The sequence below is a fragment of the Sinohyriopsis cumingii genome, chromosome 17, assembly GCF_028554795.1.
Source record: "Sinohyriopsis cumingii isolate HCF-2022 chromosome 17, ASM2855479v2, whole genome shotgun sequence".
Taxonomy (NCBI): domain Eukaryota; kingdom Metazoa; phylum Mollusca; class Bivalvia; order Unionida; family Unionidae; genus Sinohyriopsis; species Sinohyriopsis cumingii.
The window spans coordinates 52,435,406-52,497,671 of NC_142977.1; the positions used below are offsets into that span (position 1 = coordinate 52,435,406).

Sequence of the window (62,266 nt, forward strand, 5' to 3'; positions counted from 1 at the left end):
CTGTCTAGGATGCGGGAGGTCGAGGGATTGAATCCCGGCCGAATCATATCAATTACTTATAAGAATGGTAATAGCAGCTGCCTCACTCGGTGCTCAGCATTAAGAGGTTGCTGCTAGGACTGGTCGGCCTGGTGTCAGGATAATGTGACTGGGTGGGATATGATGCTACATGTCTGTGGCATGATGCCCCACTGAAAAGCATCATTATATACTGCCACACTGCAGACATCGCAGCGATATGACTGAATTTTTATTAAAGCTATCTTAAAAATCCAAATCACACTCACAAATACACACACAAAAATACACAAACACAGACACACAAACACTCACTTCAATAGTGTGTGTGTGTGTGTGTGTGTGTGTGTGTGTGTGTGTGTGTGTTATATCGACTTGAAAAAAATGAAGTACTACATGAACATAGGTTATAAAATGCTGGAGTAATCATAACTTATTTTCTTTCGTTGTACCATCCGAACTCTAGATTTTATCTCAAAGACATTATTTCTAACATTCTTATAACACCTGGCTTTGAAAACGTTTTAGATTTTTAAAAGGACGTTTTTTTGTGTCTTGAATAACAGAAATGAGATCACTTTATTCTCTCAGGCATACCTTATGATGCTAGTAAATACAAATGTGAGTGAATTAGAATCAAGGTTCTGGATACAAGCTTACTCCATTCACTTGTATACTTGCTAAGAGTTTAAATACCATGATTTATTTTTATTTTTATGTACTACCATCCAAAATCACAATGAATTTGACGTGAAACATCAAAATTTTAAATCACTAGCGCAAGCACACAGAAATAGCGAAAAAAAACGATATCCCTTTGTGCAGCGACCACAGAGAGCGAACAATAAATGCAAACTGTAATATTTTACACATCACAAATACTGGCATAATACAGCGAGAAACCTCAATGTGCGTTTACGAATTACTTCCCTTGGATAAATTTATCTTCTAGAGATAACTATGAAGTACCTAAGTAGCAGTCCAAAGTAAGGATCGTACATGGGGGAATTGCTAGGCATGAAAACATTGAAACATGTTTGAAGCGAATCATTTTCCAAAAATCGAAAGTTTTATTCAGTGAAAGTACAATTGCACAATCAGACTTAAGAAACGATCGACTTAAGAAAATGAACAACGATAGTACTGCAATTTTATATCAAAATAGGATCTGTCAATATTTTGAACAGATATGAACTGTTTAATGTTACATAATTTGTCTTTGAAATTTTACATGGCAATTCACAATGTTTTCTGTGTTACGGAATCAACTGTAAGTACTCCCATGAAATATCAATAAAGACCGCAAAATCCAATTTAGACAGAGACCGTAATTTGTTTAATACATGACAGGTAACACATAGAGGATATTCAAATATGAAAATGAATTTCGTATATCTATGAATATTTATGAAAAGGATGAAATATCTTCAATTAAACTGGATATATTAACTTAAATTGAGAAAGATAACCATATTGTAAAAGGTGTTCCTAATAACTTTAAGTAGTAATGGCACAGTTACGTTAGATTAAAAGATTTGTCCAGATAAGAATCATCACATGCCAATACAGTATCGGTAGTTTCGTATTTACAAACAAAACTCTGATTTACTTCTATGAAGCAGAATAATTATTAAAACATGTCAGGAGGTAGTGAACACATGTGATCTCCGTGCTCCTCGTGATTCCGGTTATCATTCTCTAGGAGATGATTGACCACGGTGTTATTGCCCGGATCGAGTAAACAATAAAATATAGTATCAAATTCAGGGGATGAAATAACAGAGTTCTGAACAGAGATATAGATTAGAATAACACGAGCTCCCGTTGTAAAATATAACAATTTCATCAATTGCATAAACAAAAATGAAATAGAACGTGACATTATAATGACTTGCTTTCCCTCAGAAATAGAGTTACAAAATTTATGCAAAATTCAATTAACAGTTCTGTTATGCGAATAAAAACTGACCATATGATCGAGTGACTGATCGAACTCAAATTGCCGGCATGACGGCATCACCTGGTCATGTCCGTCTTTTCCCAACTACTGCTGGTGATAGGTAGGAATTTCCTTATTATTCTCTCTCTCTCTCTCTCTCTCTCTCTCTTGCCTCTTCGGCCATTCATTTCTTGGTTAAGGACTGTTTCCCACTGTACAATACAGATATGGAGCTATTTTTCTTTGCTCATTCCCGAGGCTTCTTTCTTTTCTCAGGATCCGGGTCTCTAAAATGTCACGACCGCCGGGTCACTTGGGCGGCTTATTTAAAATGAAGACTTCTTCTATTTATTTCAGAACCAGACTCTCCCCCTTTTTCAGAACAATTTGTACTGTCTAATATCTCGAGGAAGATTATTTAAAACCCTGAATTCCGTCTGGGAACGCTCCCTCATTTCGCTTAGCCAATCAGGATTACTTCTTTAACGGTTAAAACTTTTATCACTCCAATAGAAGTCAGAATAATCCTTATATTTCAAATGAAGCAAGTCTTCTTAAAAACTCTTCTGGTTTTTCCCAAATTCTTGACATTTACCGCTCTTGACCTTGCATTAACACTGCACTATTCTCTGGTTCTAACCGTTAAACGAGCGCGTCCTAATTAAAATGAAATTCATGTCCCAAACAGAACAGGTTCCATCCCTAGCAGTCAACAATTTATGGCGACTCTAACCCATACGTGAAACTTAATGTACACATGTCACGCTGCAAACGATTGAATACACTGTCAAATTATTCTACAGAAATAATTCTAGAAAATTTTGCTCCATTACAGAACACAAGTACTATTTTACAGTGAAGATAACTCGATATATTACTGCCTGAGCAGTGTTCAGTTGAAACTTAAACATCTATCAACACCAGTTTTTACGACTCTATGTTCTTTAAACAAGTCACAGAAAAGAGTGATAAGCAACAATCTTTGTAAAATTCAACAAATAATTTATTTCCCTAGAATGCAAAGTGAAAATATAAAAGAACTTACGTTATTGCGAATTAAATCTCAAATAATCATAAAATTACTAAGATAAGTCCTAATGAATAAAGTTTTCTTCACACTTTAGCGATATTCCAAATTCCAAATAATCTCCCACATTGAAGGTGTTGATGTGCTTTTTAATGGTCGGACGTCTTTAATGTGTTAATGTACCAATGACCTGAATTGTAATGATGTGTCAACAGTACTTCGTAATATAATCCAAGGCTTCCTTGTTTCTATTCACTATAATTCCCAGTAAAAGTCTATTTCCAAGAATATTATATACAGAACTTTGTATTTCCAGAGAAAAATAATTTGAATTAAATAACTTCAGACCAAACGAAACACTGAACACAACAATGATTCTGCTTCAAGATCTTAAAACAGGAATGAATAAGTTTTAGATAAATAAATTTATTTACAACTATGAAACAAACGAAGAACTAGGATGTAGGACAAAAGTTCATTTCCATAACAATCCAATCTTTAATTAGACAATGTCTGTTACTAAAATTGTAATATTGAATGTGGAAACTTCAGGTATATCCTGTATTCATGGGCAATTTCCAATGGTCTGGACCCAGATTAACATAACCACGTTGTTGACAAAACCAAAAATCAATGATTCAGTTCATGTAAAAAATCAACTTGGTTTTTGGACAAGGTCAGCAATAAAATACAATTTTACATTACCTATAGCATATAATGAATACAAAAACTTAGCAAACAATACAAATTAAATATACATAACACCGATCTGAAATTATGTGATTTTTAAAGACTCATTGTACCAAAGATATAACATTTTAATAGTGCATTGGTTGCATTTTAGACTTGTTCTATTTGAATCGCACGCAAGAGATATTATTTTGCAATACATTGGATATTACTACAAAACCAGCACAAGAAGAATTATTTATCCAACACATATAGTCTGCACAGAGGCAAATGCAAGACAACGTATTTCAACAAATATGTGCCATATCTAAAAGACAGAAATCAATAAACACAAAGTAATAACCCATAACCATTTAACAAACAAGTATAGCCGTCCAGCGCATAAGGAGTGCAACTTAAAATTTAAATGTTCAATATATATATATCATTTTTCATTTGTATTTTGCAATGTCATGACAGCCTTAAGTTGAAGGAAACATTGCTTGAACATGACCTAGGTGACGATCTAAGAATGCTACCGACCATTTCAAAAAACACATATCATTCAGTAAGAATTTCCAAGGTGACAGGTTCAGGAATTAAGGAAAGCATTAGTGGTTGAATTTTAGATAACATTAGATTTACAGAACAACCTACATAACAGTTGGGTAAAAGATATTATAAAATAATTTGCAGAGAATCTTAAACGTTTTATGGAAATTACACTTTAATATTAGTGGAAAGATATTATCCATAATAATACAGGATATGTTTGAAATATATATCAACACACCTATAATAACTTGTTTTCTCAATCTTTTGTTCACGAGGTCATTTATCCAAACACTGTTTTAATTCATATTTTATCTGTACTATGTCCTTGACTTTTCAATGTCCTTTTCTTGCTCTTTCAGGTCAATCGGGGTCAGTTAACTTGAATACGGTCTTGCTTCCTGTGCTGTCATTTCTCTCTTAATGAAGGATGCGACTTCGACTCACGCAATTTATTTTTCATATAACAATGTTTTAAACTATTCTGCTTAAAAGTAAAAACCTGGATATTGCAGCAAGTTATATTTTACATTTTAACTGAAGAGGTCATTCTTTATGTTTAATCAAGTTATTTAAACATTGTTCTCGTCTGGGTAGCTTCTAAATTATCCTATTCAACGGAAAATAACATTATGTTTCTAAACGAATAGTCAGGAAGCTGGTTGGTACTAAATTATATAATGTCAAAGTCATTGTACAATCGACATAATTTTCGAGTAGTTGTTGACACAAGTTTTTGCGTAGGGATGATTTTATATTATTTGAGGGCCATTCATTGTTTGTATTTTGTCCAACTTGTATTCAGTAAAACGTAATGGAGTATAGTTAAATCTGTAATTGTTAAATGATCTCTGGAATGAAGTTTGAGATTTACAAATGCTCATAATGTGTGACATTATTGTATGTTTAAAAGCAAATCCTCGAGATGATTAACTATTGTCTGGATGCTCCAAGTTTAAACAAGTTGTAAACGGTAAAACATTAACGCATCCAGGCAATTAGTTACTTATTTAAACTCCTTTTTTATCATTGATTTCTTTTTTAACTCATCTATTCTAGCGAATAATGTAAAATTTGGTATGCCCACTTCAGTGTCTAATTCAGTTTGAATATCTCTATATTTTCTTATATTTCCGTTTCAGCTGCATTCAGTGCACTAATCAATTCAGGATTCTTTTGAATGCCTATTTTTATGTTCTAAACAAGTGTTCCTGATCGTTGAAACACATTCTCATTCGTATTGACATTTATATTTAGTCCACACTCCACAAATAATATGCAGATACTATTAATTATTTTATTCCCGTGTTTTCTTTTTCAATATCAAGATATAATGTATCATCCGTTTTCATTTTGATCTTTTCATGTATATCGCTAATAGATTATTCGCAAGTTGCTTTCATACTTTCGACAAGCATTTATATTGCTGTTTGTTTGTTTATTTTGTTTGTTTGTTTGTTTGCATTGTTTGCAGTTTTCCTTTTTATTTGTTGCTGGTGTCATCAATTTTGCAACTTATTTGTGTTAAATCAACATATTGTTTTCCAAGTCCACCGTTTTGGGGATAATATGATTTATTAGCCTTTGCATATCTAGATCATATAGTTCTATTTCATCATTGAAGTTGGTCTTCGTCTGTTCCTACTGTGATTGTAAGAGACCATAGTCTACCGTAGACTTCTTTGTCTCTTCCATGTCATTATCCAACGCATCCTTCATTGTTTTTCTTCTGTTTAATTAGTTTAAAGTTAGATATACTATCTTCTCTTTCTCTTTCTGTGTAACGCGTATATCGCATTAGACAATGTGTTGAATTGGAATTGTTGCTTAAACGGGTGATGCACCAATTAAATTCATCAGCAACATGCAAATTATTGATACGGTTGTTGTTGAAGTCTAAACCATTGTTGTTGCTTTTTTCCCATCACCGTTTGACCTATCGTTTCCTGTCTTTGCAAAATGACTTATACGTCCTCGTCCTAGGAAAAGCTAACATGCCCAGCCTCTATGTGGCTTGTAATAATAGCTCAGATTAACGAAAACTTTTGAATTGTGTGGTGTGTTTTTTTGTTTGTTTGTTGTTTTGTTTTTTTGGGGTTTTTTTGGTTTTTTTTTTTGTTTTTATATATTGCAAGCTTCGAAACCATTATAAATTGAACACACTGCTTGTTTCTACTCTAGAATTTTATTTAGTAGAAAAGTTTTGTTGTTCATCAGACATTTTGTCTTATGTATAACAAAATATGCTATGTGAAATGGAATGATTAGTTTACCATTTATGTTATCAATTAGACTGGCAAAATATATTTCTTTCTTAGAGAGACAGTCATTTGTAATGCAACTCTTCATTTGTATGGGAAACCTTAAACAGTCAAGAGACAAAACGGTTGTGGTTAATTTGTAAAACCACTCTGAACATTTGCCGTAGTCACAAAGCAAACATAAATATATGCCAAATTAAGCAGATTTAGGATATTCCTAAAAATTCCGGCTGGGCTTTTGTGTTAATACTGCTAACCATGCATGAAGTCAAAAACGCCTTTCCAGTAACAAGACACATTCCAGACTCTTCAAATAACTTTGATAAAGTCGATACAGGGTAAACTAATGAGGCTTTAAGGACACAGAGAGTTTTCATAACTTCACACCTTCAAAGTCTGAGTATGTCATGTTAAATTCTCGAAATTGTAACTCCATAATCGAAACGCAGTTTGATAATCGCGTTTTGCTTGTCACGAAGACATGCTTCAAATTCTACTGTCTGTCCTTGACCTTGTTCTCTTTTAAAAGATATTTTGATCATATTTGCAGTATAAGCACCATTTTTCCACCCTCGGTGACGTTCGATAGCAAGGATGTCTCTTATCAATATCATTATTTTTTGCGACTGTTAGATGGAAGTACAATCAGATATTTATGAGGAAAGAAACTGAAATCGAATGGTTGTTTTTCATATAAAGAAGTATGTAAATAATTTGCATCCAAAAGTGAAATAATTTATAAATTCCCGTTTTTCGTTTGTTATGCAGTGCTTTTGGTCTGGATACAAGTTTTAAACGGTCCCTCAGATATTTTTCTTTTCTGCAAAAACGGGAAGTTGAAGGAGGTGGTTGCAACTATATGACAAGGTATAGCTGCTGATACGTGTGACATTCAAGACGTGTCTGTTTTTTATGTTATGTTCATGATATAGGTGATATATGCACAGCAAATATATATTACAATAATGACAGCTATTGGTATCGTATGAATTGAATTGCAATATGATCTGGATATGTGAAGTCAGTACATACCGCTACAAAATAATCGAGCGTGTATCTAAACTGTTTACTACTCATGCCCATGTCATGCCCCGGATGAAATAAATATTTTATTAATATTCTGTAATGGCAGCAATCTCTAGCTACAGAGTGTAAAGTGTATTATTTTTCTCTTCAATTTGGATCAATGGATGTGTATATATATATATATATATATATATATATATATATATATATATATATATATATATATATATATATATATATATTCAAAGTCAGTCTCTATCAATTTAAAGCAAAGGAGTATGTTCACAGCCTTTCTAGTTAATAGTCATCCTCAAAGTTCCACCACTATTATATTTATATTGCACCCCAATTTTTTCGCCTATAGTTTTCTCCAACAAAATCTGTTTTAAAATCTACAAAAGTATTATATAAAGTGATTGATCAACAAAATAGTTTATAAGAATGTACTCATAAACAGAAGCACGCACCAAAATCATGGATAAATCGGTTCATTCAGTTCTGACTGATTAGTCAAATTTATCAGTAACACCTTCACTACATTTAGGCCAGTTACGCTTTGAGTGTGCTATTTACGTCTTTACCTCCATCGTGGGAGGACGCGTGCATCTTTCAAGTACTTTCTTTGTTGTTATTTGCAGCCTGCAATCCCCAATGGTAATTGTCTTGATAAGATAAAAGGCTTTACAGGACACACGGTACTAATGGTATGGAAATATGGGAACCAGCCTGGAAAAGGGTGAACCTAAAATAGAGTATATATGGGTTTGGCTGACCAGGATTGGTTAATAATAATGTAAGTTATTTTGTAGGAAAAAGAACCTTTTGAGAGCTTATCCTAGTTGTAAGTGAAACAAAATAGAGACATTGTTTTATTGATGGAATTTCAGTTCTTTAACAGTCTTGAGTTTGGACCATTCATTACTAAAATTAGCACCTGACTCTTTGGTGCGGAATTGAAAGCACATGTTTCAAACACATGCAGGTCACGAAAATGGCGCGACTCATAACCTTTCATCTACACAGAAGCTGACATCCAGGTTTCATCTTTACTGGTAAATATAGGTTTGATCATGAGCACTCAAAAATTTTAAGTTATTGAATTTTTAATATCATGGAGTTTGCATAGGTTTGCTATGGGAACTGAATTAGTACCGTGAGTCATATAGACAGCCACAGCAATACAGTGTCTCCACATATGCAAGTGCAATTTACTTTATTATAAATGCAATCACGTGGTTCTATTTGCGGATAACAAGAAAAATTAATATATTTTGTAAACCACAGAGTGTCTTTAGGTAGGATATTAAATGCTTATTCAGATATATCAACTGTTGCCAAGAAGGGGGAAGGGGAACAGTGTGGAGATTTGACTGTGTTCGGTGGAGTGTTTTGCACTTTGGTTTAAATCTAAGCAATGCATATATAAAATTTATACATTTTACCATTTATAGAGTAATTACAATAAGCAATATGATATTTCCTATTTGTGTTTTGAAACATAATGATTCAGATATGATCACTGAGCTCTTTTCCACCATGCTTAATGGTGGAGACCACTCATGACTTTGCATTCCTCTAATTTCTTTCAGTGAATGTTTTGAAAGTACATATTTTGCATTTTAATGGACTTATGTCTACTTTACATTAGTTTTAAATTGTATGTCTTCCGGGGGTAATTTTAGGTAATTTTTGTCATTTAAATCTCTTTTTCTGTATTGATACATGTACATATAACATGTACATATAGATGGTCACCTTGACCTTTTACTCATTAATTACATAATATGACAAGGCTGGTAAAATATTTCAGCATTAAATTGAAGAGCGATAAATGGTGATATTAAAAAAGATGATTCTTATCAGCTTTATTTTAATATTTGTTCTTACTTTCTTAAATAAAGCTCAAATATTTAAATGTTGCCTGAAATGCACCTTTGGTCTTTAGGTGAAGATGAAATTGCAATATAATGTAATATTCAAAAATGTAATCTTTGACAAGCAGGACTATGCACATTGCTTACTTATGTATTGAACTACTATTCTTAGGGCTATCAAGAAAATCATGGGTGAATATAGGACACACGGTACTAATCATATAGAAAAATGGGAACTAGCCTGGAAATGGGTGAACCTAAAATAGAGTATATATGGGTTTGGCTGACCAGGATTGGTTAATAATGTAAGTATGGTTGTAGGAAAAAGAACCTTTTGAGAGCTTATCCTAGTTGTAAGTGAAAAACTAGAGACATTGTTTTATTGATGGAATTTCAGTCCTTTAACAGTCTTGAGTTTGGACCATTCATTACTAAAATTAGCACCTGATTCTTTGGTGCGGAATTGAAAGCACATGTTTCAAACACATGCAGGTCCAGAAAATGCCGCGGCTCATAACCTTTCCTCTACACAGAAGCTGACATCCAGGTTTCATCTGTACTGATAAATATAGGTTTGATCATGAGCACTCAAAACGTTTACGTTATTGAATTTTTAATATCATGGGGTTTGCATAGGTTTACTGTGGGAACTGAATTAGTACCGTGAGTCCTATATGTCTCAAGAAGCAGACTGGTAAGGAATGGTTAGAATGCAGACATACATACAATACGAGCAATCAGCCTGCAGGCTCTTGTGAATTTATTAATAAGAGAAGATGTACCAGAAAGGTGTAGGTGACTTATTGAATACTCGTACACTAGTTCTTTTCGTCATATTTTAGTAAGAATTAGGAACTGGTATTTTGTTACTAGAGTGACGGTAATTTCAGTAATATTATGTATAAGAAGATTGTGTGCAATAACGTTTGCTATACGACTTTTATTTTCGGATTTTGTACAGAAGGGAATGAATGTGTGCAGATAATCTGCCGTTAGAAGATAAAAGCCCTAACATCAATATACAGCAATCCATCTACCTATACAGCGATACTCGTGTCCTTGCAATACACACTGTATTCGGTACATGTTTACCCCACGGTCATTATTTTGCAGTTGTCGTAGCGTGCCATATCCATACTCTCTTTAAACCGAAGCATTGCAAAATTCTTCCAACTTGTATAACTACATCTGACCACTGCGTAATTATATGTTTCATTTACCGTGTCCTACCCAAGAGTAACCTAACTGTGTAGACTATATATATATATATATATATATATATATATATATATATATATATATATATATATATATCCATCCATCCATACATACATACATGATTAATAATCGTTTCACTTTCAAGGAAAGAAATTAGTCCCACAAGATTGAAATTATTTATAATGCTGATTCTTTCAACGGTGATAAAATGATAAGTGGACTTACGATTATGATCAAAATTATTCAACTATCCAACATGAACTAACAGAACATATTGTTTTCATGATATTGTAAGAATTACAACTTGTGTCGAACAGACAGATGTACGCAATGGACTTCGTGATCATAAAAAACAAAGAATTATTCGTTAAAATACTTTAATTGTCTTTGATAATTTCAGGTAAAGAAATAGAAAGTAATATCTGAGTATACAATCCTTTCATCAAGAGATCACATCTATTGATAGTGGTAACTATTTCGTTAAATTAGCAACATGTTGCAAACAGAATAAAAGAGCACCTATCGTGACATAATCATCATCCGCCTTTGTTGGTGATAATCTTTCATCAAAGTACGCTGTAAAACACATACCTGTTGTACTCAGGATAAAACAACACATGTTAGACTATAGTGGACTCAGCTGCGGTGCGAAATGAGAACAATGGTCCCCCAAAATCTAAAGAAAAAATACGGGTTTATTTTCAAATTTAAGTTTATTTTTAAATAATCATCTTTAATTATAATCCGTTTTAAACAAACTCCAAAATGTTTGGACCCCCTAGCTTGCGGGTCCGATGCTATCGCACCTTGCTAAGGCCGCAACTGATTGACTACGGTGGACTATCGTGGTACAGTCATCTTCCACTTTTCACGGTGTTTTGTCTTTTGTCATTGTACATTTTAAATTAGCAATATGCTTTACGCAGTATAAAACAACACATATTAGCGTATGGCTCAATCTTCTTTCACTTTTGCTAGTGATTAACAATTAATCACTGTACACTGTACTTAAACAGTTGCTAGTGTTTAGTCGTTCGTCACTCTACATGGTACGTAATTAGTTCTAGCAAATTAACAAAAATATATTAAGATATCAGTTGCTTTGAAATATTTTACTGAAAACAAGAACTTCACAACCGTTTCAAAGTTTTGTTTAAGAAAATAGTATCTTACCCGAAAGATACACAACCTCCAGGTAATAATGCGAAATATTACTGTCACGATCTTTTAACGGGACAATTACACTTAAAATTGTATATAACCTGACATTGTGTTATGAAAATATTCCGAATGGCCATCAGTGAAACAATAAACCTTGCGTATATATTAAACATCACTTCAGTTCCTTCAAATATAAATATATTATACTTTTCGTCAATTTAAACAATGCATAAATATCGTGATTTGGAAGCAATTACCACGGTATTTTTGTCAAGGTGACATATTTTGTTTACGTTATACAATTTATGCTTGCCAAACATAGCTTACGACAAGATACAAATGTTAAATAAGCTAAACGAACAGTAAGCTTTCTACCACAAAATGCATATAGAAGTTGCTAGTCAATTCGATCATATGTAGACGCATTAGAACAACTCAGCCTTAACAGGGTACTAGGTATAACAGCTCAGCCGTGTAAAAGTAGTAGGTAAAATAACTCAGCTGTGAAAGGTAGTAGGTTAAACAGATCAGCTGTAAAAGATAGTAGGTAATACACAGTGCCGGATTAAACCTGTGAAGGCCCTTAGGCCCTTAGGCAGTCGACATCTTTGGGACCCCTCTCGCAAATTATCTCCTTATAAGTTTTATCAGTATTATTTAGATCCGTTGTCGCGGGGACCCTAGGCCGGTGCCTACTCTGCCTATTTGGTAATCCGCCACTGGTAAAACAACTCAGCTGTGAAAGGTAGTAGGTAAAACAACTCAGCTATAAATATGGTAGGTATAACACACTCAAAGGATTAGATAATAGTTCAAAATTAAAGATAATGCTTGTTAGTTACAGTTAAAAAAATTGTATGTAATTAACTCGAACCAATTAACTCGAACAGCTATTTAAGAACATCAGATTATCATAAAAAGCGAATAGAGATCTCATGACTCCAACAGCTAACCAGGAGAATCACATAGGTTATATAACAAAAGCTTTCCGAATCATGCCGCCACGTGATGCCAATATATGAAGCTCGGAAAAGAAACGATCTTGGTCTTCTGACGTTAAACATCCACTTTGCCCAATTGCTATTGCTTGCTGTTTTGAAAGGACTCGAAAACATAATTAATGATGTGTTCCCAAACTTTCGTGCAGCAGCCATTCCGTCGACAGGTAATCCAAACATAAAGAAGAGGGCATACTTATAATGTGATTAAGATGTATAATCCAACAACAGAAACATTTGGAATGTTTCTGTGCTTATTAACATACATATGAACATGCTTCCAATATGATTGTTATACATTCTTTAGAACCAATCAGAAATAGCGGACTTATTGAATTTTTTTCCTTTTGACGCTACATTTCATTAGGTATGCAACTGAAATAAAATGAACGTCGTTTCTTGTTTCGTGTCAAAATAGAAATAAAAACTTTCGTCATGCAGATGTTGAAATCCATGTAGAAAATTACACACAAAAACATTTAATGTGACAACAACCTTTACTATGATACTTTCGATGGTTTTGAAGATCATGGCAAGAATAAAGCACCTGCTTAAAGACGTGATGTGTATTAAAATAGCTTAGAAAATATGAAACTTTGTCTGTAGTCTATGCCATCAGCATATACGCAATTGATGTTTATGGCATTTCTTCTCTTGTGTTTGTGCAAATCTGCCCTACACTCTTCTCTCCTATATACCATTTTCTTGCTTACGCCTGAGGTATACCTGCTTCAATAGAAAAGTTATTACTTACCGATCTGCCTATTATAGAAGTGATGACAGTCGTACTCCAATGATTTCCATTTGCTGAACCGGTTATCAAATCTAAGGAAGCTCATTAAATATTTACAAGCAGACTACGACTTTTGATCTTGAAAATCGTTGTGGCATATGAACATTACCCTTATACAACGAAAGCTACATTACGATATCACTCATATACGCATAAACGAAGACCATGTTAAATAAATGCCAAATTCAAATTCGGAAATTTTAAAGTTGTATCATTATAATTACCCTTTAATCGGAACATCCTCAGCCTTTTCCGTTCAATCGAGAAAGAAACATCGGATGTAATTCGTCTCCAGTGAGAACTATATTCGGGTCTACTTTGTTCACGTGAATCAATATGGCGCTTGAAGGAGACAAAGACACAATAGGAGCATTGTCCACATTTGCGGTCGTAAGAAAAGTGGCGCACTGCGGCTGAGGTGAATCATCAGCACATCTAATTGCTGTGTATTCCTCCAACTAATTCCGAGGTTCTCTCACGACCAAACGGAAATCGCCGAGCGATGTTTCCGTTTGAATTACCTTTAAGTTTCTTATTAAAGACAAACAAGGATAAGTAGGCATGTGAAAAATGAAACATGACAATATGTACCTTCACTGTAAGTAAATTTCCTTATCAAATGGATTTCAATTTTCTGATAAGCGTTTTAGGATTTTGGGCACTAATATTACATACAACTACACAATAGAGGCTTATGTCAAAATTCACCAGAAATAATAATTTATTTCTCATTTTCGTATAGAGTTAACGGCTCTTCAGTGTGTTTAATATGCAATCAAAGGACGAATATACTAGTTATCGTCTCAGCTAAAATACGTTTGGAAAGAATGTATACATCTTTATGTTCATTTGCATTTACTTGAGTACGTTACAAGATGACATCTTCCACTGCTCCCTCATTCTCCGCATATATACAGAACAAGTAAAATCTTTTGTATAAATTAAGTACAAACATCCCTTCTGACTGAGGGATCTTAACAACAAGAACACAACTTTCCACACAGAACTCGTCTGGATTGTTCCACACACAGCATCATCCGAGCTGAGTGGAAAGACAAAATGAAATACAATTTAGCGACTGAAGAGCTTTTCTGGCAGCTGTTCGACAATCAATAGTGCCCCCTTTCTTCCGGAAAATCCCGCTTGGGTCTAAGGGATCAGATAACCCCAGAGAATCCGCAAAGGGTATGAACAACGAAGATCAGCAACAAAGCAGACTTAGTGCATGAATGCAATTCTTTGGTAAAAAGAGCCAAAACAAGACTTTGCAAGCCAGGGATGCTTGCATCAAAACTGTCGTTGAAGAATCTTCAAGAGTGAACTCAACCTATACTTGTACGTCCAAGAATCTCCAGCTTTGGATCATAACCCATATTCTTTCTAAGGAGAAACATATGGATTTCTCGGAACGACGGCCGTTCAGATTCGTGTCTATTCCAACATTCCAGCATCAGATCGTAGATTTCCTTGGGAGAAATCGCCGGTTGTGGTAAATATGTTTGTTGATTGTCGTTTCTATAGTGATGTCCAGAGTTTTCAATGACCTGTTCGTCTGACATACCTTCGTAAGGCTGCACTTTGGAGAAAGTCAGAATTTCCCATAGCGTCACACCAAAAGACCAGACGTCGCTTTTTGTCGTGAACTTACCCTGTCAATAAAACAGATTTGTTTGTTTAATAACTTAGTACACGATATAAAACGCACATGAACAATGTTACATGGGCACATTAATGTACTTCTCATCACTGCGTCGCCCACATTTAATTTTGAATCGAAATGAAAATCAGTAACCTTCTTTCATATACATGTATGTGTATATATATATATATATATATATATATATATATATATATATATATATATATATATATATATATATATATATATATAAAAATGATCTGCGTGTAATCAACACAACCGTTTCCTGTACTTTACTGATGACGTGTATTGCACATTTCAATACTTATATATATATTTAAATTTTATACAAATACTGATGGATACGTTTGTTATCGGCTTATTAAGTCTGACTTGCTCGTTGATAAAATTAATTCCGCAGACTAGAGTCCGAATAAAGTCTGATTAGAAGTGATGCATTCCATCAGCATTCAGAATCTGTCATCGTTATATTGTATTCTTCCTAAGAAAGTATATTGATTACTGTTTCGAAATAAGTTGGTGCGTGAGAAAGCCTGTCAGTAGCTTCTCGTGGGTCGGTGGTTCTTCCCGGGGTTTTCCAGGGTTCTTCCTCCACCAATTATACTGGCCGCCATGTATAGCCTATCCTGTGCTGAAACATGGCGTTAAACCCTACAACAACAACAACAACAATAAAAAACGTTTCGAAATAAAATGAACGAAATCTGAACTTAAGATGGTGGAGTGCTCTGTCGTATGAATCGTATTATAACAGTACACTTCAAAGAGTTATGTTCAGTTTTATAAGTCAAGGGGTGGAACGTTTTCTATTGAAGTTGAGAGGATATCCCTTAAAGATGGTATGATAAGGTTGCACTTCAATGAGTTAAGTTCAATTTTATAAATCAAAGGGTGGAAAATCTTTGCAAAGTGTGTGGCAGGTTTCATTTTGAGGTTGAGAGGATATCCACTTTAGTTAAAGTTGCAATGATTAGCCATTTGTTAAAGAAGTTTATTACTTTGAAACTCACTTTTCTGAAATCAGGAATGCACTCCAAAATATGCTACTCTAAAAGCAATTGATGCAAGTTTATTGTTTTATATCGTTTCCCTTGAAGAACTTTTAACTGACACATTTCGGCCTATTTAACATATCATGAATGAGCAAATAAATAAACTTTCCACTCAGAACGTTAAAAATACAACAGAACAATATTTCAGATTAGTAAACGTCAGTTTTGAGCGAGTGGACAATGAAATGCATACTCTTTATCTTATTACTATGAAACAAAACAAAAACAAAATGCCTGAAATGTGGAACTCGATTTTGTATTGCCTTTTGTAGGAAGGTCTTCAAGGTCAAATGGTCAGGTCAAGGTCTTATCATACCATTCTTACCAGTAAAATACTCTCCCACGCCATCCATCGAATAGGAAGCACAGCTCTGCCTTCAATCCTGTAGTAGTCAGCACTGTACAAACTTCGGCTCATCCCAAAATCTGATATCTTGATGGCGAAATGTGTACCAACTAGGCAGTTTCTAGTGGCTAGATCTCGGTGGACCATGTTCAAAGATTCAAGATACTTCATTCCAGAGGCGACCTGAGAGGCCATGTATATTTGACAACCATAACTGAAAATACGGGGATAGTCTTAAAACATGAACTAAACTAACGACACGAAGAACATTTACAATAAAATGGAAGGAACCTTTTGTATCTATTAGGACCAACGTCGACCTAGGAATAATAAGTACCTTCATGACTTACCAAACAAAACAAAATATTTTTGGGCCAATTCCAGAAGCAGTTTGGGAGCTTGTGTCAAGTCAATTCCAATTTTAATGCACATTACTACAGTAATTTTTTATCAAAACCTGGGATGTAATCGATAAATATGAACGCTGCAATTCAAGCACATTAACAATGGATGCAGTGTGATTACACTGTCTAGACGATCTGTTTAAGACTAAATCTCACTTGTATAGAGTCTGGAAGCGAAAAGACGAGATTTCCTGTTCAGACTGAGATTTCATGTGCAACGATGACAAAATAGGTTACATGTGAATACATATATTGTATAATCCCGAAAAGAAACAATTCAGCGTTCAACTTATACTAATATATTTACATTGGATTGTATATAATTAAACCAATTTTCCTTGATATGATTATGGTATATCAGTCCTATCTACAACTGTGATATTTGCAAAGTGAAAAAAATCTACACAATTTCTACTGAAAGCACTATTATAATTTTTAGAAAGAGAATTGATTATTGAAAAATAAGTCACCCCAGTTTCCTTGCATTAGAAGCAGAAACATCCGTTTCCGGTACATGATCAACAAGAAACTGGTTCAGATCCCCGTATTGCATGTACTCCACGATCATACAGATTGGTTCTTCACGTGTGCACACTCCAATGACTCGAACGATATTAGGATCTTTCAGTACTGACATGTTTCTTATTTCTCGTAGAAACTCTGCCCTGGGAGTGAAATGTGTACATTTGAAGATTTGTGTAAATCATGAGCAAAGAGGTAATCCTAAACATTGATTTCAAACAAGTAAAAAAGTTTTAAATCATTTGTAAAATTTCTCAGATTTTATATTAATTATATTATTTATATTAATATTTATACCAATAGTGACAGAGAAAATTGATATTGAAATATACATGAATGTACTTTGATATCACTGTCGCATTTTTTGCATGATGACGATTCATGTGAAATAATTATTACACATTCTGACAAATCATGGAATAAGTGATTAATTTATTATACTTAAACAAACTTTTCGTAAGGAAATATTGCTTAAGAACATCGAATAGCTCTTGGTACCAATTAGAGAAAAGCAAACCAGTCTGGTTCTTGTTGATAACTTTAGAAAATAGGTGATGGTGTTGAGACGAGTGGTAATCATTGTGATAACAATTAGATTAGATAATTAGTCATTAGCTTATGCTTTTTCATAGGTCTATGCGTCAAATATATATGTAAGTTGTTTACTTCTCATCTCACATGGAATTAATGAATCAATAAAAATAAGAATCAATACACGAAAGCATTATTCAACAGTACCAATGTCAACAATATTTCTAAATTAATCTTAACGTTCTCTTTGGTAATTTAACCATATTTTCATCATGCTTTACGCAAGCAAAACTAAAAGAAATGTAGTGTGGCAAAATGATACGATACTGTATCTTAAAACGGTACATTTGTTGTAATACAATTCATATCCTACTAGATGTGAAAACTTAAAATTATAATTGTACTTTTGAACATTTTGGGCCGTTCCCTTCATGAAGATATTTATTTTTCTTTCTTTATGATTATGAATATGTTTCATTTTAAAGAAAACTACTCTACTAAGTCAAAATGTGTAGAGCTTTTTGCCTGGCACATTCGATATACCTAGCTCTGTCATCAGCATTGGTGCGCAGGATCTTGACAACAACCAAAGTTGGAGAAGACGCCCTTCTTTTCATGACGTCATGATCATCTAAATAGTCCTGGATACCATTTGCCTCGCATAAATGAACCTGAAAAGGCAATAAATGTTAACGTATAGAACAAAACATAGTATTAATTGAAATTTTGAGACATCAATTGGCTAAATGGTTTTAGTAGGCGCTGTAAAGGAAGAAATTAACTACATATATATATATATATATATATATATATATATATATATATATATATATATATATATATATATATATATATATATATATATATATATATATGTGTGTGTGTGTGTGTATATATATATCTTAACTGTTAACACCAGTTTCATATGTCTTTGGTATGACTATGCCGGGTTTCGATCCCGACACCTACCGCCGTCATCTATCTATCTATCTATCTATCTATATATATATATATATATATATATATATATATATATATATATATATATATATATATAAGCGCTTTCTAGCTTTCAAAGTTTTGCAGAATCTAAAATTGCAACTCTTTTTCTCGTATGACTTGTGCAAAAGAGTCATATTTATGTGGAACTGATTTCATATCTGGAAGTATCCATCTAAGACAGCTGTGGAAAAAAGTTACAAGACATTATCATTCCAGATTAAGGATACCCATTTTTTATACAGCTATTAAAAGTAAAAGCTTTCACAGAATAGACACTTATGAAGCATACGTTGTTATGGAGCACAAAGTGGTACGGCATCTGACAAATGACTTTTTATCCTAATTTGACGATATTTTCAATTTTATTTGTTTAATGTTTAAGTTTCATTAGTTTTGTCTTTGCTAATTCTTTTTTTGTGTTTTTCTTGCTTTTTTGTCTTTTGTGGTTGGGAGGGTGATTTTATAGAACACGCAGTCCATTTATAATAAAATATAACTCTCTTCAAATAATAGTATTACACTGGACAACAAATTTTTACAAAAGTCATGTTACTGAAATAAAATTAGTCAATTCTTATCAATTTTTATGTGCTGAACACGAATATGACAGTCAAATTGCAAAATTGGCTCTAGTTTTTTTGTAATCTGCAAGAAATTAATGTTTACATAACGAAATGCATTCCAATAGTAAAAGGTCAACTGTAATAGCCTACCTATAAAAAATCTAGTCATTGACTACATCTTAGATTTCTTCGCCTGTCTCTTGTACAGCTGTTCGGGAGCATCTCTGAGGAGTGTCCAGCAGTAGTCAGCCAGCATTGTAGTGGACCATTTTCCCTGGTATCTTTGTTCCATTGTTGCGATATCTTGATGAAAACGTTCGCCGTGTTCATCACTAACAATACCACAGTTGCTAGGAAAGAAATCCAAATGGGAATGAAGGAAGTGAATCTTTAGAGACATATTGCAGCCAAGTTTCTTATACTTCATCAACATGTCTTCTACTAGTTCCTTATAGTTTTCTGCCCTAACATTTCCGAGGAAGTTTGTAGAAACTAGGCGAAAAGCATTCCATGCTTGTTTCGCGTCACCTTCCAGCAAGTTGTTGAACAGGTCATCTTTGAAAAGCTCTCGAATCTGAGGACCCACAAAAACTCCCTCTTTAATCTTTGCTTCGCTGAGTCGAGGGAATTTTTCATGCAGGTATCGGAATGCTGGCAAAGTCCGGTCAATGGCTTTCACGAAGTTCTTCATCAAACCTAGTTTGATGTGAAGGGGTGGTAGCAAGATTTTCTGAGCCTCAACCAGAGCTGGGTGTTGGATATTCTTCTCTCCAATGGCTACATTCTGCCTGTGAGTCCATTCCTTCCTCATGTAGTGCATTTCCCTTGCTCGGCTATCCCACTCGCATAAGAAACACATGTATTTTGTATATCCTTGCTGCAGTCCCATTAAAAGGGCAACTACCTTCAAATCACCACAGAGGTGCCAGCTGTACTTGTTATACTCAATGGAATTCAGTAGCTGCCTTAAGTTATCGTATGTCTCTTTCATGTGGACAGCATACGCTACTGGAATAGATGGAAGAATGTTTCCATTGTGCAAAAGCACAGCCTTGAGACTCAGTTTCGAAGAGTCCACAAATAGTCTCCATTCTTGTGGGTCATGAGTGATTTTTAAAGCATTCATGAGGCCCTCAATATCGGAACAGAATATCAGATTACTTTCCTTTCTGAAGAAAGGCTCCAATTGCTGGTGGCGCTTTCGATATGCAGTAATTGTGACATCTTCTTCTAGAAGATTCCATTGTTGGAGTCTTGATCCTAGCAATTCTGCCTTGTTCTTTGATAAGTCCAAATCACGAATCAGGTCATTTAGTTCTTCCTGTGTTATTCTGTGTGGGGTTGATGATGCACCACAGTGAAAATCTGGATCACTGCATGCTGATGGACCAGGAGAAGAACAGGTCGACTCACCTTTGTCTTCGTCAGATGAATCAAGAGAATATTCTGCTGGAGGTTCTGGAATAGGAAGTCCCTCACCATGTGGAACTGGTCTAAATGCAGACGGAATGTTTGGGTAGACTATTCTAGACTTCTTTCGCTTCGTTATTCCGCCGGAAAGAGGAGGAACCAAGCAGAAGTAACAGTCATTTAGGTGGTTGCTTGGCTCTCTCCACACCATTGGGACTGCAAACGGCATTGATGACCTTTTGCAATTCAACCACTGTGAAAGCTGTGTTGTACATGTAGCACAGCATATATGCGGAGCCCAAGGCTTGTCTTGGTCACCAACCTTGCATCCGAAGTAAAGATGATATGCCTTCTTCACTTGAGAATTGATACTTTTCTTCTGGTTGGCAAATGTCACTTCCCCACAAATATAGCAAAAATTGTCCGCGGTATTAACACACTTTCGAGGCATTACTGTTCTTTATTGTACGTAAATGGATAAAATAATAAGTTTTATGTAACAGTAGCTTGAACTGTCTCGCACAACGTCTAAAATATTTTAAATGCTGAACCTATCTGATTGGGCTTTATATAGTACACTGCTTACGTCAGCTTCAGCAGCCGCCTGGCATTAGTATAATAGGCCTACACATGTATAGTACACTGCTGACGTCAACTTACTTCAGCAGCCGCATGGCATTAGTATTGCATTGCATCAGAAAATGATGCAATCAACTGTGGATGATGTGAGCATGATGGTATTATGCAATGTTACATCATTATTCCGGATGTTGCTGCAGTCCTACTGGAGAAATTTACACAGTGAAACATAGAAAATGAGGTATATGAATATCTTCAAAACGAGAGCCAATACAAATTTTTCACGGTTATATTCGTGTTCGGCACACCAAAATACTACAGATTAGGGCCTTTTCAAGTCAGTAATGATTTCACTGTTGACCAGTGTTATCAAACTATATCAGGTCAGGATGAATGTCTACATTTCAACTCAAACTTGGAATTCCAACTACCTCCAACCAGTGTACACACTGAGGACTGTGAAATTACATATCTGTGTGTAATTATATCATTTGGAACATAACTAGATTGAACGTTCCAACATGTTCGCTCAGAAAATATTTATTCAACATGAATACTGACCTCTCCAAACTGTCCTTCTCCAAGGATCTCAATACATCGTAGGTTTTTCTTTGGGATTTCTATCACAGAATTATCCATGCTTAGAAGCAGATCGGCGTTAGGGACACCATAGATACTGTTCCCGCTGACGCCCTGGATACTTGGAATGTTTGGAACTTGGGAGTTAATGATATCAGCGGCGGCGTACAAGGCGTCATATTGCGCAGGCTTGTCCTGAGCATTCGCCATCACTGGGGACCGTCTCTTGAAATCAGCTTTCTGGCTTTGGTTTTTCACCGGTATGAAAGTGGCCATCATATTCCTCTCTTTTCCAAAGTAAGGCTCTTCGTAGTCATTCTGGGCCCCTGTTGCTACGACATATTGAATAATTTAATTGAAATGTGGCCTCATTTTGCAAGTACGCGATCCAAGCTAGTTGTATCATTAGATATAAACAAGGAAATAAATGTATGGAGAGTATTCTTATGCCGTTGCACATGTATGCATATTTACACGTGTGTGTGTGTGTGTGTGTGTGTGTGTGTGTGTGTGTGTGTGTGATTTGAATTTTTAACGTAGCTTTAAAATATTGTCAGTCATATCGCTACGATGTCTGCAGTGTGACAGTTTATAGTGATGTCTAGCACTGGGGTATCATGCCGCAGATATGTGGCATCACGTACCACCCAGTCATGACATCAGGCTGACCAGTCCTAGCCATAACCTCTTAATGCTGAGCGCCAAGCGAGGCAGCAGCAAGTACCAATTTGTATAAGTATTTGATATGACACGGTCAGGGCTTGAACCCGGGACCTCCCGCATCCGAAGCGGACGCACTAACGCACTAACCACTTAGGCCACTGGAGCTGTCTTATTTACGTTTGCATATGTGTATCTGTCTGGGTGTATTTATATATAAGCGTTATGGGACCTGTCTCATCAGAAAGGTGAAGGTAGGAAAATAATTCAATATTTTGGTGTACATTTTTTTTCTTCTAGATTCTGATAATTGTTACTTGCAAGGTCAATATTTCCAACATTTCTCAGCTTTCCTAAAGACAATAATTATGCACAATTTCGAAATATTCTTATTTGCTTTTCTTTCACACTGTGCGTGTCGTAACTGAATTTTATATAAACCCATCGCTGAAATCTTGTCAAAGATGGGATGAGTACAGTCCTAACGCATATTCTGAAATATAAGCGTGACTTTAATATGAGCCCCCACATTTACTGACATATTCAGCTAACTATAAACACATTCTTTTTCCTATGAACGAAAAAAGAATATAACAGAGTTCAAATAACTGTATATTGCGAATACGAGTACACTGTAACAACAAACACGTAAAAACATCATAGTCTACGACTAATTCACCTAAGGACTTATAAAATATATACCGGTTTCATTGAACTGTTTGTCGTCCATTTTGCCATCGCCAGTCGCTATGCTATAGTACATGTTTCCGTTGGAAATCTTCTCATTCGGATTTCCGTTAGTATTATGAAGCTTTACCGACAAACCTGAGTCAATCACAGGCATTAATGTCTGTCTGTTGTTGTTTTGGCGACGTTTAAGTCTTACTATGACTATTATAACTATAATAACGAGTATAACGAAAAGAGCGGAGAGGGCTCCAATTATAATGCTGATATGGTCCCCGTCCAGTGTCTTTGTTGAAGCTGCATTCCGTTGTTTCCTAATGCCCTCAGAAGAGTCCGACACTCCATCGCCATTTCCGCCTACGAAAATATTAATATCGATAGAGATAGCTTCTTAAAGTAACACATATGTATGATTTGCAGTAAATGAGACATTTAATAAAACAAATGTAACATTCAAATCATCATCGAAATGATCGTCATGATATGTATTAATTGAATCACACCTTTCTTTCACAAAACAAACAAAAAATATTGTAATCAAATCAAAGGTTTAGGAATCAATATGCATCAGTAATATAACCATATATAGCAACGCCCTAAGTACTTATAACAAATACGAGCATCATTATCACATGAGAGTCTGTCTCATTTTCAGTTGATACAAATGTGTTGTTAGATTCATAGCATAGCGGCCGAAGCAGCCTTTACATTTCTGGAAAACTCATTTTAATATATTTCGTTTCGTATACACAAATATGTATACAAAAGAGAAACTAGAATCTTTGCTTCGTCCGACAAACAACGAAGCACTTTGTAACGCGATGCTCTCTAATCCATTACAGATACAGGACGGAACGTGTTAAAACTAATATCAGAACGCAATCAGTGTAAATAATCACAACACAAACCAATTAATTTGTACTGGTGTTTAGTTTTTCAAGGAAAGGCTCAAATGATAACACTGATACTGCATTGCTATTAGACGTAATTCCTGCGTGCATGACAATTTCAGAACGGAATGGTAATTAGATGTTTAGTCCGTTGTATGTCGACAATATTTCAAATGATAACAGCCCTATGATATGTATTTTAAACACTCACATACACACATATAAAGTACACGCATGCTTACTGCATGTTTTCTTATTCAAACAAAAGACATTAGTGAGGTCAAATAATTATCTTAATATTCTGGTTGTTGTTCTTTTCGTCCTCATTTTGCCTCAGTCTTACGCGTCTGTTGCAAATGACTGATAATTTGATTGTAATATTCACGTATTTGGGGAGTTTTACGGAAGGAACCTACGCAAGGCGCATCATCCCTGGATCGTAGAACAACTTCTTACCATATGGACGGAGAAAGTCTATTTCTTCCACATCTTCTGCTTTTTGAAGGACGCTTTCTTCTGATGCCAGGATTGGGGCATGCGTGGTAAAAGGCGGTTCCTCTGGATGGAACTTCCCGTCAATAACAGCTAGAAAATTATTCATATATATTATTTCAGTCGCACTTTGCTCTAATAAACGTGCCTGTCTTATGATAATCTAAATGATTTCGTCATCAATTAACTAAGTAGCATACTTACCTACAAATAAGGTAGCATACTGTCCTGTTAATGAGATAGCATACTGACCTATTAACGAGGTAGCATACTGTCTTATTAATGAGATAGCACAATGACCTATTACTGAGGTAGCTTACTGACCTATTCATGACGTAGCATACTGACGTATTAATCTGACCTATTCATGACGTATCATACTGACGTATTAATGAGATAGCATACTGACCTATTAATGAGGTAGCATACTAACCATTTTAATGAGGTAACACACTGTCCGATTAACGAAGTAGAATACTGTCATACTAATTTCCATTAATGAGGTAGCATGCTGACCTATTAATGAGTTAGAATACTGACCTATTGATGAGGCAGCATACTGACCTGTTAAAGAGGTAGCATACTGTCTCATTAATGAGGTAGCACAATTACCTATTACTGAGGTAGCGTACTGACCTATTAATGAGATAGCATACTGACCTATTAATTCAATAAGAAATCTCATACAAAAAAAGTTTGATAGAAATGTAAGTACACTTCTTTGGGTTTGTATGCACAGAAGCCATAATATATACACCTAAATCACGAACTTTCATCTTGAAATCAAAAGGAGAGATGTGACAGCTTTTATGTTGCAATTTGATTCAGTATAATGTCCTGTCAGAATCAGCTTATATAGGTATAAAACATTGTATTTATCAGCTGAGGTACAAAAAAACGTCTAGGAGTTGACTATTGACCTTGAACCCGAGGACGCACAAGGCGTACTATCACTCATTCACAATACTGCTAAAATATACAGATTCCGAGTTCGATCAAACTTTATTTATATTTATCCATGCGATGTTGTTAACATTCCATTATATATTAATTGTTCCGAAGTAAATGCCTCAAAAATATCTTTTCAGTGACAGCTACACATCAATAACATGATTTATTCATATGGACAAAGGAAAAGGGATTTTAAACATGGCCGCTTTAGCAGCCATTTTGTAGGTTAGAACAGCACAGTCTTTATTAAGGCTCGGATATCTAGTGTAAGAAATGTTAAAGTGAAATCACTTATATCAATACAACCATTCCTTCCGAGGGGAGCATCAATGACAAGAGTTTCAAGCTGGCCACCATGGCAGCCATTTTGTAGATCAGATCTTTATTGTTTTCATTTTTGACGAACTTTGTTTTAAGATTGTGCAGTACTAACAAGTCTTTCAAGAGCGCTGCATTGTGGCCATATTGGAGGTCAGGTCAGACCCATTTTCAACACGTGTCAACAAATTATTGTAAGAAGGGTTTTACTGGAAACCTCAATTCAGCATGACTTATGTGTCGGGAAATGCGATAACAAGATTTTCTTACATGGTTGCTATTATAAAAAATCAACACTCATAACCTTTGCTAAAATCCTTTTATACCGGTGAATATTAGTATATCGGGAACCGAAGTCGTTTGTCTGACGAGATCTACCATCAGCCCCTAGAATGACCATATCTAGGATGGTTGAAGTGAATACTTATTTGATATTACTATTGAACTAATTAATGATACACTGGTCAATGCAATATTTTGAATTAAATAAATGGACAAAATTGTCATTCGTGATGTCTTTAATTGGATGATGATTGGAATATACAATCACCAAGTTTTATTCTCTATGGATGAATGGCGTTTCGTGGTTATGGCCCTTGTGGTTGATCATACTTTAAATCTCATCTGAAATATAGGTATAACTTCACTCCTACCGGTTTATGTTTTATACTGTAGTGCCTATGTGCTGTCGCTGCTGTTGAAAATTATATAGTCACGGCCGTAGAGAGCGATCACGGGCCCTGGGGTAAGAATCACCCGGGCCTCTCCAAGTTATTGTTCATATAAAACAATTCTTTTGTAAAATTAAAAACTGTTGTTACTTAAATCTCTTGTTTCTCCCCCCCACCCCACCCCCACCCCCTACGTCGGCCCTGTATATAGTTTGAATGTTCCACGTAAAGTGAACCTTAAATATGAACTATTTCCCCTCGCTTGCTGAGGGTTTCGTGGCGACAATAAACGGTTGAATTCAACAAATACATGAAAAGATCTCTTATGCTTATGACTTGTGTCTTTCATGTTGTATACAAACGCATAAACATAAACACATGCATGTAGACTGAAAAGAGAGCTTTTACCTGAGTCGAATATTACTTCGCTGATCATCATCCATTTGTCATCAAAAAATAGTTTTAGTTTGATGACTTGACCTACGCTGTTCGCCAATGATATGGTCACGTTACGTGCATACTCCACCAAATTGTCTGGCATGAAGTCATACTGAATCGGCTCATTCAAGAAGTACATACCGCCGATACTAAAGTACAGTAGTGCCCTACGAAATATTTTCACATCTTTAGAAAAGTAATTGTTGCAATGAATAGTCACAGACTTAAACTTTCGGACTCTGTCGAATTTGAATTTGATCTCCACTGGACCACTGTTTTCCGTCGAATCATTTCGCCATCCCACCCATTCGTATCCTTTTATTCTATGTGCCATCTTGTCTAAACGGAAGTTCGTATCCCCGTATTCCCCATCCGTTAGCTGACCTAATCCTTGTGTGAGATAGTTGTCCTCAATCATCCCGTCGTAAGCGAAATCGAAAAGGTCCACTTCCGCACCTCTCCTATCGCCTTGGCGAACATAGTACGAGACAACACCATCTAGAGAATGAGAAGAAAACATTCATCCTGTGGAATAACCCATAACTTCTCTTGTTTGATTTTCTTGAATGTGTTTCTTGAAAGAGAAACTAAATTTACATCATGCCTTTTTCCTGATTTTCGTTGGAAGTACAAATATCTTTTGGTTATTGCTGTCAATGACAAACTCTTGCCTAGAAGGGTTGGCAGGTGAAAGAACGGGCACACTAAGAGTAAACTGAATTTACTGGTGAAACACCGGCTTTAGCTAAGGGGATTACTTTGTGTACTTTTTATGTACTAATCAAGATGTGTATTTCAAGTTGTAAAGCTTTCATCTATAGTTCATATAAAGCATACATAAATCAAACGAACATTGAAATATTACTTAAATATCTTTGTTTTTGTCCACTCTATCGAATCAAGGAAGATTTTGAAGGCAGGTTGTGGATTCGTAATACAATAATTCATTCATTTCAATGAAAACGTCATAGATCACGAAGACTCCATGAAAAATGCCTTATTCATAAAAGTGTAGATTGTCATATATTCAAGAGACTCTGGAATTGTCATATATTCAAGAGTCCATGGAATCATGTGTATTTATCTAGATCAAATTGAACGAATAAAGAATCATTACTCTACAAAAACTAATCGACTGAAAGACAGAAGGAAACGTTTTAGGGAGGGTTTTCTAAATCTCAGGCAAGCATCTAGAAACATTTGGGCAGTTTTGAAAACCTCTGGCAATTATTTGAGAATATACTTACGGTGGCAATTGATAATTTCGCATTGATGTCATCACTGGCATTCAACCAATCAAATACCGCTATCTGACTCATTCGAGTAGGTGACTGACTCTGTTTTTATCCTTTTAGACCGTTATATTTTGTTTAAAAACTGAATATTTATAACCAATAACCTGCTGTAATGAAGTCCAAAGATTTTTGCCAGATTCATTTTAAGAAATTCTATGATGACGAATTTAGACTCTTGTTAGGAGAGATGAAGGATAAGACCTGAGTAAACCAAATGATTTCACCTACTTAATACGGGAGTCAAGCCTGTTGTATCCCGTATGTAGAAATTATCAATACAGTTTTTTGACCCCAAAAAAAATAAAAATTTGATTTGCTTTATTTAATTGCTCTCTTTCAAGGTCAGTGCTTTCAAATCGATATTCAGCTTTGCGCAGATATGGTTCCTTAGCCAAAGAAAAATACCCGATATTATGTTCACTTTCTCCAGATTTCATTCTATGTTGAGCTATTACGGCTTCGGCTTTGTACCTCGAATATCTACCAATAACCTCTTGAAATCTAACCTTTACGAGAGAAATAGGGTATGAATAATGAAAAAAGGAAGAGAAAATTTAGAATATATCTGGTTTGACAGATTTGAAGGAGGAAAGCGCTCAACCCGAAACATGGATTGAATTTCAATGAGAATGACGAAATGCCGACAGAAATTTCGAGTGTTCTGTGTTTTCTTGCATAGACGCGTGCTTTTGTTTGGATATACCTTGGACACTTTAATCTGTTTCACAATGACGCCGAATCGAATGATACAAATAAAATATATTTTGCTACTATTTTAATGGAGGGGAGGGTGGATTGGGGGAAGGAGACACAGGCCAACCATATGAACGCTTGTTTTGGGTTTTATATCTCAGCTGTCCGTAGTACAAGGGTTTGTTTAAGTATTAGGATGAATTGAGTATAAACATGGTACAATAACAATTTCCAGTGAGTATAATATTACTTAAAATGCAAACACAAGACACTACAGGAATTATATTCATTACCATTTTTCATCTATAATGACACGAGATTCAAGAAGATCCAGATAAACGATGTCAAATTATATGAACAATAGTCCTGTAATTTTTATTTCCTTAGGGGTCTGCAAACTTTTGTCACCAAATGTATTGTGAATAGGTCATTTTTAACTTCTATGAAATCATGTAAAAATGTCAAAAACTACAGAAGATTCATGCAATCTGAAATGTAAACAACACAAATATATTTCTGATAACTTGTTCACTGTACTTTGCAGTAAAACATATTATGAATGGTCGGCACCCTCCCCTTACGTTCCAACGTTCATACACAGTAGTAGTAGTAGTAGTAGTAGTAGCGCCGTTCTTGTTGCTGTTATTGTCGTAGTTGCTGTTGTCGTCGTTGTTTCTCACTTCGCAGTAATTTGGTACTATGATTGGTAACTGTACAATATAATGTTTTATTTTCACATTTTATTTGACGATGAAAATGAAGTAGAGCGATGACTTGTATACTTCACCCTTGTCGAATGCTTATCATAACCGTGTCGAATGCTTATCATAACCTTGTCGTATGCTTATCATAACTAATATCACTTCCACTTTGGAAAGATTAAGTCAGTCTAGAATAATCTAGATTAGTTTTTCTTTGCTTTCCATCTTGATCTCACATACGCGCGCGCGCACACACACACCTACACCCCCCACATATCTATCTATCTATCTATCTATATATATATATATATATATATATATATATATATATATATATATATATATATATATATATATATATATATATATATATATATATATATATATATATATATATATATATATATATATATATATCTACATATATATATATATATATATATATATATATATATATATATATATATATATATATATATATATATATATATATATATATATATATATATATATAAAGCATACGAAACACAATTTAATAGATTTACAAGTTACAGTATTTGAACCCCATGATTTAACGATTTTTTCACAGCGAACCGTATAAGAAAAATAAAGTTATGCGTTATGAATTTTTTTTTCTCATAATTTACATATTGAAAGGCTAAATAAGGGTGTATGTGCCGTTTCTCTTTCTTATTTTCTATTATGACACTATTCTATTCGTTTATTGTTGCGGTTATTTTCTCTTCTTGCACAATTGTGAACTGCAATGTTATTTTTGCATGCAAAATTAAGCCTACAAAAACACAGCATCCGCAGCATGTTGAACTGAATGTTTTCATTGTTACAGAACGAGAAATTCATTTACATTGTCAAGAATCGAACTTCTATAATTTTCCTTGCGTCTCTGTAATAGATAGAGAAATTTGTTTGAAATGTAACTTTATTTTTATGCTGCGAGATACCACAAGTTTTATTGCCATATATTTACTTTCACATGTCTTTAATTTAGAAGATATGGTTTCCCCTTATGGCGCCTATCTGAGTATCAGTTTTGTATCAATAAGTTATCTCTAATGCTACAATAAAACAGCATATAAAATTGTCTAGAGCTTGTCATCTTTTCATCCGAGTAGTCTCCTTGATATCTGATAAGCAATAAACTGTTTTTTAAAGCAGGTGTGGCACATTAATTTGAGAAACTGCCTGAATCCACGATAGTCTTTATTGCTCTTTAATATGGCTTCATCTGTACAAGAGTATGACGCAGGTTTTAATGCCTTGTTGTTTTTTTTATATCACTATACCCCTTCAGCGAAGCGTAAGCCTCCAGAATAGAACTCAAGGCGAAGCCAGTTATTATTCTATAGTTTTCAACCGTCTGTACATGTTGATTGACGTTTTCGCGAAGCATTGCCGTCATGTACGTTTTAAAAGAAATCTGGATTTGTTTCAGCGGTTAAGTTTCATTCCGCTAAACGCGCAGAAATTGTCCCCATTTCGTTGCAGACCAAAGGAAAAATTTTGGTATTCAACATGAGGTAGAACTTGTCCCCATTTCAATGCAGATCAAATGAAAAATTATGGTAATCAACATGAGGTAGAAATTGTACCCATTTCATTGTAGATCAATTGAAACATTTTGGTAACCAAAATGAGGTAGTAATTGTCCCCATTTTATTGTAGATCAATTAAAAATTCTGGTGTTCAACATAAGGACATTGTCCCTAGTTCATTGCAGATCAATTGAAAAATTATGGTAATCAACATGAGGTAGAAATTGTCCTCATTTCACTGCAGATCAATTGAAAACTTATGGTAATCAACATGAGGAAATTGTCCCATTTCATTGCAGATCAATTGAAAACTTATGGTAATCAACATGAGGTAGAAATTGTCCCCATTTCATTGCAGATCAATTGAAAACTTATGGTAATCAACATGAGGAAATTGTCCCCATTTCAATGCAGATCAATTGAAAAATTATGGTAATCAACATGAGGAAATCGTCCCCATTTCATTGCAGATCAATTGAAAACTTATGGTAATCAACATGAGGAAATCGTCCCCATTTCATTGCAGATCAACTGGAAACTTATGGTAATCAACATGAGGAAATTGTCCCCATTTCATTGCAGATCAATTGAAAACTTATGGTAATCAACATGAGGAAATTGTCCCCATTACATTGCAGATCAATTGAAAACTTATGGTAATCAACATGAGGAAATTGTCCCCATTTCATTGCAGATCAACTGAAAACTTATAGTAATCAACATGAGGAAATTGTCCCTATTTCATTGCAGATCAATTGAAAACTTATGGTAATCAACATGAGGAAATTGTCCCCATTTCATTGCAGATCAATTGAAAACTTATGGTAATCAACATGAGGAAATTGTCCCCATTTCATTGCAGATCAACTGGAAACTTATGGTAATCAACATGAGGTAGAAACAGTCCCTATTTCATTGCAGATCAATGGAAAACTTATGGTATTCAACATGAGGTAGAAATTGTCCCCATTTCACTGTAGATCAATTGAAAAATTCTGGTAATTAACATGAGGCAGACATTGTCCCCATTTTACTGTAGATCAATTAAAAAATTATGGTAATCAACATGAGGTATGTTTTGAGAAAAATAACTTTATTCACAATAGCTTGAAAACGTCAATGAAATTGTGTCTTGGCAAATATTATTACAATCTATATCAGGCAGAATACGATGGCGCTATTTTGAAGCACACAGGTTTGGACAGGTACACAAATTGAAGACGGAATAATATGTGTCATAAAAAAGCAAATAAAGAAAGGATTTAATAAGAACACGTAGCATTTGTATTAATATGTATGACATTTACGAAGAAAGATTGCAATATGAATGCGTAATGAATAGAAACATAGACGAATGTTTTGAATGACCCAGCCATGAAACAGCTGTCATTATTTTAAATAAATTGCACTCAGTGCTGTAAAGTAATTCAAGGTTGGCTAATACTGAATAACTGAAAGAATATTCAGCGTGGAAACCTTTTGCACTCTCGTGTTACCTCAACGTCAGGACGTGATGAACACAACCAATACTAAACATTTTAAAGTAGATGAGAAGAAATTGAACCTGTTAGTCGGTATCTTACCCATCCATGGGCAGCCGAAGATCTCGGCTCTCATGCAGACTGTCCGAGGATATTTGCTGTACGGAATGAACCGGATGCGTTTTCCAATGATAGGTGGCGACACTGGTCGTAACTCCGCAATGTATGTGTTTGAGTTGCCGTCGAAAATCTGCAAGATAAGTTAATTGTTTCTCTTATTTTCTCGCAGCTCGTCTAAGCTAAGTTTCTTAATATGTATGAAGGTATGCACACATGCATGTCTGTATTAGATTGTTTCAAATTGAATTTAAAGGTCAGGAAAATGTATTTCCATACGTTTGCATAAAATAGACGAAGGACCAGGCTACCAACAGCAAAACATGTGTTGGCCTGTTTCACGAATGACGTGGTAATGGAAATAATTTGTCTCTCAAAAAAATTCGATCGTCTAAAACACTTGTGGGAAATAACTGAAAAATGTCAATTATAGCATCAGTTTCAGAACGGATAATGAACGTAGAGGATCTGGGTCACATTTAGACCGTCTGCTTCTCTAACAATTATCAAAATGTCTGAACTTTGAAGGTTGCGAAGAACGACCAGTCTAATCGTCGTAGTATGCCACATTTGTTGGCATTGCCCTTTCGTGAACTTGAGATAAAATTGTACAAGTGCCAGTCTCTCTTACACCATAATCTGCAGCTATCTGAAAGACAATATGAACTACGTAGTACCGTATATACTCAACACAAACTCAGATCTGACGTTATAAAATGTGCCGGCAGGTCATGGTTTATGTTGGATGTTGTACATATTCATCCTAACAAACTGTATAGACCTACATCTCCCATCGCATTATGCGACGAAATATATGGGTTTCTATGCAGCTTGCAGATGGACCAGTTTGTAAGTGAGTGTATACGGTATTATAATTAAATTGTATTCACAATATATCACTCCTTTAATACCATTTAATTTTCATTATATTAAACTTACCAACTGTTTTTATGGTCCTAATCGGACATTGGATTAAATGTTTCTGGCCTTTTGTTGTAATAGCTTGAATACCTAAAACAGAAGTTAAAACTAGCGAAGACCTAACCAGGCAGAATTGCACGTGTGTGTGTGTGTGTGTGTGTGTGTGTGTGTGTGTTCGTTTCTTAAGCATAAAAAAAAATCCATCACAAGCTGCTCACGTTTTCTCATATGGACATGAAACACGGTTTCATTAATCCAAAAATCAACATTTGTCAATTTTAATATTGTTTTCATTTCTCTACCCGTGTCTATGTCGATAGGTTTCGTTTGGATGTGTGTTTCACGGCACAGCAGCATATGTAAGGTATTTAGAGGCAAGAGCCCAGCACGCTAACCTATGAACCTCAGCGGCTCCTCATACGACCGTAGAATGAAAACGGCAAAAAATGGGTTTTCATCTCGTCCTTTCTTCCGATCGTTGAAACCGAAATAAAGATCTTAATCTAACCATAATAATCACGTGGTTTACCTCTCCATCTGTCTTATTCCGGAAATGGATCCATTCACCTCCATCTTCCCTCTGATACTGCAACAGGAAGTGCGTGGCATATTCCTTTCCCTAAAAAGTAGAAACATTTAATAATGTTGAACTGTAAAATGTAGAAACATTATTATCAAGTGAATCCAAAATAATCCTGAAAAAGTTACATTAAGTTCTAAAAGAATGAAAAGTTCAAAAGAATGAAAAGTTTCGAATACATTTCAGAAACGGAAATATACTACACCAAGAATCGTGACACTGTCAAAATGGCATTGTCCAGAACTCCTTGGAATAATTAACAACAGTTCCAGAATAATATTATAATCCAATGAGCTCTTTCTTTTTCCAATGAATAATCCAAACCAAAGATTTTCCTCTCAAATAGTATCTAAATGCAACACAGAACACGTGTTCAGGCTTGATGTTACACCGTGAATGAATCCTAAATAGGAATGTAGGAATGAATCTGATTGCTTAGTTATCTCCTTGTGTCTATCTATCTATCTATTATCTATCGATCTATCTATCTATATATATATATATATATATATATATATATATATATATATATATATATATATATACATTCAAGAGTCTGTTATGACTATATGTCGCAATATACCCCTCGTGACAGATCTTAATACGCAATCTAACATTTAAAAATGCTTATTCATGTGACCGAACACACCCAATGGAAATTAACTGAATACTTCTAGGATACCAACTGACCGACCTGTCCTATGGGAAAATGGCCAAATCTCGTAAACATACTTGCAAATAATAATATTGTTAGTAATTGTGAAGACGAACTTAATCATCTATTTATAGATCTTATGCAATTTTACGTTCTGTAATAACTTAATATAGACCCTATGCACTTAATCCAAATCCGGCTAGAGATGATCTCTACAATTCGATTGTACGTCATCATTTATATCGTCACTGTGTGGGACAGGAACGACTACGTTTATTGAATGATTACAGGGCTTTCTCGATCAACATACTCCTTTAACACATTTATATGACCGGTGACGGAGTTATTTCTGTTTCCGTCTTGCAGAAGTATTGATATAATTTAAACCACTTTCTTTCTAACTATGTAAGGCACATAATATTTAACCTGAAGAGGATTTTAACGTGTTGGCAAGAGAGACAGAACTTTATCACCTGGTTGAAAAGTTCCTTCCTTTGCAAGTTTGACCTGCCTTAATTGTAATGTTGAGTGAGCAGACAAGATATTCAGAATGAGAGACAGAATCTAAAAGATCGATATCTAAATCCTCTGTAAAATAAAAATAAAATTCTCTTTCAACAACTTCATTGGTCAATGGACAGTATTTTCAAAAGACAGTTCAAAAGAACTAACACTTCAATTGACAAATAAGACAAGATCTACAATATTCTGAAACATCACTTTTAATTTCCGGCCAATACAAATGACGTAAGATCCTATGGTAAACCTTACTGGCTCCTAAATGACCAGCCAAATGAGTTTCATGGGCTGCACTAAGAATGTTCTGTCTAAACGGTTTAGGAACATCAGCTTGATCGTTCGCTGACCACTCGTCACCACCGAGTACCTCAAGTGGTCTCCATTTTCTCATATGGACCCCGTTTTTCAAAAATAGTAAGTTGGTACCACAACAGAGTCAGTTTCGCTAACTGTAGAACTCTAAAACGTAGAAACTTTTAATACTGTAGAACTGTAAAACGTAGAAACATTTAATACTGTAGAACTGTAAAACTTAGAAACATTTAATGCTGTAGAACTGTAAAACGTAGAAACATTTAATGCTGTAGAACTGTAAAACGTAGAAAGATTTAATGATGTAGAACTGTACACGTAGAAACCTTTAATACTGTAGAACTGTAAAACGTAGAAACATTTAATGATGTAGATAGAACTGTACACGTAGAAACCTTTAATCCTGTAGAACTGTAAAACGTAGAAACATTTAATTCTGTAGAACTGTAAAACGTAGAAACATTTAATGCTGTAGAACTGTACACGTAAAAACCTTTAATGCTGTGGAGCTGTAAAACGTAGAAACATTTAATACCGTAGAAATGTAAAACGTAGAAATATTTAATACTGTAGAACTGTAAAACGTAGAAACATTTAATACTGTAAAACTGTACACGTAGAAACCTTTAATACTGTAGAACTGTAAAACGTAGAAACATTTAATGATGTAGAATTGTAAAACATAGAAACCTTTAATAATGTAGAACTGTAAAACGTAGAAACATTTAATGCTGTAGAACTGTAAAATTAGAAACATTTAATGCAATAGAACTGTAAAACGTAGAAACATTTAATATTGTAGAACTGTAAAACGTAGAAACATTTAATATTGTAAAACTGTACACGTAGAAACCTTTAATAATGTAGAACTGTAAAACGTAGAAACATTTAATGCTGTAGAACTGTAAAATTAGAAACATTTAATGCAGTAGAACTGTAAAACGTAGAAACATTTAATATTGTAGAACTGTAAAACGTAGAAACATTTAATGCTGTAGAACTGTAAAACATAGAAACCTTTAATAATGTAGAACTGTACACGTAGAAACATTTAATACTGTAGAACTGTAAAATTAGAAACATTTAATGTTGTAGAACTGTACAACGTAGAAACCTTTAATAATGTAGAACTGTAAAACGTAGAAACATTTAATGCTGTAGAACTGTAAAATTAGAAACATTTAATGCAGTAGAACTGTAAAACGTAGAAACATTTAATATTGTAGAACTGTAAAACGTAGAAACATTTAATGCTGTAGAACTGTAAAACATAGAAACCTTTAATAATGTAGAACTGTACACGTAGAAACATTTAATACTGTAGAACTGTAAAATTAGAAACATTTAATGTTGTAGAACTGTACAACGTAGAAACCTTTAATAATGTAGAACTGTAAAACGTAGAAACATTTAATACTGTATAGTTGTAAAATCTCGATATAATGCTGCCCTGTAAGGTAGATTTGTTTTTGATGTTTTAAGTATTTTTATAGCGTCTCGACCTTTCAATGCTATTATTAAATCAAACATTACGCTATGTCACAGCAAGACGTTCGAGTAATGCCGGGTATTCGAATGAATGAAGACCTTCGACTAATGCCGGTATTCGAGTGGATGATGATTTGCTTGATCGAAGTTATACGTGTAGGACGATAAAGCAATGAAAAATAAAGGATTGTGTGGGAATAGCTGTCTGGATATGAATGAATAAATCAATAAATATTTAACCATTCTATAATAATTCCCAATCATGCTGACATCATCAAAGCTTCTTATGTTCTGTGTCGAATTCGTTTTACGGTTTGAACGATGCGAATGTGTTATCAAAGCCTCTACATATGTGGAAACACGGCATCTGTAGCTAAGTCATCAATATAAACATTAACTACGTGTGACTCTTAAAACAATATGACAATTAGCAACTCCCTAACTGATAGAGGAAAACGCATAACAGAAAATGTGTTCTCTCTCTCTCTCTCTCTCTCTCTCTCTCTCTCTCTCTCAGTTCCAAATTATTTCATTTCCGTTTTTGTGCATGCTTCATTTTTTCACTAGCCACTGATCTTCCATTCGTGGCAAGCAGAGATGCCATGTTCCAATAAATGAATTCAATCTTTGATTCCGCGTACCGTCAGAGAAAGAAACATTACGGCACGGTAAACTACATTTAAAAAAAAACTTTGAGATCTTTGGTTGATCTTTTTCCCATTATCAAACAGTCGATATTCTCATATATAACGATTAATGCTTTCACATTAGTCTACATGTGTTAAACCGGTCGCTTTTTTGCGTGTGATACAGTGCGGGGAATCTTTACTATTTTAACTATTGTACGGCTATGTTTAATGATAAATGGAGATTCGTATCAAAGGTATATGCTTAAAAAAAATCAACAATTAATCATCTTTCTTACCTTTAGGACGAGGTCAAATTTAACGTTAACGCATGTGAATGTTTATATTTTTCAATTTTTTTTAAACAAAAAGACTATTCGTGTGTAGTTTACTATCGGTGAACAACATATAAACATTCAAGTTGTGCGATATGTCTATTTACTGCTACAGCTTGTTCTGGGACTACTTTATGCATACCGTGATGGATTATTACGCGTATTATCTTGAACTGTAGAAGTTTCAGGTTTTCTCAGAATACCGTTACTATAGAGATTCTAGATTAAGTTCTTATTCCACAAAAATTCATTTATAATTTTTGCTGTAAAGCAACGACACTTGGAAATAAGAATAACGCAAATGGTCATGCAAGTGAAACTATTTATGTCATTTGAGATTCGTTTAATTTAATTTGTTTTATTTTATATTTTATGGTTTAGTTTAAAAGCGAAAGATCTTTGCGTAAATTAACCAGATTCCAGGCGAAAATATATAAAAATAAAATATATAAAATTAAAATATATACAATTATGCAGTCAGATAGTACAGTTCAGCGGTTGGATGTGTATTGTCTATAAAACAGGTGTAGCTTTCAGGCCTGTGAAAATATTATTTTTTTATTTAAAAAAAAACAAAACATTCTCACGTGCTATATGATCCCTATTAGATAATCGTTTTTATTATAGCACATATCGTTTTAATATTATAACATATATCGTTTTTATATTGTAACACATGTCGTCTTTATAATATAACACATATCGTTTTTATAACACATATCGTTTTTCTATTATAACACATATTCCTTTTTATATTATAACACATATCGTTGTTATATTATTTCACATATCGTTTCCTTCTCCACAATACTAAACAGTTTTCAGGACGATGACTCAATTACTTAATTAACCTGCCATATTCGGCGTTGGTGGCATTATTTTTATGCTACCACCACACCACCAGCACCAACACACATAATATACCTCATCAGACCAAATATTTGGGGTTCTCTGATGTGGGTATAAATTTAAGTTGTATAAAACTCAATATTTACTTTAGGTTATCCAAGATGTGATGATAATACAATATCTCCAGTGTCCCATATCAAATTATTTTGAAAATGTGCTAAGCTGTGCTGGCCTCGCCTTTTTGATTATTGCTTCTACTATTTCATATATCCCAAAGTTAGAATCAAATAGTCCTGTAAACTAAATTTTACATCAAGGAATAGGTAAATCAGCTAATGCATTTTACTATTTCCCTTTCGCTGCAATGTCGTTGTAACCTTTCGTTGTAATATCGTTTCAGCCTTTCGTTGTAATGTTGTTGTAACTTTTTGTTGTAATATTGTTGTAGCCTTTCGTTGCAATGTCGTTTTAATGGGCTTATCTGTATCTTAGTAAGTACGAGTGTTCTAACACCATGACAGCAACAGTAACTCAAACACCTCCGATAATTCTAACCTTGCCGTTCCCGAATCTCCCCTGGACCTCGACCTGTGTGATGACCATCAATCTGTTGAGATCGACCTGAAGAAATTCATAGGAATCTTTAGTTATAGTCGACTTCGGACACCACGCTCCACCATACAGCTCCGTCCGGATCCTTAATAATAATAATAATAATAATAATAATAATAATAATAATAATAATAATAATAATAATAATAATAATATTAATAATAATGATAATGACAAAAACAGAAAGAACAGTTCATGATTAATTCCATGCAATGACATTAATGGAGTCTGATAGTTGTTCACAATCATAACAGAAATACAGTTTAGTTCAGGCATGTGCAACTTCCTCCAGGGTGCAGGTCGGATAAGAGAGTTTAAAAGTCACACCTTATGATGCAAACAGGCTGATAAAACCGGGACGCGGACCGTATGTCTCAATGCCTGGTACAGCAGAAGGTAGACAGGTTATATACATTTCAATTAACCTTTTTAACTCATTAAGGCCGGCAGTAGGAGGAGGGGAGCATTTTCATTTTCTCTAAAGGTGGGAGTAGAAGGGAACGTTTCGCTTTGTTTCCAATTGAATCGAGGCATGTCTGATTCAAGGAGACTTTACGACTGAAATTGTTTAGACTTGTAAAAAAAACTTGTTTCCAATTGGCCGTAAGCCAAAGCATTAGCCAATCAGCGAATGTTTGTCTTTTTTGTTATATTTATTTATTTATTTATTTATTGCTTATTAAAACCATCGATTTTGCATGCTTTTCCTCTTTTTGCCAGAAATTACACTGTTAACCTAAGAGTTCCGAGGTTTGGTTAGATCAGCTATAGATCTAACGAGAGGAAGTCTAATTTCCAGACAAATCCTCCTTCCCTGAAACATCCTATCGATTGCATAAAGAAACTCTGATTTCAAAATTGCATCAGGTGTATTTTTTTTATATATGTCTACATTATTTGGCAACAGGATATAGCTACGTCCTTGTTCATTTCACTGATACTATCTGCTTGGGTCTGTCATGAACCGTGATGACGTCATATGCCATGGCAGAAGGATACTACTTCATGACACGCAAAATTAATTATTTCGGCTTTGATGAATTAAAACATACATGGTCTAAAACAGCGCACCAGTTTTGTCCGTTTGTATGTTTAGAAGTGGAAAGTATTCTAATGGATTCGATATTCTTACGTGTGCGGAACTAAATTATATTGTCATTACAATGTTTTATGCCACATAAAATTGGTCTGTAGTGAGTTAAATTTTAAGTTACCTGGGCGATTTTTAGTATTATAAAGGTTGCCCCAAATAGTGTGAGCAAAATGGCTGATTATCTGCATGTTATTGCATTTTAAAAATAAAAACACTATTTAAAAAACAAAAGAATATTCATGTATAAAGGACCATTCGGTTATATTTGTAAAAAAAAATCTTATTTACAGAGTTAAATAAATAAATGGACTGAAGGAAGAGTTTGAATCCAACCCTGGTTCACAAATGAAAATAAAACATAGTTCGCACGTCCTAAACGTCTTTATCCCGTAAAAATACTTACACAACAGCATTAATATAACACGGAATGTTTCTGATTCTCAATTTTTTCTTCATCATAATCACTGCATCATATATTTTGTTTTTCGTTTTCGACAATTCCCACTTCTCAGAAAACTTTTTTTCTCTCTCTTTTTTGAAAAATAAAAATAACCCGTTCATTACATATCGTCTGCCACTGTCGATTCATAAGGAAACCGACAAAAATATCAAATTGAAGAAAATTTATATTTATTTTGAAGAAAGAAAAAAGAAGAAAGACCGATTAGCAAAATGATTAATACCAAGACACTCTCCACTTAACTTGATATTTACATCCCTTGAGACAAGACATAACGATTCGTCCAAACTGCATAAAATAAAATAAAATGAAATAAAAATCATCTATATTATCTGAACTGTAACAGATGCATCCTAGTCCTCGAGCGATGGTATTCAATCGATGTACTTACTGAACCTGTCAGAATTCTCATAAACTGTGGTTACCACTCTCGCTACCGAAGGCCTGATTCTTTGAGATAACCTACCGTGCAACCAAGGTTGAATGGACGTTTATTTAATAGCAGAAGAATCGATCAGATGTGGAGGCAAGAAAGATTCAATATGCATACATCAAAACAAGTTTCCGGCCTAAAATGCCTAATCTTTTCAGTGTTGACTATGTTTCTTGTTATCATGACTGAGGACCGGCAATGTCGGAGAGAAAGACTTGAGCCAGGAGAGAATAACTGGTCTTACTTTAAGCGATCAATACAGCGAAAACTAGAAATGAATTGAAGACTATGCAAATATACTATTATTTGGCATATCTGTGGTCAAATCTGCTGATATTATAGTTGATGGGTTTGACTGGTTAGTTTTTATTTCATGGTTTTGATTGGGTGGTTTTAATTTGCTAAGAAAGTTAACAAAGCTGTATTTTAGAGTGAAAAAAAGTTACATTCATGAAGGTAATTCCTTTTCCCAGATCACACGGCAGTTAATTACTTGACATGGTTTATATTTCCAATACGGCCAGGGAAAGGAAATACAGGATGCAACAAATACTCATGGATGTGCCGTCTGAGTTTATACTGATTGTTACCTAATCGCGAAAGGTTGTTTCAACACAACAGTAATTTAATCAACGTTTGAGTCTAAATATGGCTCTATTGCATGTTTCCTCCTCTAACATCACGATGTATTTTGCCAAAAGAGGACGTTACCATTACGACGAAAGCTATTATAAAAGGACCCAATTGTACCAATATCAGCGAGAAGTGCCTGATGCTGTGTGACTGTCAAGGTGCAAGACGCGAATCCTGGTGTATAATAACCAACCCCAAACTCGGATTGGGAAAAAAAAATGTATAAATTGTACAAGCTCATCAAAGAATACTTTCATTCCCTGACTTCATGAGATACACGTGACTGCTCTGGATTTCGTAGTACTATCACCACCGTAGTATGTCCAGCACTAATCTGAGTTATACAAGATTTCCAAACGTACTTATGCTGGACACGCATGATAATATGATGCCAGGCTTTTCTGGTGTGGATATTCCATGCTACCTACAAACGTACGCGCAGAATTATTCCCATTGGACAATGTTGTTTTTGTGTTGTTTTATTATACAAGATTTGTTTATACGTTGATAGATAGCCCCAATTAACGTTTTTATCAAATCACGTGGTAACAATAGACTTTTTATTGTCTGTTTAACTTGACTATTACATGTCTCGTTAATATTTTATAGAGTGTATGGATAATGCTTATTCTTTATCGTAATCCAGCTCTCCTTCTGTATGTGTCTTCCCTTCTGCCCGTTTGACTAATTTTTCCTGTCGCATTTTTAGCTCCATTTTGCTCGGTAAAGCAATAATTAAATACAATGTAGCGGATAAACATCGACACAAATTTAGGATAAACTAAAAGGGTATTGAGGGATTTATTAACTGTCTGAACGACAGAGAAAGTCAGATAAGAACCCAACAAATGTCCAGACGCTCTTTAATAAACGACAGTTATCTCCAAACGGACAAACAAGCCGATTCGTCCCCGTAGCACAAGATAATAAAACCCGTCAATACATGTAAATTAAACCTGTCGAGTGAGTGAATCAAATAAACAATTTCAGATAAACCAGACAAACGTATGATACTTTGAGTGCTAATCCTCCTTTATCCCGGAGGATGATTTTCGCGAAATTGCCTCTCACATTCTAAAGAGATCTAAATAGTCCTTCTTGGATTTACGGATAGCACATTATTGTTTACGTTGTTAAATTCGTTGATTGTAGCAACCACAAAATACACAACAATTGGGACATAACAAAATTCAATGCTACCTCCCTCGTTGTAAAATTAGGAAACATTTTACACAGGAATTAAGAGCTGTTGACTGTGCTGGCTGCCTTTGCAGCTGACACATCACTAAACAGGTGACTAATCGGATGACTAAAGAGCCGAATTGACTTATAGAAACGGTTGGGATCGTCTGTACATATATAAGAACAGTTTGTTTCCAAAACCTGTTATACGTTACCGTTAAAATTTTGTGTCTTATCTGTAATTTTTGAGAATATTTCAGGTACATTTTGAAAAACAATGTACTGTATGTAAGCGTATTAATGTCACGTTAGTTGCCATGGCAGCCTTTCCAGAGTTCCTGGTCTTGAATATGCATCGCTTAATTAACGATTAAATGTAAATAGGCTATGGCCCTTGATGAACTTACATCGTCCGTGTAGACCTCCGCTACTATGATGACACAGACATTAATAAAGCACAGCATTCTGGTATACATATATTTCATTGGATCTCAATCACGTTTGCAGCGTTGGCTTCTATTTGTAAGAGTTATGGCCCTTGATGAACATTTCTTTTAGGGAAATCAAATGTATGGAGAAACTATCTGAACAATAGCTCGGAAGCGTTGGACGATGGTTTGATTTTCGTTGAGTTATGGCGCTTTGTCGACTTAGACTCTTCATCTCATTATTAACATGCACATTTTGTCTGATTTTTTCAAACGAATGTGCTGTGAAGCTTCACCACTGCAAGGTTCCTGACAGCTGCTCCAAAGCTTCATCTCAGTAAGGTCTGAGACATTTGCCGCGAAGCTTCACCTTAGCAAGGTCCCAGACGTGCTGAAATGTTCAATGAGGACTAGATTTTTGTTTTCACCTTTCATTACATATTTATAGCATTTAACAAAGTCTAAGGCAACTGCTTCGTTAATGAGATTTTTATAATCTTTTACGTATACAATAAAGATATGTGTGTGTGAGAGAGAGAGAGAGAGAGAGAGAGAGAGAGAGAGAGAGAGAGAGAGAGAGAGAGATTTGGATTTTTAAAGTAGTTTTAACAAATTTCCAGTCATATCGCTACGATGCCTGTAGCGTGACAGTTTATAGTGATGTCTTGCACTTGGGCATCATGCCCCAGACATGTAGCATCATGTCCCACCCAGTCACATTATTCTGGCACCAGGCCGATCAGTCCTAGTACTAACCTCTTAACGCTGAGCGACAAGCGAGGCAGCTGCTAGAACCATTTCTATAAGTTTTGGCCGGGGCTCGAACCCGCGACCTCCCGCATCCGAGGCGGACGCTCTAACCACTTAGGCCACAGGAGCGGTCCATCAATTTTTTCTTTGAACTGAATGTTTTTGGATTGCAAATGAGACCAATTAAAATTACTCCTAATAACTGTTGTGTTTAGCGAAAGAGGTGTAGCATGTTGCAAAATGAATCATTACTGAAAACATACCTTGCGTTTTGTGGTCCCACTGTTTTCTCATCGTGGGAGGAACTGGCTGTGATGGCTGAATCTGGTATCTCAAAGGATTGCATCCCCAATGCACTGTTGCACTCGCCTGCAACAAATGTCAGGAAACCGGTGAACATCTTTAAACTCTTTAAAATATATGTCATTGATATGAAATTTAAATATCTGTTCATGTGCCAATCGTACTTTACTTTAAATATTCTTTCTAAATTAAAGTGTTCATTTAAGTTAAAACACGCAAAATGTTTGTAATAAGCCAATTAATATTTTTCCATGACAACCGATAATCATTGGAGACTATTTTTGCAAAAGTAACATAATACCTATCCAACAAGTATTCTGTTAAAAATATACAGATAAGGTTTGCGTCTCAACTACAGAAGATTCGCTTCGCGTTATTTCAGATGAAGTACATATCGCAAAGGCATACCGCAAAGAGGCATGTTGATCTATTCATTCGATAAGGTAGACAGAAATACTGCTTTGTAACAAATGGACTGTGCAAGCCACACGTATCAGAAACCGTAACGAAAAAGAGTAATTTTTTATTGCGAATGCAGTTCATCTTGTTTTGCCTGTACAACAGAGCTGAAATAGCTATTTGAAAACAACGTGGGATGCATGTGGTCATCACTTTCTAACGTTTTGTCCAATACCTATGAAGATCTCACACATCAGGGAAAATATAAACAATATGGCAAGAATGAGAGACATAAAATGAAATACTAGATGCCATAGTTTTCAAAAAGTTGTGAAAACACATTCATAACAGTGATGAAACTGGCAGCTCAAACGTTTAATTTAACGGCGAAAATAGAAGAACGTAGTATGTTACGTTTATAAATTATACTGGCTAAACTTCGCAGTCGACAATTAAACTAACAAAAGACAATTGAATTTCTTACACACTGTTTGTAAAACCAGCTATTGCACCTACCCTAAAAAAAAAAAACACACCCAAAATATTGTACATCTGACCATTTCCTGTAACTTCTTCAAAAAATACAAAAATTGGCATCTAACGTTCTTATTTATTTTGAAAATGTATGGTTTATACAATGGTTCTAAAGTTGGCACAAAGCGTTTAGATTCTGTCATTGTGGAAAATAGAATCTCGACACATATGACATGTATGATAGATTAGAACGTTTCCTAATTAAGATTTAATCACATCTGCAAAAATGTCTTTGTTCTTATCTGTCATTTTCGAGGAAAGTGAGTTATTGAGGCAATACCCGTTTATATCATACACTAGTTTTAACCTTTATACCATCAATTACATGAAGTTACTTCCAGACAGATGGTATTTCTTATTGCTTCCATATACGCTGACTCATGGTTCCCACAGATTCATTGAATCACGATTCTCGGTGCTCCCACAACATTCGTTGAAACATGTTTTCACTGTCACGATAGCTATCTTTCTTAGGTTCCATCTTTAATCGCTTAACTTTCGACATGAACCTAAAAGACTTATATTATGATCCCCTTAACCGATGCCTAATTCTGACGTGTAATTTTTGTCTGACGTAAAATTTTGTGGATCAATTACGAAAAACAATAGATCCTCAATTCTTTCATAATGACCATCATAGGTTATCATGGATCGTGATATATGGCCATCATGAGTTATCATGGATCGTGATATACGACAATCGTGAGTTATCATAGAGTGATATATGACCATCGCGAGTTATCATGGACCGTGATTTATGACCATAGCAAGTTATCATGGATCGTGATATATGACCATTGTGAGTTATCATGGATCGTGATTTATGAGCATTGTGAGTTATCAACAGCATTTCTTCCGAAAGCGATTGAGTTGCATAACAACATATTTTAAGTTACGTAAAGACATCATCGCTCTCATAAAATTTTAATCAAACGTCTATCCAGCATGGGGTACTTTTCGTAATGCTTTCGCTTTTGGAAATTACCAGCAAGTTCACCACTGTAAATAGGGAATGCTACTCTAATATATAATTTATTTTCCTGAAAATTTAAAAGTGAAATATCTCTTAAGTACATAACGGATAGTTAATGTTCTTTATGTCTTGACTTTTTTCTTATCTTCACTGTACTTATTGAACACTTAAGTTTTACTTTAATTTTCAGTATTGTAATTATTATAATACATTAGTAAAATACAAGAAAAAGACCCATGCTTCAAGAATGATCATGCGATAAAACAAATTTTAAACTCGTGAATTACGAGTTGTTGAACTAGAGACACCAATTGTTGCAGTCAGTACGTATATATTCAGCTGTAAATGAATCAAAACTCATCGCAAATCTAGATACAGATGTGTGTGTATGTGCGCGCGCGTGCGTGCCTGCGTGTGTGTGTGTGAGTTTGATCTTTAACGTAACTTTCACAATTCATATTTAAAACCAAAAGCGCTATTTTTATGTGCAGCATCAGCCTAGATAATTGTTATCAAAACTTCATACACCAGCCTTCTTTCCTTCTTTTGCTTGATCCGGTGACCTAAGTGGTTAGAGCGTCCGCCTCGAATACGGGAGATCGCGGGTTCGAACCACAGCCGAGTCTTTCAAAGACTTATAAAAATGGTACTAGCAGCTGTCTCGCTTGTCGCATGAAGTCCCCAGTGCTAGACATCATAATAAACTCTCCTAAATGGAGCTACGTTAAAAACCCAAATCACACAGACAGACACAGACAGACAGACATACATACAAACACACGTTCTTTTGCTTGAATTTGATATGCAAAAGTGGAATTTTTTACATGCAAGTTTGTTGAACTAGATCCTGTTGTTTTTAGTCAAGGACGATGAGTTTCAGTATATTCCATCTGTTTTCTTAATTGCGACACTCTGCCATAACAGTAGGCATTTACTATGTGTGTGTGTGTGTGTGTGTGTGTGTGTGTGTGTGTGTGTCAATAGTAGAACACACAATACTCTGGAATCTGCTACGGCATCCTCGTCTACATTACTGATAAATTCGTACTTGTCTTTACATCGTGCTACATGTCTGCGGCATGATGCCCCAGTGCTAGACATCACTAAACTGCCACACTGCAGACATCGTAACGATATGACTTTACAATTGTTAAAGCTACGCTAAAAATCCAAATCACACACACACACACACACACACACACACACACACACACACATCCTTGTCTTTACGCTAATGGCATATTTCCGGAACTCAGAGGTCGATTAGATAACGTTCGAGGGTTATTAAGGCAAGGACCATCCTCAAGGAGAGGCATAACAAATAGTCCTCGATGCTTATATGTCCAGGCCAGATGTGTTGATACACACCGCTTTAATTCTACGATAAATAAATAAACAACTGGACGTTATTGCTGGTTGTCATCGAATTCTGATGCGAATGTATAATAATATTTACTAGTGAATGAAATAATATATTAATGGCTTTGATTGAACAACTGGATACCATTAGACACATTTATCGGTATAATAATTCCACTGCATTAGGTTTATACAACATAGTCTCCATAGACTCTCCAGGGTGTCCAACTTAATGCATTTCTTGCAAACAAAAGGAATCACGTTTTCGTGACCAATATTTCATTGTAACTCCCTTAATGTAAAACTGTAAATCAACACTTTTGGAATCAATGTGTTTGACGTCCGTTTTATTTATGTAAATCTGAGATAAATTAATCTCTGTTTTTCTCATTACTCTGGCATCAAGGAATCTGTCATTTGTATAGAAGTGAAATGAGTGATTGATAACAATTAGACAAGTAATGACACGAACAATTTTCATTATTTTAAATGAACTATTGCACGATTTGTGGTTGTGTGTAAAATATTTGTACATAATCTGAGAAAATAAAGTTTAATCAGATTTAGGATTTTATTTTACTGGCACCTAGATAATAATAATAATAATAATAATAATAATAATAATAATAATAATAATAATAATAATAATAATAATAATTAGAAGAAGAAGAAGACGAAGAAGAAGAACAAGAACATGAAAAAACAGCAATAACATTATCGATCTTTCTTCCTACGATTTAACAACACAGTTCGAAAATTTGTGCAAATTTAATTTCTGTTTGGTTTACCTTCATATCTATCTAATTAATTAGTACATAACGCTCGATATCGTATCAAGCTCAATCATTGTAACACTGGCATCTGAGAGAACATTTGGTTCTGTTTTATTTTTAAAATTTTTCGAAGCAAGTCAAACGAACCTTGCAAACGAACCTTGCACGGTTCTCTCATGTCAGAGTATAACCTTTCTAAGCAAACTGTTTTAATATTTTCTGTAAAGGATAGCATAAAGTAATTCTCTAGTAATGGTCGTTCTTTTGAATAGAAAAAAGGAGGAGAGAGAAAGTCTCTTCGCAAAGGAAATGAAAAAAAAAATAATGGCTAAAAGATGAACAGAAACGTACAGGTAAATGAAACAGTGCTTAAAATTAAAAACGTGTGTGTGTGTGTGTGTGTGTGTGTGTGTGTGTGTGTGTTACATTTTCCGCCAGAAACAGAATAATATGCGAGATGATCGACATCTCTGTAACCAAAAGAACAACTGTAGTATGAATTCGTTCATCACAACCTTTTATGTGGCAAATAATAACACCAAAGTTAAGATCAACATTAGTGTTAATTACAGTTCACACTTGTCATAACAGTTTTTCATTTCGTTCCTTTCCTTCAAACGCTTCATAATTTTAGTTGCGTCCTACATAAACAATATCTTTGAAAAAGACTTCCATTTTCCACACCCAATCTTAAAGCAAGTCTTCATGCTTCCTGAAAGTGCGGCGACATATGTATGCGCATCATCGTGCAGTTTTTCACAGCACGTTTGGAAACAGCTACATGCTGTAGTCATAAACGAAATCTTTCTTCCAGAAAATAATTTCGAAGGTCCGAACCGGTTGAAAGAAACAGTAGCTTATGTTGTTTTATTTCCGTAAGATCTTCTTTTCAGAGTCGATATCTTCATTGCATATTTTGGTGTCTTCGGTTGAGGCAAGACTCAAAAGAGACTAAAGTCAATATTATTTAACAACAATCGGTGTGCAGTATCATTTCATTTATTTTGATTTCACAAGATATTCATGCAAACGATTTCTCCTTCAGTATCTAAAATTGGAACATTCTGCTCAGATTACGTTAACATAAAGATGCAAAGAATTCAATCAATTTTTGTCGTCACATATTCGTATCATGATTGCTTGCCATACTTTATATCAGGGGTGGGCAAAATACGGCCCGCGGGGTTTCATGCGGCCCGCGAAGGATTTTCATGCGACCTAGGAACAAGTCATCATTCGCACTGACTCTGTTTATGTTACTCTGTTTATTAAATAAATGTGCTTCTTTTGAAGTTTAAGTTTAAGTTTTCGAATATTAACAACATATTAACAACTGAAAATTAATTAAATGTTATTTAGAAAAACCTTTTGTTTTTGATATTTCAAATATTAATTATTTTACTTAATGAACTATGCGGCCCGCGACAAGGTGTAAATTTGTGTATGCGGCACTTGCACTGGAAAGTTTGCCCACCTCTGCTTTATATGCACTGGTGTGCAGAAAGAGGTATAATTCAGCAAGTAGTACCTTAAATCGGATAGGAACGCAAAATTAAAAAGAAAATGCTAGAGTGCACTTCGAAGAATATTCGAAAAACAGCTATTTTGCTAAACACTATAACGAAAAGACATGCAGAGGCAAATGAGAAAATGACTCGGGGCACAGCACAGTGGCCAGATGCAGGGAGATCACTCTGATATCTTCGGTTTATCAGGCCCCCATTACCTAGTTTGCTGTAGATATTTTTGCAAGATTTTATAACTGTTTTAGAGAGTCAAAAAGTATATGGATCATAGTTTGAACAGTGTTTTTGTTTGTTTGTTCCTACATCAATGTGTCAATAATGGAGGTGCTAACTCATCGAATGTTATGTCTATTTGTAAGCTGTAACAAAACACGTGACTATTTGTATGATTATATGAAATTGCAGTAATTTATTTCATTTAATCAGAAAGCAATGGGTTTGTAATATAAAACAGAAGCATTTAATAAATGACTGAATATATGCCAAATGAAAAATGATCATATCCAGTTTGTTCCTGTGGTGGCAGGGGCGTACCTAAAATATTTGGCACCTGGGAATGATCCTTCCTTTGGCACCCCCCCCCCCCCCCCAATAATTTTAAAGATTACAGTGCTTTCATCAGCAATTGGAAATAACTTTTACTTTGACGAATTTTTAATTTGGTTTAAAAACTTATACTGGTATTTCAACTCTCCCGATGGCACACACACACACACAGACACACACACACACACACACACACACACACACACACACACACACACACTACTAGCAGTCACCCGGGGCGGACAGCTCCCCTCGCATCCCCCTAATACGCCACTGTGTGGTAGTATTGAAACCATCCAGCATTTCTCGTTTTTTTTTAATTCTAATTAATACAATTTAAAAATGAGAAGCGGGAAAATCTTCCTTTTTGTGGGAGGGAGAAGACTCCAATTATTCTTCTTCTGTAAATGTTGGAGAGATTTTATCGTGAACAAAGCCAACATGTGTTTATTTTCAACATATGTATAGTAGACTCAAACACGGTAGTGACCTACCGAACATTTTGAATATGACGTAAGAAGATGACGATGTTGAAAGTTTTGTCCATAATCAAATGAAATCCTATGAAACCAAAATATGTTTCAAAGAAATTATCGCGAAGCAGGATACAAGAGGAGCTTTAGATTTTAAGAAGTATCTTTGAAAAGGAATTCAACTTCAAAGGAATCCGTAGGTTAAATAGTGACGTGCTAGACACACAAATGAATGGTCTGATTTCGATTGGCTGGTAAATTGGTTTTTAAAAAATGGCTCTGTTTGTAGGGTCATGTCAAGCCAACGCTGATAAGCTACAATTAGATGGTTCGCCACACAAGTATGGAGTGTTTCTTTTCTATTTATAACGAGAAAACCGTACTAATCCCCTGGTAATTACTGTTCTGGGTAATGAGGCATCTGCAACATGAAAAATGAATCCCTTTCAAACGAAATATTTAATAAAGATTATTTGTGCGTTCGTGAATTAAATCAACTCAACCATGCAGTATTTAAGATAAAGAAATGGGCGTTTAAAGTTCGAAAGCTGATAAATATATGATTTTGTGTTGCAACTCATCTTATTCTAAAATGAACCAAAAGTGTTGATAACAGACGACACAGCCTAAACACACTAATGCACTACTATCGGCATAGCGAAAACAACGTAATTTCAAATAATTTTCCTGTATATTCCAGTTCATAAAGTCAAATATATAATTAGAATGGTCGATGAATCAGTTATATTAAGGAAGCCGGACGGTTGCTAGAAGGAAATACAAAAATGAAAGGTTCATTTCACAAATACTTCTGTCTAAGCAGCAGAAAAACAATTTGAAGTGAGTTTGGAAACGCTTATTTGCAGCACATTACAACCTAAGATGTGGATTTTTTTTATTTCTGAAAAGAGCTGACAAATCATAGATATACCAAAGACTTCTAGAAATGGTACAAACAGACGCCTCGCTTGGCGCTCAGCATTAAGAGGTTAGTGTTATGACTGTTTGGCCTGGTGTCAGGATAATGTGACTGGGTGGGACATGATGCTACATGTCTGCGGCCAGTCAAATGTCAGCAACGATGTACTTTCGTCTCGTCTGTCAACGGATTAAAGACATAACGAATGCCATGATCGCAATTTCTGAGGAAATAAATCATATTCCTGTAGATTTCATGCAGGTATATCTCGATGAAAGGTCGTTCAAGTTTGCTGGGCCGGCTAGTAAGCAGCTACCCCATGCCGACACCAAATGATGTCGCGAATTCCACGTTTTCAATAGGGGGTGGACTCTGACCCTACACCCCAACATAAATGTCCAAATATCAAAAATGGGGTGGCAAGGGTCAGAGGAAACTCGGACTATTGTTTCTTGCTGACATTGGAACATCCCTGTTGTTAAAATTCCATGGAAATCCTTTGTAATAAAACGGTATATATATATATATATATATATATATATATATATATATATATATATATATATATATATATATATATATATATATATATATATATATATATATATATATATATATAGTGTGTGTGTGTGTGTGTGTGTGTGTTAAACAGAAGATGCATCTTCCACGGCACATGTTTTACTACCCGCAACTTGGAAACATAGAATTAAGAAAGTTTATGCTTTGATATACTAATGTCTTGTATTTAATTTTAATGAATCCGTTTAGTAATTTTATATCATTTTAATTACCTGTGTGTTATTAATAGAATATTTCCTCTGTATTTATTTCTTTCCCTTAAGAATTCTTTGAAGTCCAGTATTGCCCCATGCAGATCAGCAGGAATCCAGCAGGAATCCAAAGTTTTAATTATCCTGGCTAATGATACGTCTATCTATTATCTTCCTGGTTCACTCAACATAGAATGGGTACCGTATATCACTACACACTGTATCTCATGACACCAACTCTTACTTTGTTGCATACTTTTGAGAAACAAGACTCCTTTGGATGTTTGGTACGGTATTTGGTAAAGCGAACAAATGCAAGAATAGCCCAAAACAAAATACATAAAAGGGGCAATACAACACTCATACATTTTTATTGATATGTCTCTGCAGTAAAAAAAAAAAATTCTTGACGTTTTGTTTTTGTACTTAAGTTTACTCTACTTATAATTGACGTACTTCATCATAGGAAGTGTACAGCAACGGTCAGAGTAGGGTGTATCGACTGACAAAGAAAACATTGCAAAAACATTTTTTTTACTGACTTTCTTGAAAACACTTCAGAGATCCATGAATTCAAATACAGAATTAATACAAAGTAAAAATGAGAAAATACGTTTTCTTGCAAACTATTTACGTGGAATAAAGAACTGAGCTTTGTCCTTGATTTGTAAATTTCTCTTGCATTGATGAAAAGCAATATGAAATCCGCTATTAAATCGTTGTTGTTGTTTCTGTTGATGTTTTGTTCGCATTTCTTTTGCTTGTTTGTGTTATTTTATTTTATAAAAACAAAGCAGATGTTTGTTCGCCTGTGCCGTCTAAGGTTTTCGAACTCTTGAGAGATCTTGATCGTATCAGCCTATATTCAAAATTTTAATGAAATCTGGCAAGAACGATTATCTTCAGATATGTAACTATCTCCGTTAATCAAATGCAAGAACACTTATTTTATACTCGTGGATTTCGCTCATCACTGAACGTATATGAGATCTTTACGATGCATGCCTATTTTCCAAATCTTACCTATATCTGAGCAGACATATCGCCTCCATGGTCGTAACAAGCAATGACTGATAGATGGACTACAGATACAGTGTCGTACTATTTATTATACATAAGCTGACCTGGCCGTAAGGTCACGTGTGACAGGTGAACAAAATCCCTTTGGGGTCAAAAGTATTGTAATATCTGGTTTATTTTAGCATCATGCTGTCATCTTCTTCCTGCTGTCCAACTAATGAATGTGCTTCATTTGTGTCTGCTTTCTTCAGATTATTCTAATGAAAATGTTGGACAAAGCCGTCACGTTTCCTGCAGAGACGAATGCGTTGTCGTTAACGGTTTTTGTTCAGGTTTTGTCTATTTATTTGCTTATTTTTCTTCATAATTTAATGGACTCTATACATATATAGAATGTCTCAGCAAAAGCAATTAAATCTGCGATGCATTAGATCCCCCTTTGACATTGCCGTCAAGATCATTTACATGGAAAATTTCCGTTTAAGTTTAAGGTAAATTTGATTTATGAATTTCGATATATTTGCCTTAAACCCTTCATGGATTCTATTCATACAAATCGGTGCATTCTAGTGTAACGAATCTTTAATATTCACACGCTTAATCACCCCATATGACCTTGCTGCAAGGTTATAGACGTTGACATCTAAGGTTCCAGTAAAAGCAGTTTATAATAACGACTTTGGCGCGTGCTCAACACGCAGGTGTCTTGTTCTTGATACATGTTATCACTCAAATCAGGCATCGATCGCATTTTAAAACAGATAACATAGATAATCCAATATCTCCCAGGAAATTCATCAATGCTCTCTAAGACCAACATTCCACCTGTGTCGGTCAATACCCAAAAGCACTGCTATCGCACCTGGGTTTTGATATCCTTTCAATATGTGTGGATCTTATTAACATCTGCACATGAAGGATGTTTACATACCTGTGAAAAACGACCATTTACGTCTTAAAAGATGATATTAATGGGAGAAGTGACATGGCATAAGTCTGAAAGAAGACAAGCTAGATTATCTTCGGTACAAGACAACCATTCATTACCTACTGGAGGTCTCGGAAATTATATATATGTAGTTTGATATTGGAATGTAATTTTATATGTGAGTATTTCAATAAAAGTTTATTCGCCAGAAACTCAAACAGGCTTCTGTCTTTACAGCATCCCAAGTACCTCTCGCAAAATTCCCCCGATGTAGCCACATCTTCATCGTCAAGTGACACCTCTTTCAAGAGGACTGAACTTCGTCTTTCTTTCTCTCTCTCTCTCTCTCTCTCTCTCTCTATATATATATATATATATATATATATATATATATATATATATATATATATATATATAGATAGATAGATAGATAGATAGATAGATAGATAGATAGATAGATAGATAAGAGAGTTTATGAGAATGATATATATGTTTTAAAAAATGGCTTCATAATTTGATACACCATTCAGATGGCCTAGTGGTTAGAGTGTCTCCCTAGGATGCGAGAGGTCGCGGGTTCGAACTCGGCCTAGTCATATCAGAGACTTATAAAAATGGTACTAACAGCTGCATCGCTTGTCGCTTAGCATTAAGAGGATAGCGTTCGGACTGGTTAGCCTGGTGCGACTGGGTGGGACATGATGGTACATGTCTGCCTCGGGATGCCCCAGTGCTAGGCATCACTATAAACTGCAACACTGCAGACATCGTAGCGATATGACTGAAAAATTGTTAAAGCTACGTTAAAAAAATCCAAAACACACACTCATAATTTGATTAAAACTGTAAATATTTTATCCATAATGAAAAATAAAATGTAAATATTTAAATATTCTCTTAATGATGCATACCACAAAACCCTGGCTTAAAACGCTTCACACGCAACATATTTGCAATTAATTTTATCCTTCGACAAACAAGCCTCGTCTATCAGTCAATAACAGTAAATTTGTATTAAAAAATCTTTAATGCTAAACTTTAAATTACGTCTACACTGTGAAGCCCTTGTTCAGTCCTGTTATATCTTCGGAGCTCTAAGTATCGTTTCATTTGATGGAAATATAGTTTTATTTGCACATTTTGTGACATATATATTCCGACAATAATGAAAGATAACTCATTGCTGAAGTTTTACTATCGAAGATGGTAATGATATATGGTCTGTTAAGTAGGTTTTAGGTCTGGCTGACAAAAGGTCGCGTTTTATGTACCTTTTGCGAAGCTTTAATGACGTTGCTATCTCCATAAATTAATAGGGGACTTTTCCTTTTAGGGCGTACGTAAAGTTATAATTCTAAATGCAGATAGATAGATAGATAGATAGATGGATGGATGGATGGACAGACAGACAGATACTTCATTCTAGAAAGTTCATTAGTAGTTCTCTGATGCTTCATCAGAGCTTGTCTGAAGGATTTTTCTCTCTCTCTCTCTCTCTCTCTCCGTGTCATTAAGATAGGAGATATATATATATATATATATATATATATATATATATATATATATATATATATATATATATATATATATATATATATATATTCTTCTCGAAAATCCTTATATTTTAAGATGGTTATAAATAATTACGCCATTTCTTAATTAGGCAAGACAAACAATACTGAGCTATTGTTCTGATAGCAATCTATAAGTATGATTAAATGCTGTATCATACGTAAATTATGATTGTGTGATTTTGCGTCCATTAAAAACGAAAAACTATCGCGCTATTTTACATAGCTCAGGTATTCTCTTCCATAAATCTAATATGTTGTTTGTTTTTATTCCCCTCTGAACGCAACTTCGACCCTGCTGAACATAGCTTTCAGACAAGTGCCTCGTGTACGGAAGCAAGAGCAAACGAGATATCATCGACTTAGCTGTTAATGAAGCATAGGGTAATGACTGGCAAGTTCATCACTCCGCAAAAATGTGGAAAGCATCTGGAATGAAGCAGAATGTTTGATAGCGCCCTGCCGTCAGGCAAGCGGGGAGTAGAACGTCTGCCAGCATTCATTTTCAACTCTGAGTACTGATTACTCTTTCTACACCGTTCTCCATATCACGGCAATGGAATATCTGATTGATTGATTCATTATTTGGATTTACGTCGCGTGCGCCCAAAAAGGGCATGTGCGACGGGTTTATTCCCGCACAGTGGGATGCTAAATATTCCTGGGGGAAGGAATTAGTGTCACATCCCCAGGCGTTTATGTGATCAGGGAGCACTGCTAATTTAGCTGTAAGGTCGTAGGACTATATGTCTCTAACGACCTGAATGAAGGGCTTTCAAGAGTGGGAATGGGCCCAACACACTCAATTTAACAAAGAGTTGATTTCAGTCCGTTATTGACTGTACTAGGTGTCGACCCAAGCAGTACGTAACGCCCGTTACGATTGGTCGCAACGATGACGTCACATCGGGACACCTAGCCTTAGGCGGGTGGAAATTGTTCCACATCTCCGTCATTATACGATGTTCGAGAGAGGCAAGAGGGCAAGGAACTCGGCAAGCCAGCCATGGATGTCGTGTACTCCCAAGAACGCCAGAACGTACTTAGTCAAGTTTAGTCTTGTACTAATGGACAATAACAAATGCCAATAATGTGTTAGCCACCTGTACAACTGGGTAAATCAAAACAAGTTGTACAATTTTCTTACGTCTTAACAATCATAAAAATTCTAGTACATAGTGTACGTTGTAGATGCCCTACAAATTTTTAATAACTAATATGTCTGAGCGACATATAAAAAGTTTGGTCACTGTTAGGTCATAAAAGGTTTGAATTTTGAAGCGGTGGATTGAAGGATCAAGTTAGTGTGCATAAACGTTTTATCGAAACGGGATACCAAGCCAAAATGGTTCCCTGGATAAGAGGCAATATTGGTAGCCCTTAGAAGGTCTTTTTAAGAAAAAGTTCCCCGTTTTTCTTCTGCTTCTTTACATTTCTCCGCAGTCCTTTTTCCTCTCAGGTAATTTCGGGGAAATGGTAGCTGTGTAGCGTAAAAATGTAGTTAGCTGCGTCTACTAGCTGCTGGACTGGGTAGTTTTTGTGGGCCTCTTGATAGAATTGTGTATTGATTCTGACACCATAGTGCCACTCGCTATTCATTTATTTTTGCTTTTATTTCTGTTAGGTGTTTCATGCGCGTGTTGCACGCTTATTTGTGTCCGACTGAGGCAAAGGAGGTAGTGACCAGGAAGCCAGGTGACCATCTGCAGGCAGGAGTCCGCTCATTCCAGGGTACTGGTCTAAATGGATGTACTTATACGAATTTTGAGTTTTGGTTCTTGTGTCTGAAATTGTTCTAAAGATGAGCTAGGTTGCATTGGATGGAAAACTCTATGCTTCTTTAGTGTTAGTATGGTCTGTATCACAGAAATAGGCCGCATTATGGAATATCGGCTAGATTTTGCAACATTTGTGCATATAAATAATCTATCATTAATAAGTAAAGTATAAAATTAATAATTTCCGAATGTGGTCTAAAGAAATATATTTGAATCATAGAATGATAAAAATACTTAAATATGACTACGTTTGTCGGCTTGATAGCAAAGTAACTGTAAGCAGTTACGTCATACGTTGCCTAGCAAGTGACAACTATGTCTTGAATAGTTTTTTAACCTTAACATATGACAACTTTTACAATGGGCAACTGTTCCCTTTTATACTTTATATTGCTGTACTTCATATAATAATAATAATAATAATAATAATAATTTATTATTATTATTATTATTATTTGGGAGTGTGTATCTTTCTGTGGTTTTCGTGTAATTTTCCTTTCTTTTATTTCTTTTGCTTGGACAGTATTGTATTGAAGTGTTGTTAAACACACACACACATACACACACACGCACACACACACACACACACATTTCTTCGTCAGAAACTCGATGTATTTTATAACGTATCACCTTCGTGTTACATCTATGCATCAAAGAATACATCAATTTGTTTTTCTTATATATTTTTTGAAGACACAAAGTTTCGTTTCATCGCGTTAAAAGTTAAAAGTCTTAACAGCAAAAAGTTTATAAATTATCTTTGGCCTTTGATCCAAATAATTACCTTGATGTCAAACAGTAAATAAAATATTGTATCCGTGTAAGACAGACATAATCATTTGTTAAGCGGAAAACACAAGATGGTATGTGTGTAATACACACACACACACACACACAATCACTGTGTTAAGATTAAAAACATGCAACTTTATCATTTGGGAGTGGCATCTAAGGCATTATAACGGATATGAGGGCCCGGATTAGATACGAATCTGTTCAAATGAATTTCATTTCAGATTGATATGGGAGCGAACATGCTGTGGTCACATTGACTTCTGATAAGAGAGGTCGGTCCAAAACCGTTTATTTTCACATACCCGAAGAGGGAGACAAATTGGTGGCCATAATTTATAGGACATGTGCATTGATGGCGACCAGGCTTTTTAGCATCTGCACAACTCTCAGCCGTAAATCTCATACATGATGCCAAATCGATCAGAGATCACATTATAGGCTCCCACGGTTACTTCGGATCAAGCAAATATCAACGACCAAGGATTTTATAAAAGACGCCCTTCATATAATTAAGACTTTAAAACTATAATCAAATAGAGAAATAAAGGCAATCTCACGTTTCTTCAACGGATTTTTATCTCTAAATTAGTATTGAAGATCTACGTAATTACGATTTACATGCATATATATATATATATATATATATATATATATATATATATATATATATATATATATATATATATATATATATATATATATATATATATATATATATATATATATATAGTACATAAGTGCGTACAATCAGGAGAAAATTTTGCATATGCTGAACCTTTGAACCTTTACGTCCTTTCCCTGCCAATGTGTGATTTAACTGCCGTAAGATGGTTGAACAATTTCAATAATTTTGTCATGATTTTATTAAATTTAGATAACAGTAAAACCAGATGTCATTTGTTCAGTTTTACAAAATAATTAGTTATCATTTTAAAAAAGATAGACAAATTCTGATACAGGATACGCAAAGAAAGAAAGACATTCTTTACCAGTTTTGGACATAAACCTTGTACGTCGTAAGTGAAATATCCTACATTACCCAATCTAATAGACGTGATTAAGAGTTTTCAGAAGAAGAAAAAAGGATTTACCGCTGTTGATATTACTAAGCGCCTTTCGAGCTATTTCATTGTGTATTTCTCATATCGGCTTAGTAATGCATACACACATAATTGGATACTTGTGCAACTGCAGTGCTAGAGGCCGCGTGAGAAATAATAATAGACGGACTGTGTTCCTCTAAAACAAACATTGTATTGAAAAGATATGGAGTGAAGCTTGTTTCTCACGAATCTGAATCCTCCGTAAGATTTTCAGGCAATAAAATATATTAACGCTGCAAATAAATTTTGGGGGAAAAGTCTCAAAGTAAGCTATAAAAATGCATCCACACACCCCCCTACAATGTTTAGCTGTGTTTTGCCTTTACTCCCAGATTCTGTTATTGTATGCAGCTTCATAAAAAATAAATTCTGGAAAGCAAAGCAATCCTTACATTCCTGACTTTTGCCATTGTCATGGGGTAAAAAAGAGGGAGAGATTCATACTAGAATCAAATTAAATAACTAATGCACTCTAATAATTTCCTGCTATCAATCATAAACCTGTAACAAGACTTATTAAACGTCGAGCGACGATGGAAAGGTAAGATAACTCTAATCCTTATTTATGTACTAAAAATCACAGAAGAAAACATATTAAGGTGAACTATTCGCCGCTATAATCTCTGCCTGAGAATCACAGAAATAAAAGTATATTCGTCATAATCTTCTACGGATATTTATCTAATACACCTTCCATTAAGTTGTAATTTCTTAATTTATATTAACTGTTGTAACAAAATGTACCTTTATAAGGGAGTTAACTCGCGTCCACTGCCCAAATTTGATCAAAATTTGACCAATACATCGTAAGTGATATAATACGTAGAAAGCCAGATTTTCCAAATGGGAATATGCTCGTTTAATATTCTTAGCTACTAGTATTGCATAGAACAAAATCTTAAATATTTAGAATCATTTAATGGTATTCAGGCTTGTTATTGTGTCGTGACCTTTCATCATCTTTGTCGAAGAGTACTGAACAGTGTTACACCTACCTCACTTTGTCTGTGTGTCTAACCTATTAGAAAGGCTACGTCAGTATATCCTTTTCCGTCGTTAAAGGAAAACGAACGGTTACGACATGCCGATTTTATAAAATATAAAATGTCCATAACATTCTATATTTATCAATGTTTACACACTCTTACAAATATACACACACACTCTTACAAATATACACACATTTACAAATATACACACTCTTGCAAATATACACACTCTTACAAATATACACACATTTACAAATATACACACTCTTGCAAATATACACACTCTTACAAATATACACACATTTACAAATATACACACTCTGGCAAATATACACACATTTCCAAACATATACACTTTTACAAGTATACACACTCTTACAAACATACCCAGTCTTACAAATATACACACTCTTGCAAATACACACACTCTTACAAATATACACACACTCTCAAAAAAGACACTCTATTTCTTGTAAAATCCATATAAATAAGTAAGCTAA

At 34.8% G+C, this 62,266-nt stretch overlaps 1 protein-coding gene across 1 annotated transcript; it reads right to left on the reverse strand.

Moving 5' to 3' along the window:
• Window positions 1-10,944: 10,944 nt before the first annotated feature.
• Window positions 10,945-45,388, reverse strand: LOC149778701 (discoidin domain-containing receptor 2-like). The gene is made up of 12 exons (XM_089939510.1): window positions 45,271-45,388; window positions 39,972-40,113; window positions 34,582-34,671; window positions 33,117-33,264; window positions 27,262-27,789; window positions 24,878-25,006; window positions 23,547-23,888; window positions 22,167-22,516; window positions 18,595-18,722; window positions 17,469-17,663; window positions 16,574-16,808; window positions 10,945-15,185 (listed from the first exon to the last, which is right to left on the reverse strand). The coding sequence occupies exons 1-12, from the start codon at window positions 45,351-45,353 to the stop codon at window positions 14,859-14,861; spliced, it is 2,697 nt and encodes an 898-aa protein (XP_089795636.1). The 5' UTR covers window positions 45,354-45,388; the 3' UTR covers window positions 10,945-14,858.
• Window positions 45,389-62,266: the final 16,878 nt, after the last annotated feature.

Bases quoted from the DNA above. Each gene is read 5' to 3' on its own strand.
- LOC149778701 (XM_089939510.1), bottom strand. From the start codon at position 45,353: ATGCAATCCTTTGAGATACCAGATTCAGCCATCACAGCCAGTTCCTCC. The intron at 17,664-18,594 runs GTATATCGAATG...TTTCACTCCCAG, and splicing joins AATGCTGATGACAGAGCTAG to GGCAGAGTTTCTACGAGAAA. The intron at 15,186-16,573 runs GTAAGAATGGTA...TTTTATTGACAG, and splicing joins CGTGGGAGAGTATTTTACTG to GGTAAGTTCACGACAAAAAG.